This window comes from Labrus mixtus, chromosome 13 (genome assembly GCF_963584025.1).
Source record: "Labrus mixtus chromosome 13, fLabMix1.1, whole genome shotgun sequence".
Taxonomy (NCBI): Eukaryota; Metazoa; Chordata; class Actinopteri; order Labriformes; family Labridae; genus Labrus; species Labrus mixtus.
In genome coordinates, this window is record NC_083624.1 from 8,058,028 (window position 1) to 8,130,116 (window position 72,089).

The following is a 72,089-nucleotide window of genomic DNA, read 5'->3' on the forward strand; positions in this document are numbered from 1 at the left end:
AAATGTTGGTTTGATGAATATGTTTTGGCGTTGACTGTGTTATACACTGTGAAGAATTTATTTTTTGTAAATAATTGTGTTCAGTCAAATAGAGAATTCAGAGTAACTCAGACATATTGTTCCTGGCCAATATATTTTTTGTCATTTAACACTTTCAGGATTTGGAAGGAAAATTCTGCCTCTATTTTATTATATTACTTTATTAATCGTTCTTTACCAGGTTCATACCAGGTTTTGAATTTAAAAAATTTAGCATAATAATTCTTCCTGAAGAGAAATAAAGTTGCATTAGCTGTTATACTCAACCAGCATTGACTCATCCCACTCTGCAGAAATATGTGAATAGACATACAAAACAAATTCAACGTGATTTGCACTTCACTTTCACATGAGCAACATTTATTAAAATCAATGAGAGTTTTGTTTCTCGTGAGCATTGGACATCAGATGTACACAATATACAGATGTTGCGTTTCGTAGCAAATATACTTTCTATAGAGACAGCAGCAGCAGAATTGGCATGTACAAAAATACACATTTGATTTTGTCACACAACATACCAAAGTAACGATAATATATTTATATATAATTAGATATTTCTGTATCATAAATATGCAGAACTATACAAGTTGAACACAGATTCATTATCTGTACTCGAGATAACATTTATAATATTTATAATACAGGACAAAGTACTTTAGAGACATTTTAAATGGGAACACTTAACACCACTAAGGTCTTATTCCAGCGTGTTTAATCAATGTTCATTTCATAATAACACTGTTAATACTTGTGAAAAGTTATATTTTGCTTACAATACATTATCTTTATAGATTTAATTTCTACTTTTAAGTAAATTCTTGCATGCTGAAATAAGATCATTTAGTGTTAAGTGTCACCTAGAGTTCAGCGTTGTTTTAGCAGCAGCACTGAAACTAAAATCATAATTCACCTCATTCATACAGCAGCCATTTTTCTCTGACATCACACTCAGGGTGGGAAGCTAAAAAGAGTTTATATTGTTGTGCTCCAGGTTGTAAATCAGATAAACGTAACAAATATCATAATTCAATCATATATTTAAAGCCTACTACTTTAGTTGACTGGCTGCTTCGGCCAGTGACATGGACGAGCGCCGCGACTCCGGGCCTTGAACTGCAAAGTTTAAAAAAAATAAATAACAATTTATGCATGCCCAAAAAACCACTAGAAAAACGCCTTGTTCAGCAGAAGAGCGCAAGGCAAGCGTGCTGTACCATAAGAGCGACACGTCTATGTGTGATAAGGCCGTACGACAATATAGGGGGAAAGAGTAAAATAACTACCGAACACTGATGTTAGCTAGCTAAAGTTAAAAAGCATTATTAGCATTAATCACGTAGTGATATTGTTAATGTAAGCAAAATAACAGCAATGTAAGAGACATAATAGTTGAGTGCCTTCATTAGACAACAGCTAACATTAGCATTACGCCACTAACTAGCTAACATCGTGTTAATGCTAGCTAACAGCAATGTTATGATCAGAATTTCTTGAATGCTATTGTTAGCTGTCGTGTCGGTAGGCTACCTTGTGGATTCACATTTGTTTATCAAATATTTTCATTTAACCCTTTGCCTCTCGAGTTCTTTTTTTTTTTTTTTTTTCACAAAAAGTGATTCATCAATAATAATGATTTGTCATGTTCCCTACATTTTCCTGATTTGCAACCTGGGACACAAAGAGGTACAACCTTGTTTTACGACAGCATTTGAGCTTCTGCCACTGAGCAAATTGTTAGAGCAAAACGCTGAGTGAGTATGGTGAAATGAGGAGTGAGGACATAAAACAGTTTTTCAATAGTTCATACAACTCAGCTGAACTCACCAACACACAACAGGCTGTGTCCTTGTCTTTCTTTAAAGACTGAATTAGTTTCTCTGTGAGACTAATGAAGTGCTATAAAAGCAAGAATAAAGGAGATTTCTCCCTCAATGGCACAAGTTTTCTCACATTCCTGCTTAGGACACGCTGTCAAAGATCACATCATACTTTTGATTCCACACAAACATACATGGACAGTTTCCTCCCCCTCCCCCCTCCCCCGGTCACAGAGATTTAAACCAGAGCTACACAACAACACTGTGTGCTGTGTGTCTAGAAACGCCGCTCATATGAATAAATACCAGCCCTGATGTATCACCATATCAGACATACAAACACTTCACTCGCTCTGGACAAAAAACTTGTTTCACTTTACAGACAACATTTTTCACAAAAGATATAAATGCTGTTAAAATAGTCCAAGATGTTACAAGTATGTACAGCGGTGGCATCCGTCCTAACACTTTTCGCCTTTGGCACTCCAGAGAAAGTGTGTTCACTGTATTCATATGAAGTCATAGAATTATCGTGACCATATTGTTGTCGTTAAAGCTACAGACAGCAGCGATAGTAAGCACCTAGCGCCAACATTTGTATCCAATGATGAGATTGTGACCTTGATGCTTTATTATTTGCGGAGAAAGAACTGGGATATGTACAGAAAAGTCTTCATTTTCATCCTGAATTAATCGAATTTCAAATAAGTTTCATGTTTTGCTGATAAAAACTGACGACAATAAGTCTCTTGGCCATGAACCACGACAGAATTAATTTAATTTATTTTGCCTTAATAGAAGAAAAAGGAGCTGATTTGTCCGTTCTTTTTCATTTTGAAAGAGCTCCTTCTTCCTTTTTTATTCACTGAAAAAGCAATAACACTTTCTTAAGGCATAACAAATTCAAATATTTTCAGAACAAATTTTTTAGAAAAAGAGCAGTAACGCTGGACTGTTCAGCTTCAAATGACGGTTTAGCGATCCAGCTGTCATATTTAAACTTTCAGTCATTTCTGTATGATTTTAACGACTCAGGTATGAATAAAGAACTTTTTATGAATCTTAACTGCAGAGCAACAAAGCATCATCTCTGTCAAATACCAGGAAGCACTTCTTAAATCTTCCTTTGTTGTATATTTTGTATAATTACTATCCTCACTTGTACCTTTTAAAGTCTTAACCGTGGATGTACCATATGTATGAACTGCAACACTTTTTCTGTTTTGGGCTGACTACGGGGGAAAGGTGTATTTGGCGGAGTGTTATCACATCAACAATAAAGACAATTTTTACGCACATATCAGAATTAAAAGTCTCTTATACACAGATTGTCTGTACAAAGTTCTTATTTACACGTATGACTCTTCTGCAAAAAAAAGCTGTTCAAATTCATCCACTCGAGGGTCGCTGCACCTCCTGCTCTGCCACTCCCTCTTCCCCTGCACTATGGCCAGCGCCACCTCCTGACTCCTCCTCAAGCAGGCGTCTGCATCCTCCTGACCCTGGGAGGAAAAGTAGTCCTGCACAGCCCGTGTAGCAGATGGAGACAGGCAATAGCGTGACTCTGCATGGTTGGGCTCACTCTCTGACATCACCAGGCCGCCGTTTTGGGTCTGACTTTTAGAAGTGCGAGGCCTGTCCAGGGTGAGGCTGGAAGAAGGGTGACAGTTCACTGTGACCTTAGCGGGTTCGGATGCTCTGCGGGGGAGGGGAAGTGTCCTCCTCCCTTTTTGACCCTCCTGGGTCTGAGTCAGAGAATGCAACATTTGCCTCTGGAGGACCAGGGTGGTGTCGCTCTGTCCATAGAAAACACCCTGTGGGGGCTGCAGGGACTCGTTACTCGCCAGCCTCTGTGTGACCTCACTTCCTGTTTGTGGTGTTGAGGCGTTAGAAGAGGTGGTGTTTGGCGGTCTGATGGCAGGGGTCTGGTCGTGGAGCTGCCTCAGCTCTCTGACCGTCAAAGGTTTCTCCGTCCCCCTGTAGAAAGGTGAGCGAGTGCGCTGCAGTTGCAGCATAGCCTGCTGATAGGATGGAGGGCTGCTGGATCTGCGTTGGTTTGTCGTCATGGCGACCTGTGCACTTGTGGAGATGCCGTTACACGTTGGGTGAGTTTTACCATTAAGGACAGGCAATTCCTCCTCTGTGTGTCCATTTTCAGGCTGCCTAAGAGACAGGCGACGATCCTTTTTCAGCCATGTGTTTGGATGGAGCCCGTGAGAGTTCTGGGGCTGTTGACTGATCCGAGGGGGCGGGTTGGGCGGCGCCAAATGAGACGGTACTTCTCTCTGAGGCGGCGAGGCCCTGAGTGACACCTGGGGTCGTCCAGGGAAGAGAGGAGAGAGTGGAGCAGGCTCAATCAATGGACTCACCCCATTGGTGGTGTAGTCTGTCGAGTACTGAGAGAAGGCGGAGTCCAAAGAGCTGAGGGAGGAGCCTGTCGGTGAGGTTGCTGGGGAGGAGAGACTGGAACAGCTGGCATCCAAGCGTAACGGAGGTGGCGGGGCATTCTTCGACTTCCTCCGTCCACCATTCAGAACTTTGACTCCTCCCTTCTCGCGTCTCAGTTCTTCCTCCTCCTTCAGCTGCAGCCCGCTGAGTCCCTGCTCCATAAACACCTCGTCGGCCTCCCCATCCATTGCGGCATCATAGCTCGCCTTCCTCAGAGGAAGGTGGTTGGCATCCACGTGGACAATCGCTGCACCCGACAGTGCTGTATTCGCAACAGCTAAGGCAGGCTCTGAACTCCTCCTCAGCCTCCTGGGACACTGTGATTGGCCGTTGACTTGGCGTGTGCGGGGCTGTCGGACTGCTGGGCTGAACCGCCGAGGTCTGGACAGCGGGGGCAGCTGCAGCAGCAGGTCGGAGTCGGGGTCCGGGTCGGGGTCACAGTCGCTGAGGGTGATCACGGAGTCACGGCTGCGGCTGTCCGGCTTGTCTTTGTCCCGGAGGGGGAGCTGCTCCTGGTAGGGGGACTCCGGGTCGTCGTTCAGCTCGTTCTCCAGACTGTCGTAGGACGAGTCGTTCATCTGGAAGGACGACACATCTGGAAGAAAAAAGATTGAGCGTCAGGGTTTCCTTAACCTGCCAATCCTCAACGTTAATGGACTGAAACTCAAAAAGGGGTTCACATTCCAGTTAGTAATGTCCCTGCTAAAGTGTCACCTTCAGTCTATGACAACAAAAGAGTTAATGTGAAAGTAGTTGTCAAATAAAATAGATTTCTCCAGTCCTGCTGGTACCTAAAATAAAGTGTAATTCCCCCCATAACAACCTTTTAAATGAGCGTGAAAGTTCAGGCAAACCAAACCTCAACAACTTAACCAAATAAAATGCAGTAAAAAGTATCACTACATGCTTCTTGTTCTTTTACTCTCCCCTTGAATAAACCTCCCTACATATCTTATTAAGCGAAGAGCAGAAGTCTTAGAGAAACCAAGACCGTTACTGCAGAGCTAAATGAACAACGCCACAGTTCTCTGCTGCAGAGGAAGGAGAACAGGAGGCAAAGTGTCGTCCTGCTGTGCGCTCTTTAAACCCCCGGTGGTTGTTTATAGAGCGAGGCACAAATTAAGCATAATTTATGAATGGAGGAGATTCAACGCCGTGACCCCGGCAATCGCTGAAACTACCTCGGGTCGACCTCCTGACCCCAATCAACAGGTCTGAGAGAGCCTAAACCGTTATACTACACCCACGCTGAGCTACACACTGAAGCAGTGTCTGTTAACAACCACTTTCAGAGAACGAGACGGTAAAGAGCTGCTGTTAGGTGACACAGTGTGACCGTGATCCTGACCATTTTTTAAGAAATCATCCCGAAAACATCCACAAGTTTCTGCCTCTTATTTACTTCTTCTTATCCTTTTTTCATAGCTTAATGGATAACAAATAGCATTTGAAGGCCACAGCGAGGTAAACTATGCGGACATCTTTGCGGTACAGACAAGGAAGAAGCTTGGATTAAGAAGTTCTGCTTTTTTTCCTTTTCAAGACATTCTCAAAGTTTTTCTCATGCTTTTGCAGAAGTATAAAATGTCATTTTGATAAAGGATCAAGGTTGCAAACGTAGCTTAATATTACGACTCCTAAATGTGTCTTTATTTGTTGTGTTTCTGGGAAACAGGAAATTCGGACGCAAACGATTCCAGTAATGTGCTTCTTCAGCGTCATCCCCACATGTTTATCCAATAGAGCGGATTAAAAATTGTGACTGTTGGGATTTTAAGATGATAAAAACCGGGGGATGAATACCGTTTATGTCATTCCAGTGGTGAGGGATCAGAACTTGGAATTTGTGTCGTCAACACTGAGTCCACAGACTTGGCTTGGATCTTTGAAAACAGTCCTGCCAGAGTCTATGCATCTTTAATTACTGTGTTCTTCTTATTCCCCACATATTCCCCGATTCTTACCTGATCCGTGGTCACTGCTGCTGCTCTTCTGGCTGAAGCTCCTGAACAGTGAGGTGACGTCTTCTCCCAGGACGCTGCTGCACTTCTCGATGAGGAAGTGTAAGAGCTCACACACCTGCAAGGAGACAAACACCACCTGGTTAGAGCAGGATTATTTCCATTTGTCTCTGCTTCTCTGCAGCTGTTCAACATTCATTTCCATTGTTATAGTGTGAGACAAAGAGTGTGCTGGTTTAAGCAGAACCTCATTTGTTGAAGGATTTCTGAACCAGCCAAAGGTTACGAGTGGTTCACCAAACATTCACTTGCAGAGTCTAAAAAAAACGAAATGTATGCTGTCTAGTAAATGTTTTGACATTGATCAGATGTGTAATGCTGTGCTGAAACAATGAAAATGAGAGCGAATGTTTTTGCTTGTAGTGCAGCGCATGCCTTTTTCATTTTGTGGGTCCATGACCTAAATAACTTTGTGATACCAGCTCCAACCAGCTGTCCAAAAGTGTGTTTTTCCTGCGTGTCCCACATTATCATTCTGACAAAAAGTGTTTGTTTGTTTGCACTTCCAACTACAAGAGTATTTTCATTCCACACCGATAGAGAAAACATCACACTCCTTCTTTCCTGCCCTGGATAACGTCCTGATAATCATGCATGACTTCATGTATTGGCTCTGATTATCGCCTGCTCAAATCCTTTTTGAAAGACACACAGGCAGATCCTTAGGAGAGAGTTTTTTTGACAGAGAAATCCCAGCTTTCTATGTTTTGGAAGATAAACTGTAGATGCATCATCTTTCTTAGTAGAGGATACAACAGCTACAAATGGCATGAAGATAATCAAACATTTAAAATGGCCTTCATTACAAACTGTCGGATATCTTAAAGAATAAACATTGTCGAAGTTTCGAAATACGCCGACACAGAGCCTGTGATTTTCGGGAATTATCAGCCTAGTTGGCATCCGTCCACCAAACAAATCCCGTTACTTGGCTGAAACCACCCACTGTCTTTTTAAACTAAACAGACACAATTTACGAAACACATACAGTGTGACGTCCTCGGACACAAACACCAGGGACACTCTGAAACATCAGGGACACATCCTCCCACAACTTGTGGAAAATTTCCACTAAAAGCTGCCTGTGTTGTTTAAAAAATTAGTTGTTTTTCCCAGCGTCGGCCTGCCGCTGTGACACTATGGAAACAAGAGACAAACACACTTTAAAGCCTCCATGTTTGTTTGTGGGGCCAGATGTTGTCTCCTCGTGTGTCTGTATGGCATCCATATGAGTTACATGAGTCAGTGTACAGAAGACCAGCCTGTGTGTCTAAACAGTACACAGTATGCCTGAGAGTAAAAATCTAGTTTTTAAAGTCCATTTTTCTTCAAACAGGCACATGATTCTGGAGGGGTGGAGAGATTTGACCTCTGTATTTTAAGCACCTCTTTAACATAGAAAACAATTTTCAATTAAATGTTTGAAACAATTTAAGTAGGAGAATATTGTAAGAAGGTGCACTGTTTGGATTATTAAAAAAATATGTATTCTGTTGATAACTGCTCATGTTAACTAGTTAGCATACACATCCACAACAAGCAAACTTGAATGCACAAACCTCTTATCTGTCTCTGAACCTTCCTAGTTGCTATCAAGTCTGCATGCAGAGGTGTGCGTTGTACCACTGACAAAAACACAGAGGCACGTCAGGGATTTACTTCTTGCTGGGTGAGGTTACTCAACCATCTCAAACAGAATAAACCTGTCTGTGGTTACAGGTGAGATTTTGAGATACTGTTAAGACTGTCTCTGTGGCATGTGTCTGTTTATCGGAGCACATTCATCAGTCTCAAACCTGAACAACAGAGCTTCATGTGACACTGATGGCAACAGATAGGTGTGCTTCTGTCAACACCAAAAAAAATGATTGCAATATATGTTGCAAGTTACAAAATCAATGTCAATACTTTACACCACTGGAGCTTCACAGATTTGGGGATTCTCGGGCCAAAAGTTTGTATTTCTTTGTTTGAACCTGACTGCATTAAAGATGTCCAAGTAAGTTGCATGCTGCACTGTATGTTTTAGCTGCATTTTAAAATGAGTAAAACAGTGCTGTCAAGCGGCTCAAAGTTATCAAATTCTATCGTTAAAGATACAGATTATGAAGTTTGTTTTGGCATTTTTGCCTTTATTGAGTGGACAGCTGAAGAGAGACATTAAATGTAGGGAGGAGCGAAAGGTCGGGAGTCAAACCTGCAGCTGTTTTATCAAGGATGCACCCTCTGAATATGGGATGCCTACCATTAGAAAAAAAAACACCTAAATGATCTGGGGTTTCAAAAGTTCGTTAGTAAGTGTGAATGAAATGCAGATCTCTGGTTGAAGCATTCCTGCCTCCTAACTACCTTTCCCTCTCCAGTACAGGCAGTATGAATACAATGGGAACACACTGTTTGTCATGGCACTGCGCCTTTGACAGATGGGCCATCATCTGTCATTTCTGCATCCGTCATTGCACCGTCATCCGTCTGCACTCTCTCAGCGACTCAGCCGTTGTGATAAAAAAAAAAAAAAGGATTATGTGTCAGAATAATCCACCCCTAAAAAAAAAATCATGCTCACTCTCATACTGAATGTGGTGTTGTATGATGCAGTATTTGTGTGATGCTGCGTTTGACCCACATGTTAAACAACAAAATCAATATTTTCCTGGAATACTAAAGTGTATGGAAATGTGGGTCACTGAAATGCGACTTGTTGTCAGTAAATCCAACCAAACACTGCATGAGAGCTCTTGGGATCCAGTAGAAATGAGCTTATAATCACGTAATGCTAGATTCAGTTATAGGCGTATAAATGTGGAGATGACTGATTGTATTTGCACAACAAGTGGTATGAAAACAGCAGCTAAAGCAAAAGATAAATAATAAAAAGACATGATTCCTTCTTTCCTTTTTCTTCTTTCTCCTCCTCTTCCTTCTACAATTATTCTTTCTTCTTTCCTCTTATCTCACCTGCCACTCTCTCCCTGCCTGCACCTCCTCCCATCACTCACCCGGCATTCCTCTCGTCACTCGGAGAGCGCTGCTACGTGATGCACAGCCCAGTTACAAAGAGCCTGTGGGCATCACGGTGACTTTCACCGCTCCATCAACAGCCCATTCAGAACAGCTTGTTCTTCTTTAACTCTTTGGGATGTTATTCTAAACTCTGTTTCAACCATTCAAGAGAGCAGGCAGAAAATCAACCTGTCATTCATACAAATGTTTTCAGTATGAGCACAGGAAGAGAGTGGACTTTCTACTGCCTCAGGATGGAGCGTGTACACATCTGCACATTTGTGTGTTAGTGTGTGTACAGAAGGATGCTGCAGCTGTGTGTTAGTGGGTCAGTTTAAAGGTCCTCAGCTGACACATGAATCCAGCTGTGTTTTTTTCCACCAATAGATACAGACAATGTGGAAAAAGAACACTGGAGATAAAAGGCATTTGGTCCACATTTCAAGTAACCGAACCAAAGAGAAAAACAAACTTGTTTTGGATGATATGTCTCCCCGTCTGCGTCTCAAGTCTTAAACTTAAGCTGTATTTACCTCAGACACTCCCACACAGCTACAGTATGTTCAGCCAAAAATATCTAAATTATATACTGCATGGAAGAAGCAGCGGCGCAGAGAGACTGGACTGAATTTGGTCCAACTGAGCCCTCACGTGTCTTATGACGAGGTTGGAAACTAGCCATTACGCGGTCAGGGGGCCCACGCCGGTTTAGGTTGGCCCCCGTCTCCGACCGCAAGGAGGGAAATGTCGAAATCTCCCTCTTGTTATTTTTTCTCTCCAGAAAAGGCCGTCTGCACACGCAAACAAGCAGTGTGTGAGGGGGAAAGTGTTATCATGGGAGTATTTGTGGAAAGCATATTTGGGAATTTGAGGGTGTTGGGGGTATTTGTGCTGACAAGTGTGTGTGTGTGTGTGTGTGTGTGTGTGTGTGTGTGTGTGTGTGCGTGCGTGCGTGCGTGCGTGTGCGTGTCGATGGCAAAGGAGGGGTGTTTCAAGGACACGATTTACCACTCAAACACACTTGGCCTCGGGATTCTGTAGGAAATTCTTTGCATGTTTTCTCAATGAACCTCGGCCACCTCATGCATACACACACACACACACACACAGATACACACACACACACACACACACACACACACACACACACACACACACACACACACACACATATCTGAAAAGATATGCCGGGCAGCCACCCACAGAGATTGTGTTTTTAACTCAACTGCTGTGACTTTCCAAAAAGACCACAAGTCAGAAATCTTTGTATTCTTTCTGTCAAAGCGACTGTTTCATCGGCTCGGATGGTCGAGGGGGGCTTCCTCTGTGGCTGCTGCTGGGAAATGAAGTCACTTGGGGTTAGCCCTGCTGACCAACATATGAGAAATGACGCCTTACTATCGAGGCTGACTTTACAATTACAAAGTGAAAATGATTATAATTTATCAGAGGATACCTTCATACTGTAACTACTTATACCATAGTTGGACATGTTTCAGAGTTTTTGGAAGTTGTCTGTTAATTTGAATTTTAAGACATCTTAAATGTTTGTGGTCTCAAGTTCTGAGAACACTTTCAGGAAAAACTTAACTCAGAAAGCTGTGAAATACAACGCACTATAAATAAGAGGAATTAGAAAAAAGGCTCAAAAACTTTGAAGAGATATCATTCTGAGGTAGTACAGATAGTTTGGTTACACCGACTGGATGTCTTGCAGTGTCACTTTTTACTAAAATGAGCTAGACAAACCTGCTCCTGTGTCAAGAGTTTGAGGTTATCTATATGATGATATACTGTTGGATGATTTAGCAAGTAACGCTGGCTAAGTAAGCATTATGAGCTAGCTTGGTGCAAGTGAAGCTTTTTACTTTGCTCTGTTCAAACCACAGACTGTATTCAAATACTGCACAGTATCAAGATGTCAGCGCATGCACAGAGGCTTCATTTTTGTACAGTAATAGTAAGTGGAGACATATCCTCCATCTTGATATACATTCACTTGTTTAAAGGTTTGCCATATCCGTGGTGATTTAAGACGTACCATAGGATTTGTTAGCATCACAAGCTAGGGAAGACTTTTCCTTTGCTCTGCTACAAATGTCACCACGACTGTGCTGTCCACAGCATCCAAGGACCAGAACACACTGTGCTAGGACAGCGGACAGCAGCCTATGTGTGCAGGGGATTGCAATATCTGTGGCAACTCAGGCTGTCACTTAAGCCGGGTCAGCATTGTTGCTGCTAGGAAGAACTTTTCCTTCCGCCCTCAAACACAACAGGTTCAATGGCGCTGGCTGCTGATTTTTCAAGCACCATTTCCGGATTGTGACTTATTTTTTTGCATTCACCAAGAGAAAAACTTAATTTAATATTGAATTGATTAGATTTAATCAGAACATCAACATCAAGAAAAAAAACTAACCTAAGACAGCTTGGAATTCATTTTAGAAAATAAAACCAAAGGCTACTTGCCTATATATCATAGCAGCAACATGAACAGTAGGTATCTAAGGTTGTTTTTCATTGTAAATGTGGAGAGTTTGCTCTGTATTGGTGACATTACTCTTTAAGTGGTAAATAGGAAACATATATTTTTCATGCTCAGGAGTAAGTCAGCGTGAAACTGGGAAGCTCTCCTCTTTCCTGTCAAGTCTTGCTCTAAGCTCGGGGATTTCAGGCTCAACCGAGTGTAAGAATGTTGTGATTTCAGCTCATGAGTGATCGTCAGTGAGGACATGTGAACGTGACTGAGCCTGTGTGTGTGTGTGTGTGTGTGTGTGTGTGTTACAACTGTGTGTTAGTCGGTCAACTCCTGTTTGAAGGTCAACATTGCTCACATCCGCGGTAAAACTTAAAGGCTGCTGACGAATGGTTTTCAGGGCTGACAGAGATGGAGTGTGCATGTGATCCCGTATGTGTGCAGATAGAAGATGTGTGTGTGTGTGTGTGTGTGTGTGTGTGTGTGTGTGTGTGTGTGTGTGTGTGTGTGTGTGTGTGTGTGTGTCAGTGAAATCCCAGTTTCTGACAAAGTCGGTCTGTCTGGTCGCATGTGTTTCAAACATCACAGAGGAACGTAATACACTCATGCCGAGGCAGTTTGCGTCAATTATTCCACTGAAATGTTAAATTCCTCAGAGTTTGCACACTGTCTCAGCAAGCCTCTGTTACACAGACACACACACACACACACACACACACACACACACACACACACACACACACACACACACACACACACACACACACACACACACACACACACACACACACACACACTGGTGGGAGGTCAGTATATTCACAGTGACATTTTGCACACTGATTTGCTGTCTTGCCACGTCTTGGATGAGAAGAGTAATACCACAGTCATGTTTGTCATGTTCAACACCAACCTGAAGCCTGCAGCTGTTTAGCTTAGCTTAGCATAGAGACTGGAAACAGGTGGAAAAACTAGCATGCTCCTTCTGAAGGTTAAATAAATCTACCTAATGCCATGTCAATTAATGAATGATCTGCAACAAAAGCCTGAATGCTTCATTTCATTCATATGTAAGTGTCTGTGTGTTTCTTCTCACCTTTTTGGTGCCCTCCCCCTCCATCTCGGGGGTGGTGGGTGCTGGAGCCCAAAGCATGCTGGGAGCGATGCAGACGGACAGGTTGAAGGCGTTCATCTGGTTGTCGTGGGCGTTGCCTTGGATACAGTGCAGCACAGCCATTACATGACGCAGCAGAAGCAGGTTCTCAGTGGGGAGGAGGTGGAGCAGCCTGACAGAGAGGATGATGGACGATTGTAAAAGATGGACGTAACTTACACAATGTTCCCTCAACGATCTTGAATCAAGTCTAGTCTGAGGCTGAAAAGAGTTTCATCAATACACATTTTCATTCTTGGTTCCGGGTTTTTTATTCACCTATTAAAATGGAATTTACTTTTTTTGCAGCAGCAACGTCCTCACTCTGGTTTTTTTCTCTCTTTCTAGACGCAATTAAATTGTGTTCAATTTGAAATTAAAGGAAAAATCTAACAAAATGTCACAGTGAGGTGTTGGGCAACCAAAAGCTTCCTGTAAAACCAATTTATCCAAAAGTCTTTCCTAAAACTTTGACCCATCTGTAAATCTTATTTCTGTTTGTCTCATTCTGTGTGTGCTTGTGAAAAAGAGAAAGACGATAATAAATCCCTCATTATTACTTCAGAATGAGCTGTTTTGATAACGAGCATCATGTTATGAAAGATTTTGGATAAGGATTTTGGGGTTCATACCTCTGGACAGCTTGCGTCCTCTCCTCCCCTCCCTCTCCTTCCATCACATCCATCCACTGGTCGTACAGATCCGCACACAGGATGCTGCCCGGTATATTACGCAGGAAATCCTGTATGCAAAAGAAAAGAGAGATCTTAGGCTCAATGAACAAGACCTGAGTTAATCCCTTGCATTTAAAAAAATACCAAAATAATACCCCAAAATCCCCCCCCCCAAAAAATGTCAAACCCTTGAAAAGGATCCCAATACATTATGACCTTACATTTGGAAGCTGTTCAATCATAATGCCATATGAAGCATGTGATCATCTTGTGCATTACACACCTCGATAAATGAACATAAATGTCCTTCAAGGTAATAAGAAGGTCAAGAGTAAAACTATTAAAAGCATACAAAGAGGCAAAGAAAATTAAGTCAAATATGTTAAAATTAATAATATCTTGAATTGCTCTTAAATATCTTAGAGAGCTAAGTGAGTGCACTATTTTTCTTTTAACATGGGATATTCAAACACTTTAGATATAGTTTCATGTACCCTATCTTAATCTTCTGTCAACTGAATAATTGCTCAACAGCAACATGAAGTTACTCTCAGGTGATACACAGTCCCAAAGTAAGGTGATGAATCAGCTCTGTATTAAGCTGAGAAACCTCCTCTGCTGCTCCCTGGATGCCCCGCACTGTGGTGGCTGTTTGGTCTGGATGCTGAACAATGCAGCACCTTGTGTGTGTGACTGGCAGCCTGCCTGGCTGAGCACTGACAGATTATCCTGTCTGGACTTTTGTGACTTTGGACGCACATCAGACGATCCTGCTTTCTGTTGTCTGTTTTCAAACCAGTAAAGACGGGGCAGAGTTAAGAGTGTGTGTGTGGTTACGTGTGTGTGTGTTACCTTGAGGACAGCAGCAATAACGAACACAGACTGGTGTGTGATCTCAGGGTCCTCTGTCCCACTGTCCAGTCTTTCCCGAAGCTCCCGGCAGGCTTTGGCCCCGGCTGAGCGCCTGAAGACGCCCCTGGTGTACGGCCCCTCCAGGTACAGGAACACCAACATATCCTGGATGACAGAGGAAGGAGGGACGTTAACCATAGTAGTTCCCATGTGCGTATGGTGGACTGAGAAGAGTAACTTGAGATTTCTAAAGCTATGCTACCAAAAGTAAGAACTCAAGATCTGCAGTTAAGAGACTCTGTCGGCATGTTAGCTGCTAATAGCAGAAAGCCTTTTAAGTCTGACACCAAAGGAATTAATTGCTCAGAAATCCTGCCAGACGTCCAGTGATGTTGAAACCAAAGGAACTCAGAGCCAGAGACTAAGTGAATTTAGCTTTCCCAATCCCTGCTGTTTGTTTGTTTTATTTCTGATTCGTCACTTCTGAGAATCTGAGATTTATTTGGGTGAGCTGGAGGAATCTGTCATAACTATTTACCACTGACTCATGTGGGTTTTATTATTTAGAAAGTAAATAGAGATCATTTACAAGAACACATGTTTTTTTTACCCCTGCTTTAATCAGGGTCAGGGTTTACAAAAATGAGATTACACTCACATTGAGGGTGACTTCAGAAGCCAATTAGTAGGTCAATCCTGAAATATCTGATATTCTAATGAATGTAGTTTTATCGGAAACACTAGAAAAGCTTGATATAGATACAGTTTTGTATTTCTAAAAGGTTTCTTTAGTGCATCATATGAACAGAAAGGAAACACTTTCATTGAGTTGGACTGCTCGCTTCCTCTACTCCCTGATACAACTACACCTCTACACCCTCTTTCACATCACACTGTAAACCCTAAATCATGCTGTGACCCCTCCAGACAGGGTCCTGACCCCCCCCCCCCCTCCTGCCCGACTACGTGACCCTTTGCTCGGCTCACCATGACAGGCTTGGGCAGGCCGTGCTCTTCAGAGGAGACGGAGCTCAGGGGTCGCCCGAACAGCCGTCCCTGAGTGGGGGAGAGCGAGGTCGGGGACAGGGGCATGCCGTCCAGCTGGGTGTTGGAGCCTTTCCAGAAGGGCCAGTTGATCAGAGACCTCTTTCTCTTGAAGGACTTCTGCTGACCGGGCTCTGTGGGGGAAAGACAGAAGAGGAAGAGCTGTTTTTAAACTGCTGTTGTTTGTGTAATGCGTTTTAGAGACACTGGAGTGTATTCAGACCCAGCAATGCAAAACTTCAGGCTTTGGAAAGGTTGATGTATTTATTTAGGTGAGTTATGTGTTCAATTCTAAAGCAATGAAAGTTGTAAATTATCCAGCAGCTGACCTGAAAGTCCCAAATGTTGGACACTTTTAGACATGAACATGAGACCTTAGTCTAACCCAGTGAGCACCAGGTGTGATTTAAATGTTGATTTCTAGATTAATGCTCAAAGACATCCGGTCTGAACATCTGAGACCTCTTTTCAAGCAGCTAAAAAACCTTTTAGAAGCAGAATTTGCAATATTGATCTTCAAATCAGGGTACGTGGTTTATCATTTATGGCTTTTAAATAAGGACAGGCTTTATCTTGCACAATTTAGAAGTTGAAAATGTAATAATTGCAACACCGAATGAAGTGTTGTCTAAATGTTCATCTTCATTCATTCATGTTCATCATGAATTTCTTTCACTTGTGAACTTTTTGGGACATCTTCTCACCATGTGACCATAGTCTTTTTTTTTTTTACATCTTTAAAAAGCTAAACAAGATCAAACAAACATAAAGGATAAAATATCAAACTTGTAGGAGTTCAGAGCCAGATTACAAAGAGAGACGGTGTCAGAAAGACAGATGCATGGATCCAGTGTTTGGAGGAAAGATATGCAGACATGCCCTCATGCGTCAGAGCACCATTTGAGGTCTTGCATGTCTGTGGGTGTCTGTGTTTATCTATGTGAAAACATATGCATGTAAGGGGCTTTGTGTGTCTCTGACAGCTGCGGACTGGGAGTTCCTTGTTGCATGTTTGCTCAGTGGTGCATACAGTCACAATGTGTACCTGTGTTTGTGCAGTGAAGAGACACCTGCAGACACACAGACGTGTTCTCTGTGACATAACAGCTCGGCATGATGCTGCGGTTATGAAACTGCATAGCATGTGTGCATCGAAGTGAGTGTTAATGAGAATGTACAGCAAACACTGTTCTGTTTAGTCCGATCTCGATGAAAAATGACTTCAACTGAGGGAAACAAACAGCAGGAGGAACTGGATTAAACCAGGGCTGAATTCATGGGACACAGAAAACACATGATTTAGAAGACACATCTGCAGGCTCACTTTCTAGGTCTAGTAGATCGACTAGTTGATGCAATGGTAATGACTTTATTAAACCTTTTTTTGATTTGTCTAGCTAGCATCCCTGCTTACAGTAGACAATTCAAATCATCAGTCAAGAAGACCAAGTCAGCATTTCATGCATAAACGTCACAAACTGTATCTTAAAATGACCATTCATTGCTCCTCTTCACAAGGTTTTTCCAGGGAGATGGGTAAATTACAGAGGTCCTACACGATTCAAAACAAGATCAAGTCATAAAAACAGTAAAGAAAGCTGTTTTACAATGATCAGTGTTTCTTCTACACTCTCATATGTCGACGCAGGACATCAGGAGGCTCTGCCAGGTCTACTACCCGATAGCTTGTTTGCTTTTAGGATTTGGATTCTTTCAGTTTTCCTTTTACCACCACAGTTTTAAAAAAAGAAACAACATTTTCAGAAGAGGCCTCCACCTTTGCAAGACCAAAACACCAGGAACTGAAATCCTGTGTAACACTGAAGAAAGAATTATTATGTCAAAAATCAACATTTCACTGACGGCGGAGCTACATAGGGTGCTATGTAGCTCAGCTGGGATTTAAGATGTTTCTGACTTTAGCTCATTGGCTTACAAAAATCATAGATTTCCCTTCAAAGATATATAAGGCAAGACTTTAGCATTTCTTCTATCTGTCTCTGTCTGAATATTGCTCGATCAGTAGACAGCATGAGCGGTAAACGTGAGTGTCATGTTGGCTGTAATAGGAGTTTGCAGCGGGGCAGCAGTGAAATTAACAAAATGAAAAGTCAAAGCTTCATACCGAACGGCCAAATCTGATAAATGTAAGGCATGCACTTAGGCTTAGATGGATCATTAAGGTTTATCCTTAACAATATTTCAGTATCTGGAATGGGATGACTTGCTGTACTTATCTGTTTGTTGATATAATTGCAGTAACTCTTTATACGAGCCCTTAAAGTGATTGACCAACAATCCTAAAATTCAAACATTGACGTTATCAAGCTGTTGTGATTTGTGTGTAAGGGTGGAGCTCTCCTGACAAACCTAATATACCTCCAGTGGGTAGAGGAACTCAACAGCCAGGCCAAAAGAACCAGCAGAAATATGTGGCATACTTAGAATTCATTATTTAACGATGCGCTGTGGCGTCATGCCTGAGTACTCTCTAAGACGAAGTTCAGCAGTCACATAATTACTGGGTTGCTCTGGCACTTCTCAGCAGGCTTCAGCATCATCAAGAAGCACATAACCCCGCTGTAAATCAGGCGTTACATCATAACTGCCTTCCAGTCGGGGAAGAGTTGTAGCGAGGTGGAATGAGGGAACAGAGGCAGACAACTTGTCGTCTGGGTGGGCAACGTGTGTCATCCTGCTGTAATCATCTGCTGGTGTTACAAAACAGGTGCTACAGGCAGCAGTGTCCTCATAAGCAATAAAACACAAGACAAGACTAGTTTACGTACAGAGGTAATTTGATTTATAGAGACATCATGCAAGCCAGTATACAACGGTGTAAATTCTGGTTCTGGTATTTAACAGGCAGTAGTTTTAACCCAGACAGCCACAGTCCTACCAAGTTGTTAAATAACAAGCCAATAATGTCCTCACAGTGGATCAGAAAACATGTTTTTTTGAGGGCTTAACTTAGTGGCTAGTATCCTACTTTTACATATTTTTACATAAAATAGGTCGAAGAGAGACCTCCTGTTTTCCTCCAGATCATCGACCATAAAAAACAAGCGGACGTAGCCAAGGTGACATCACTGATTAGTTTGTGTGTGTTTTCTGAGCCAGGATGACCATATCTGCCAAGAGGTAGGATACACATTGCCAAGCTTTTTGATTTGTTAGGATGTTGATCAACCCAAGTGTCAGCGTCCAGTGATGAAAAATAAAGCCAAAGAAAAAGTGCATTCAACTGCAGTCCCTTGAGTGTCCACCAGAGGCTGGCTGCAGAAAGATAGTTTTAGACTATGTAGCTCGTATTTCTATTGGTGGGAGTAAGTGGTGGTGGGGGGAAAATAATTGCCTGCATCTCAATAAATACACGTTCGTTAGTTTTCGTGTTGGCCGTGTACAATTAGGACTACATGATGGAGGCGGGGTTGGTATGGAGCGGTTATGTAAGATGCTGTTTTGCTCGAGGCAAAGGAATCCGAGGAGAAGACTGTGGTTGGCAAACTGAAGCCTCCTTGACTGGAAAACATACACTTCTCTCCTCTTAACCTCAGCCCCCTTCTTTTTCCATCCTGCTCTCTGTATCCCCATTACCCCGCCTTTGTTTCTGTCCACCATCCTCTTGTTTTCCTTTCTGCTTGTCCTCTATTCTTTTCATCTTTCTCTATCTTTAAAAGCCTGTTGTTACTTTTTCCTTCACCTATGTTGACCTTCAGGATGACTCAATAGCTGTGTCATCTCTTTTCACTTTTCCATCTTCCTTTTCTCACACTCATCCGTCCCTTCTGGGGTTTCTTCCTCTTTGTCTGTCTGCTGTTATTTTTTTTCTGACACCCCGTCTCCCCCTAACCCCGGCTGTAACCCCCATTGTTCGCTAAAATCTCCTTTCCCACCGATCTCTTCAACTGCTTGCCTTCTGTTACCTTCTGATTCATCCTCGGACAACACAGCTGCATGTCTTCCAGAGTCAAGAACGAGCAAAAACCAACTGAACGCTTAATGAAAGCGAAACAAATGTAAAGGAAGTACTTTTTGTTCTGCTTTGAAACTTCTGTATCCACATATTTCCTCTTGTGGTTTCATAGACAATTCGATTTAGGGAGGTTTCATGACCAGGACTGACCATTTAGTTGAAAACATCGACTTCCCTCAATGCATAACGAGCCATATTTCAAGTCTGTAGACGGGTGTCCAAAATTGGCTCACCCAAAAGATAATTGTAACAGAAAAACAACACAATGTGACAGCACAAAGGGCTGACAAAAGACCAAAGTGTGATTTGAAACATGTCAGTGTACAGTAATAATGTGTTGCTTTTGTAAGAGACAAGTGCTTGTGCATGTCATGAATGTTTGTTTGTCAGTGGTTTCAGGATAATATCACATGCTTTGGAAATGAAGTTCCATGTCCAAATGAAAAGTGTTTCAGAAGATCTGTCTCACCTAAAAGTTGAGCATGTCCCTGGACCACCTTGTTTGGTTTGAGGATGAACTGGCACTGGGTGTCTGGGGGGAGACACTGGTCCAGCAGATGCACCCCGGGACAGTCGGTGGGACTCATTGGATCCCTCCCAGGTCCTCCTCCAAGTCCACCTCCGTTACTGCTGCTCCCACCGTCCCGTATGTGGCTCATCTTGATGCTGAAGGGAAACTCGTGGCCTGAATGAGAGGTGGTCGGTTAGATGTGAGTGGGGACAGATATCCAATATTAAAAAATAGGACAGAACTTGTGTTGTGCTGCCTTCAGTCAGCGGCATTTTACTTAGTTTTGATATTTGTTATCCAGTGTGAACTACAACACAAAGGATTATGGGAACAGGAAGTCACAGAAATACAGCTGTGACTGAAAACTGGTTTGAAACGCTCCCATATGTTGATGCTTTGTTGACGATCGTACAGCACAGACCCCGACTGTGGGCTTTGTCTGCTTTGGTACTTTTTGGTTTTTAAAAAAAATTGATAAAGAAAGGCTGGGATAAGAGTTTCTACTCATCTTTAGAGTTTAAAGACGTTAATGTAGGCATAGCTGCAGAATTGAAACAATCACAGAAATCACTTTTTTTCTTTACACTTTTGGATTTTTTTTGTTTTTAGTACTTATCATAATCATCACTGCAACAAATCAAACCAAAACATCTATTTCTGTGCAAAACAAGTGTCAGTGTCTGGACTCCATGGGGAGATTTATTCTGTTTGAATTGACCTTCTCCAAACACCTCCACTACCCCATAAAGTCACATCACATTTCATGCCAAGTCACATTTCCATGTTATCTTGTAATAGATTATCTTCTTTATTCGCTTGTCTCTCCTGGTTGAAATACAATTATTGATTATAACGTAATCTTTATATCACTATATATTTCTGTCTTCATCTCTTGATCACAGTATTTCACTTTTCTCCTCTTGTGAGCAGCTGTAACATTTGCAGTTTCTTATTTCTTATTTTATCACACTTATCGTAAATCTTATTTCACATCAGCACTGGCAGAGTAACTTCTCTTAAAAGTGCCTCCAAAAGGAAAAAATGCAACGACTGACGAGAAAAGAGTGTTTTAATCGCCAAAGGTTTTTACAGCGAGGAGAGTTTGAGATCATAATGTTAAGAACAGACAGACTCACCAATGAGAGGGTACGGGGGCTCATCCTTACAGGAGCTCACCCACAGCCGGTGGTCTTTAACGCAGCCCTGGACAGAGAAAATAAGAAAAGTTGAATCACATGGCACCTTGATCAAATACAGTGCAGAGCTTTGTTGTTGTTTTTTTGCCATTTGGTGCCCTTCAGTTATTGAACACATGTTCAGTTCAGTCTGTGATTTACTCTCGTCTGGCTTCTTGCTTGATTTGTTTCTCATTTTCTTTTCCCTCTGTCAACATCCTCTTTGCTCTTTCTGATTTTGCGACAATGTCTTTACTGAAATTATCGAGCTTAGATCAGTAACAGGACGCGTTCCCCTTCAGGGCTTTCTCCCATTCAAATGTTGCATAACACTGTGATATCAAACCCTATTTCTACCATCCAGAAGAAATGAAAGCTACAATACAGGCTACTTTCAAAATCAAGTCAGTGGTTTTCCTAAACTCTTGTGAACATTGGATTAAATTATAGTCATTGTACATGAAGCTGAGTATCCACACAGCCTGGTTACTCACTGATATTCCAAACTGCAGCAGAGCCATGCGGATGACATCAGTGGTGGTGTCAGTGTTGCTGACCGCAAGAGTCTTGGCCTGGTAGAAATATGAAGGAAACATTATGTCAATCTTGAGTTGTTTATGTTGCTACTGATTTCAATAATTACCTATTTGAACACAGACTGTGCAATCAAACAATATCGATTTTTTTTTGTGCCGATGGAAGCAAAAAAAAAAATCGCAGAGGAAACAGGAGAGTCTTACATATGCACAGTTTCCAATATCCTTTGCAAAGATCTTCAGAGGGATGGTCTTAGGGTCGTCCTTCTCTTTTCCATCAACTATCCGACTGTGTAACGGGAAAGATAAAGGAAAGATGTCAGTGTCAACTTGCATTTCATTCTAATTTATACAGTAGCTAGTGAGGCATACAGGGCCAGAATATGATTACATTTGTAAGGATAGCATTAGTTGTTAATACCATAATATAGAATAACAAGTAAGAGAAAGAGATTGTAAAGCCGTAGCTGGGCTCTATTCTTCACTGCAGCTCAGACTTTAAAAATACATCTCATAAATCCTCTCAGTTATGTCCCAGTGGCTTCTATTTCATAACTTCCCCTCTTTCCAAATCAAATATTTCCTGCCCTGTAGGGGAAATGTGATCTGCAACATGAACAAGAAATTGAAAGAGGCTTAAACCAAACATTTACCTCTTGATGAGCACCAGCCATTTGTCCTTGTATTCCTCCGAGCTAAGGAGGAGAGTGATAAAACAAGATCAGAGGAAAATCATGTTTAAAGTTACTGTCTATTTTGGCTGTTATGTAACTCCTGCTGGCTAAAACTGCAGACCTCACCGCCCCGAGCTACGACTGGATTCCTGGTGATGGAAAATCTAATGAGCAGTTGTGAATTAGTATAAATATGTGTACACAATCGAGGAAGTTGCTGATGTACAGCGCAGCATATAAGAATGCACTTGTAATTGTTCTAAATGTTCGTGCCTGTTGTGCGTGTGTGGTTATTTACTTTTGTCGGATTAAGCAGCTTCACAGCTGGGAACTGCCTTCACACATGAGGGTTTAGGGATTTTGTGGTTGCTTGTTGAATCTTTAGTTCCCCTCTATAGTGTGCATATGCACCTCAGAACATGGTGTACACTTTCAGATGTGCACCGAAGTGACTCACAGAAATATGTGTAGTGTGCTTGGCACGAATAACTGTCATGCAATTCAAGCAGATGTACTGAATGAAGTTACATAAGGGGAAATTGTTGCATTGAATTGTTCCTGTCAGTCATTTCTCCCTGCAGGTATTAATTTTCTTTAATGCTGTACAGGATGAATGTGATTACCTGAAGGTAGCCACATAGTTGCAGGTCGGCCAGCCCATGACGAAGCTTCTCTCTCTGTTGGTGCTTCCTTCACACACTTCGTCCATGCAGCTGGCAGTCCACATTTCACATACTCGGACTTGGGACTTCACCTTGAAATGGGTTGGAGACCTAAAAGAATACAGTGTCTTACATTAACTTTAACTTTGGGCACAAGAAAATGATGGTTGATGGAAAAAAACGGCTTTGCAAACTGCATAGCTGTGGTGGGCTTGCTTGTCTGGCCCCCGGCTCCTAAGCTTTCTGAGAATTTGTCTTCAATATGGTTGAATAGCCCTGCCCTAGAGAAACAGCTGAAGGATCCTTTTTTTTCAAAAACCTTACATTTTCTGTTTAAGGTGTTCCACATGGAGCCTTTTTGGATCCCCTACATTTTCGTCTTGACTTTTAATTTTCTTCAAAACATTTCTCCACAAACCTCATGCACATGGCAGCCCTTCGGGAAATCTTAATATAGATTAGAATTATAAAAAGACCCAACTATTTCCAGCATGTTTAAGAGAAGGCGGCGTATTTATCAACCACTGCATCTGTTATTATAGCAGGAAAACTCTAAATGCACACATGTGGCAAACACACAAACTCTCCCTGCTATCCCACAGCTATAAAGGCACACAAACACACATACACGTCAATTAAAGACACACACATACCGACACACATTCCTCTAACTCACTCTGTTTTCAGCCACAATGTAATAAAACCAATTATAGCATATGCTCTCTGTGCAGGAAGGGTCAGCTCCGCCCACTGTCACATGACGACAGGTCCTGCTGTTTCTGAATTAAGAGGTGAGTGTGTGTACAGTAAGAACACACAGCAGAAGTCACCTTCTGTTTCTACATGTTCGTGTGTTTATATGAGGGCATTAGTGCATACGTGGGCTTTTTAAGTTTCTATTTTTGAATGAGTGTGTGTGTCTGAGTGTGTGTGTGTGCATGCATGCGTGTTTGTGTGTGTGTGTAATGCAGTTTGTGGGTGGGGAGCCCCATACTTTAGGCCCAAGGCGAGCCAATGTGGCTTTGATCTGAGCCAGGCTTCATATGGGTTTAATTGGCTGGGAAATAATTATATACTTGGAGAAAATGAGGGAGGGTGAAGTGAAAGAAGCAGGCGAGTAAGGGAAGGAGAGTCGAAGGAAAGATGGCAGGAGGACGTAACCTCACCATACCTACTGATAAACTTTTCAGAATTAATAGAAACAGGCATTATGTTTTTTTCAATTATGTTGCTCCTTTGTTTCTCAAATGTGTGTTTCTTTATTTACTTCCTGTTCATGCTTCTCTGTCTCCATTTTTCCGCCTTGCTCTCGCTCCCAAAACCACATAAACACACATGTCTTCTTTCACTCTGTCATTTCAGAAGAACAGACAGAAGGAAACTTACTTGGCTTTGGCGATGAGCAGTGTGTCGGTGAAGAGGAAGAGATGTCTCTCCTGGGTCTGCAGACCCGTCTTTAGCTGCGTTTGGGCGTGTCCCAGGAATATGCGGCCCAGACACTCGGCCAGGAAAGCCTGAACCAGGGAACACGACTCTGGGCTGACCGGCGTCAGACAACTTTCCCTATGGGGAGAAGAAAGACATACACTATTTAGACTTAGAGAGAACATTTGAGGTCAAGACGTGTTTGAAGGTCAGTCTCTAAACTACCTCAGTATTAGGTTTGGGGTCAAATCGCAGTCATGACAGTTTTATCGATGTTATCCCAAAATCACAAAACATTTTCAAAAAAAATCCAAGCTAACAAGAGAGGAAAAGAGGTTTACCAAACTGAAGATTGTCCTTTAAAGACAACAAGTCCATAATAAGAGTTACAATGCAGCTGATCTGTGACAATCAGAAGACCTGCAGGATAACTCATCACTGTAGGATGCTCAAATGCCATGAATGCAGTTCAACAGCGTAATGAAGATGAGTCTTTTTTTGTCAGGAAAGATTTTATTCTTTTCAGCATGTTTACACATCTAGGCCAATAAGCTGTTTGACCACTGCCTCCTCTCTTGGTAATTATAAATCTGGGGATGTTGTGCTCCAGGACACTTTGGCAAAACATTTAAAACCCTAAGTAAGTTTCACATGCGCAGTTATGTTGAGCTACAGTAAGTGCTTTTGTCCCAGTAGACAAGCACCGATGAGAATCTGTTTATTGATGGAAGTGACCAACTCTGGTTTGGTAGGAGCCTTTTAGCTAGTTGCTATTGGATATTCATACCACATACCAGACAAATGACAACAGTGAAAACATGAACAATTTTACAGATGTGTACATTTCATAGGTTCTCGCTCTAGAACTCGCTATGTTTATTGGTTTGTCCTGTTTGTCCTGTCCGCGTTTATTCTCCTTGACTTCAGCATGGGAACCTCCAGAACTTGGAAAAAGCTGTCGAAAGGCTTTGATGCCAACACGCTGTGCCGCCACAATTTTCCTGAGTCCTACTCATAACTGGAACTGGAAGTTAAGCCGCAATTTTCAAACCTGCAGGCGGCAGTAGCTCAGTCTGTAGGGACTTGGGTTGGGAATCGGAAGGTCGCCGGTTCAAGTCCCGGCACGAACCAAGTCCAGAAATTGGTCTGGTAGCTGGAGAGGTGCCAGGCCACTTCCTGAGCACTGCCGAGGTGCCCTTGAGCAAGGCACCTAACCCCCCCCCCCCCCACAAGCTCAGGAGCGCCCGCCGTAGGGCAGCCCCCTCACTCTGAGACCTCTCCATTAGTGCATGTCCACAGGATCCTGTTTGTGCATGTGTGTGTATTTCAGTTCATGTTTGTGTAGCATGTTTACTAGACAGAGTGTAAAAAAAACGAATTTCCCCTCGCGGGATCAATAAAGTATAAATTCTTCTTCTTCTTCTTCTTCAATAGTTTGTTAACAAATCATGTATCTTTTTTTTAATGCTTTAGAGCAGCAAAAATATCTGTCAATCCATGTAAGTAAATGTAATAGTGAATAACTGCTATTTCCTCTTGCAATGAACCACTCATCCAACATCTTATTACTTCAATCTCTTTGTTTTTGTTTTACAAAAAACATTTTTTATAAAAAGTCCACATTTCCTTTTCATCAGGGACAGAAATATCTTAAATTTTTGTCTTAATCAAAGTAGTATGTTCCCTTGATGTCAACATGTGCCACTGGTGGACGGATTCAAACGGGGGGATTTTTTTTCTTAGAGGAAGAGGAAATACTTCAAGAGCTCCATCCTTTCCTGTTTACTCTCCTCTGCCAGATAAAAGCCCTAAACCTCCTCTTTCATGCACACAAACCTCACATTTTCTATCTCTTCTTCTGCCTGTTTGTGTCTCTTTCATGTACACAAACATGAACACACCCTTTCCTTAATGAACATTTCATTCCCTCTCTTTACATACACATTCTTGATTCTTACACGCACAGTTTTGTTGGTAAACCCCTCAATAAATCCAATCTTACCGGGAAGACGGACAAGTCTGGATTGTCTCTCGCACAATAAACCTCGGAGCTGGATTGTGTAACCTATTGGTTATGTAATTAATTAACGTAGAACAGACGGCCACGCTGGATCCCTTCCCCTTTTTGTCTCTCTTTGTGTGTCATCCAAAAATACATCCAAAAAGCGGGCTGAGTGAATTCAATTAAAAGCGATGAATTAGCCAATTAAACGCTGATGCTCTGCGGGACACGTCGCCCTGCAGGACCAGGAATTGGAAACTCATTAAAACTGTGTATAAAAGTGTATAAAAGATGGGATTAGATGAATCTTTCTCATTGTTTCGGGTTAGTAATGCTTGATTAATAAAGGACATCATGCCATATAACAAACAGTTGTGAGACAAACATCTATTGTTCACGGAAAGAGGAAAACATCTTCCATGTGTTTCAATATGAAATGATCTTACACCCCTTTGAAAACCTCTCTTTCATCCTCTCTTTGTCAGGGAAAGAAAAATCATCAACATGTAAATCTAATTTTTGGAGTCATTCTTTGGCACGCCTATAAGCATTCCCTGCTACACTTCTGCAGAAGTTCAAAGCAGCATCAGCGATCAACTGATGAATCTCTGAACGCGGCAGTAACTGCTCTCTAAAGGAGAGTTCAGACAAAAGTCAAAGCAGATATCAGCCTTTTGTTCCTTACTGAAGTTTGTGTTCATTCACATAGGTTAAACATGTGGCTGTATGTGTTCACACATAGAGCTCCTCCTGGAAACAGTTTTTCAGGAGATTTCTGTGTGAAAGCCCCATTTCTAATGATATTGCATAAAAATTTAAAACAGAAAAAAAGCTTAAAGACAAACTGTTTGCCTGAAGACCTGGTATCAAAACGCTGCCAATAATTGTGTTTGAGAATTTAGCAGAGTGCAGGCGTCTACTTGAAATAGCCTAAAAATTTGAAATCTGAGAATTCAGCAGAAAATATTACAGAAGACAATAAAGAATCCTGCTATTGACTCAATGTAATCACTGAGTCTCGTCTTTGGAATAATCTTCTTCCCTTTGCTCCAGAACACACTTAAATATCTAGTTACATGACAACAGCAAAGGGGTGACAGACCACCGTCGAGGGACGTTGGAGGATTATCAGGCTTTTTGATTAAGAGTTCCCGCATTACAGAGCAGAAGTCTGACATTCCCTTTAAGTTGATCAACGCATCCTCTGTTCTGTATGGGGAGATCCTGGAAATGTTCCTGTCAGGAGAGCCCACACACAAAGACGCCAATACAAGCGGACAAACCTTCCTGTAAAGCCCCTTTCACGACTCCCTGCCCCAAAAAAGACAACATCTTCCGTATTCAGCACGCATCCCTCCCTCCTGAATGTCAGATTGACAGCTGAGCCGCTCTCCTTTGAGTCTGATGGATGAGCAGCTAATGGCTCCATTGTGCATCATGTGATGTTGATAAATTGAGTGCTTGGCCTGCCCGAAAATGCTTGGACACCTTTGTTGAAGGCACGGCAGTGTGAGGAGAATTGTGTTGACTTTTTGGAACACAATAAGGGGCCAATGAACAACGCAACTCAGAATACTAATGTCCAGGCATGAATAATCAACAGCACAAGGATTTATAGAATCAAGGTTTGGTATCATAAATGAGGGGAAGCATAATAACTAAAGTGCCATCATGGTTATTTTTCAGCTGCCCCCCCCCTGACTGTGACTTAAAAGGAGAATGGCCGCTGTGTGAACATGTTGATGTTTTCCAAATGAAATGAATCTGCACATTCAGCGGTGCACTGCAGCATGTAAACGTACCAACACACCTGTGTTGTCGTCGTGTTACATGTGATTCACTGAGTCGTTAAATCAGAGGAGGCTCGGACGAGAAAGATGGGTTCAGTCTTCGTGATAGACAAAAACCAAGCGCACACCCTGAAGGCAACAGCTGGACAAACAGCTGTAACTTTCTATTTATCTTCTGCCTCCCTGATAAACTTTTTTATCTTTTTTTTTTTGTCTTCTACCCCCAAGAAAATATTCTGCCAATTTTTCACTCTCTTTCAAATTAACTACCTTTTATACTTTCTTCCTCGTTGTGTTTCGGTTACATCTGGTTTTGTTAAACCGCATACTCCATAATTTCATCACAAATGATGACTGTGACCGGGGCGGACGACACCCTCAGGGCAGGGTGACACACGCTTATATAACTCCATCCATCTGCTCAGCAGCTTTATTGATATCCATGAAAAGGCGCTCTCTCTCTCTCTCTCTCTCTCTCTCTCTCTCTCTCTCTCTCTCTGACTGCGGGACAATCAACAGGTTTCTCTGGCTTCAATCCAACATGAACCAAAAAACATTTGAATGAACATAAGGCTGCTGGCTGGAGAAGCTCAGTGTGCTGCTTTGTTCCTTGCACAACATTCGAACTCTGACTTTTACAAAAACGCGGTAAAAGAGGAGAGTCAGAGATGAGTCAGTGAAGATCTGTGCGTGTGTGTATGTGTCATGTGTTTCTGTGTGAGTCCAGAGGAATTTTTGGTAAATAAATATGTGTGTAGTCTATCTGTGTGTCAGCCATTGAACTTGTATGTGTGTGTCTGCATTCAGAGGATTGCATCAGCAGTTTGACCTCAAATACTGCCAGATAAAGGCTGTCCAGACTGCAGACAAGCAGCAATTGATGTCCCAGTGTGTGTTTGTGTGTTTGTGTGTGTGTGTGTGTGTGTGTGTGTGAGAGAGAGAGAGAGAGAGAGAGGACAAAAGACAGTGTGTGTTAACATTCAGATTAAAGAAGGTGTCATTTTGCAGCACACACACCAGTCTGTACCGTCTCCTGAATCCACAGTGGAAGCTTTTGTCCATTACCAAAACAATTACACATGACAATAAAGACGTAACGCAGCTGCAACTTTTTTGTAGCACTGTAACTGATTTCAGCCTAAGTTCATTGCTTATTAAAAAAAAAAAAAAAAAAAAAAATGTTTTTAGTTTTTATTTTTATATAGAACTTTAAAGAAAAGTATTTTGGGTACATTCTGCAAAGACACCTGCTAATTTATGACTGAAAAGATGCTCTGTGGAAATCGTGTTTATAAGAAAGATATAGTGGACACTTGAACGAGGCTTTGTCTTTGAGCCTCCAATAGGGGGCAGGTATCAGCGCTAACAGTCTGTTCCCCAAATGGACACTGTTATATATTATAATCGCAAAAAAATCCACTTGAGGGAGCTGCTTTAGCTCCGTTAGAGGAGAGTAGGCGCCCCATGTATGAGTGCGTCTTTCTTGGACCAAACAGGAAGAAAAGAGGGATCTCTCCACTCACTGAAACTTCTACTGAACGGCCAAAGACGATGTCATCGTGATGATCAAACCATGTGTGTTTGAAATGTGATTTTGGAAGTACAAAAATATAAAGGAAGAAGAATGAAGCAGGTTACCAAACGATTAAAAAAATCTAACTGCTTAACAGAGCCCCCCCCCCCCTTTCCTGTTTCCACCTGGCTGAGAAATCCTCGCCAAGAGCTGACTGTGGCTGCAGCAGATCGTTTCCATAGGCAAAGCATAAAGTCATCCCTGGCTGACATTCAATGCTCTCTAACACACACACACACACACACACACACACACACACACACACACACACACACACAGAGGATGAGGTCATAGTACTGAAACTCTTCCCTTCTTTTCAGCCAATAAAGAGAAGTGACCAGAGGCTGTCAGCCATGATATCCTTTGCAGATCTGTCTATTAAATGCAGGAAATGTCTATTGCATGAGGTGAATGTGTGTGTGTGTGTGTGTGTGTGTGTGTGTGTGTGTGTGTGTGTGTGTGTGTGTGTGTGTGTGTGTGTCCTGGCATTTGTCATTTTGAGGACCAAACGTCTCCAAGAAACCACAGAAATCTGTAGCTATTCAGGTTAGGAGTTTGTTTTCAGGTTGAGATAGGAATGAGGTTAAGTAAACAAACTGTGACATTTACATGAATACAAATGTGTGTCTGTCTACTGGAGTCACAGATAGAGAAGTAAATGTTACGTGCGTGCATTAAAGAGTATCTGTGCTTTGTATCTCAGAGTGTGTGTGTGTGTGTGTGTGTGTGTGTGTGTGTGTGTGTGTGTGTGTGTGTTAACATTCAGGTGTTTTTCGGACTCGTGTGTCACTTTGCAGGGACACTGTGGCTTTTAATGAGTGAGAGTGTGAGGTCAGGGCGGTCAGCCATTCATATGTTTTTATGCTCTATGCTGCAGCCACCTTCCTCCCTGCAGTATAGATTTCATTGCCTGAGGGGGAGGGGGTATTTTTACTCCACTTTGAATCCATAATACCCCGTGCTGTACTGTAAGCCTGCAGGCTGCAGGATGAGGTTATACTTCTGGATGCCGTTTAAGTTTGTGTGTGCGTGTGTGTCTGTGTGTGTGTGTGTGTGTGTGTGTGTGTGTGTGTGTGTGTGTGTGTGTGTGTGTGTGGAGATGATGTAAGTGAGCTGAAGGCCAGAGAGCACATCAGCACCTCTTTGACTGATGCGAGGGGCAGGACAGAGGGAGCAACAGAAGGACTCCCCCCTCACAGATAAGTTGGAAATAAGGTTTGAGTTGAGAAATGCATGAAACGGCTTTTTGAATAAAGGAGATGCTCAAGTGTTTTTTTTTTAGTTAGACTTAGGGATCAAATGTTGGAGCACTTAGATTGTAATTCAGCTTCAAACTTGGCATCAAGGAGGAAATTAGTACATAAGTGGTCATGCATTTAAGACTGTAACACCAAGACCTTTAGCTGTTCAAAGTAGTAAAAAGAAACGCCTCAAATGATCTGCGATTAGGAAGCATTTTCCTTGGAAAGTTCTTGATCTGTAGCTTTGGCTACTTTTCGCTAACACAGGGCTTACAGTCTAAGACTGTAGCAACTATATATCCACTACAGTATGCTACTGATTTAGTTTAAAATAATGACACACCACCTAGAAAAAAACTAGAGCGTTTCAGGCTTTGTAAAGTTGTTCCCTCAGAAAATGTTTGCTGTGTTTTAGCTTTGCCGTGCTAACTCAAGGCTAACCAAGCCTAGCTTTTTTTGCACAAGGTCTTCTTTCTGTCCCCAGAGTCCGAACCAAACATGGAGAAGAAGCATTCAGTTTCTGTGCTCCGTATATATCTGGAACAAACTCCCAGAAACCTTCAGGCCTACTGAAACTCTTCTTCAAGATCGAGGCTGAAGAGCTGTTTAGAGCTGCCTTTTATTTATTTATACTTAGTAACTTTCACTCATTTTTAAATGTCCTCTTTCTGCCCTTTGTCGTGAAATGTGCCATATTAATAACCTTGCCTTAAATATATTCAGATATAAGCAGAAAATCCCCCTGACTGTCCACTGAGTTATTAGATAAACACAACAGTGCTTTTCTCCCTTTGTAATATTGCCTGAGCCAGTTATGTGCCTGGATAAAGAGCACAGTTGTGATCCAATAATGAGACCAGAGCTGCCAAGTGTTGCTGGCAGAACTGGTGTATCCATTAAAAGTCTATTTATCAGGCTTAAGGGGGGTGTTATTGTTTTTGCACAACAGTAACTAAGCATGGAGATGGTCTGAAAGCACAAAAAGTAAAAGAAAGATCAATCATTTTAGTCACGTTTCTGAACAAAATATGAACGTTAATGACATTACCTGCTGACAGATATCACAATGACCGTCCACCTTTACCTACTGTGAGTCATCTGACTGCTATAATTTCACATGACTCCCCTTTAACACCCCCCACCCCCCGTGCACCCTCATATCCACATCCGGACTTTAATGAACACCTCAGACACGGGAGTTTCTGACCCCAGGTGACCTCGAGTGCCCCTACACCTCCTGACGAGAGCCCAAAGGTTAAGGGTGACAGCTGAGAGTGTCAGGCCCTGGCTCCATAACTCCTGAGACTCTTTAACACACACACACACACACACACACACACACACACACACACACACACACACACACACTGGTCCAACTGAGCGACTTTCACTCAATAGTTAGCCTGTCTTTGCTCTTTTTCTATGCCTGCAAACTGAATAAGTGAGTTGTCCTTTCTCACTTTCCCGAAGCACACACACACACACACACGCACGCACTCACTGCCCTGAGAGCACTGACCCATTTAACAGTGTGGAGTGTTTCCCTCGGCACTGGTCTAAATGGTTCAATTTCACAGTTAAGCGTGCAGCAGCTCAGCCTGATCCCTCTGCAAACACTGAAGAAAGTGACACCAGCTCGCACACACATCATAAACATGTCAGACAGTCGCACCACATCAGGTTTCATCCCCAGACATACGCTCACATCAGACATAAATATGGCATAAAAACATGTATTTTAAAGCCCAGAAGTGCTTCAAGAGGCAGTTTGAGGTTTCTCAGACGCCGCTACATTCCTGATCCGACTCTCCACTGATGTCTTCATTTACCTTCTTCTATTTTTCTTAAAACGTCGAGTTTTTAAAGATCGAAAAGTTGTTGTTTTTTTCTTCCTTTAAAGTCTCCAAAAACTTGTACTAGTAAAGATGTATAGTCAAGGATTTTGTTTAAAAAAAAAACACCCTCCCCAAGGGGTCTGTAATGGTCTATTTCCGACTTGTTAAAGGAGAAGGAAGGGATCTGTGTGATAGGAGGATGATGAAAAGCCTGATAGCTCAGCGAGAAGTAAGTGTTTGATCCCTGTCTTAGCCATGAATGAGTTAGGGAGGCCCACTCTGATGTCAGAGACACATTTAAGGCAAAGCAAGAGAAGTATTGTGGATATGGAAAGTCTATTCTGTAAAGCCAGAAAGAACGCGCAACTTAGAGCAGACCAGAGGAAGCTCAAACTTCCACTTCTGCTCTGAGGTTTTAACCAACCGCCACTCAGCTTCCCTTCGTTCATCTAGTATCTGTGCATGCTATCACTTTCTAATATCCCTGGGTCTGTGTTTCTGGGGCTGGATGGCAGAGAGAACTCGTTGCAAAGTATAAGACATTTGGTAGTCAATTCATGCATCAACCAGCCAGCCATTAAACACATCATGTTTGTAGGGGAAGTGTTCTTAAAAGCTCATTAAAGGCTTAAAGGTTTCTTTTTATGCAGATGACACCATGCTCAATATCTCTTATGAGCCCAGCACCAATAACCAAGTAAACACTATCAAGGCTGTTGAATAACTTAATTCAACTGAAAACAGTCCAGTTTGAAGACAGAAACTAAACCTGACCACATTGCATCACAACTTTTTTTTTTTTTCAGTTTCACCTCTACCTGCAGGTATCTATGTCTAATCACACAATAGTGATATTATCCTATTAAGAGAGTGGGGGGCTGACATGCAGCAAAGGCATGAGGTCAGATTTCAAACCCACAGCTGCTGCGATTAGGACCCAAAGACTAAACCTGCAACCTGTGAAAACTCTTGCGTTGAATAAAGTTGTTAGTTGAACTTATAAACCCCCTTCTATCATGGCCTTATTAAGGGTCGGGCATCAGAACTTTAAAGGACCAGAAAGAAATAGTTAACTTGGAGGTTAAAGAAAATCCTACAACTACAAATTTATGAGGAATTTTTGCAGGAAAACTCATCCAGCTGGTTACAGCTTATTGCAGCAGGCACATCTGTAACAGCATCTACTGAGAGAAGCCATCGCTCTATTGAGGCCAACAATGATGTCAGAATGGCTCTAGTGTGTGTGTGTGTGTGTATGTGTGTGAACTCATACCTGGATGTGCTTCTGGATCTGGTAAGTGCTTTGCTGATGACCAGTGAGGGAGCTGACTGTCGCCTCTGGGCCAGGGTCTTCATCTTCTGCACAAGCAAAGAGAGAGAGAAAGGACGACATGTCAATAAAAGAGGTGAATAAAGGAGATTTTTTTTTGCATTTCAGCATTCTCTCTGGCTGCATTTGGATGTTTACTGAGGGAGACAAAATAGTTCAAAGCACAAAGTCAGCACTGCTTGGTTCTGGTTTCTGGCTTTGGTCAACACAGGAAACACATAAGAGGATGGTGACTGAAAGAAAAGGAGAAGTGACAGCAGTGAAGAAGGAAAAGAGGAAAAGAGGAAGTCAGATAACTGGTTAAAGATGGCAGCTGACTGAAAAAAAAAAGTGACAGAGGGATGAAGAAGGAGGTTGAAGTTGTGAAATAAGTCGTCTGGCATTGCACAATGTCTGAAAAGCCCTCATGTAATCACACTGTAACATGATAAATAGCACGTTCCCTCAGTGAGGTATGACAGGCATCCCACAGCCTTTTCAATTAAACCTAATCTATTTACGACATACTGAAAGCATGTGAGCCCTCAAACATGCTCTCACCCCCACTCAGTAAAAACATACACTACAGTCATTCAATCTGGAGAAAGGTTTTTAAAAAGTCACAAGTATCGTCAGAAACTAAATTGCTTCCCTTTGCAGTGACTTCAGGGTGACATTCCTCCCATGCAGAAGGGACGGAGGGAAGAATTTGACTCATGTTAGTCATACTGACACTAAAGTGAAACACGATGTGCATCATGGGACACAAGACTGAGAGCTTGAAGAGGAGAAAAGACACATCAACTTCACATTTCTCCAAACATGCAAAAGAAAAGACAAACCCGGCCTGAAGCTCTGTGTCATCACCTTCTTCTGAGTTTTTGTCCTTTTATAATCTTCTTTTTTTCATTTTGCTTTCCTATCAACCTGCATCGATGTGATGTTCTGATTTCCACTTAAAGTTAAAGCTACTGTGTGCACTAAGGTTGTCAAAATGATGGATTCTTCAACACTATTCAATACAAATATCATCTTTATTATTCTAATTATTAATATTGTAAAGTACCAAACTTGAAAAAGACATCTATTTCACAAGAAAGGAGCGTAGGAGGAGAATAAATCCATCAAAAAATTGCAAGTGAACTCTGCAAACGAATCGTTGTCAACATATTTGTACAATCTAAGCAGGAGTTGCCTGCAATATTTCTATATTTAACAATAAGAAATGACCCAATATTTAGTACCTAGGACTTCTAGTTTTGTTGCTGTGATTCCAAAACAGGTATGGATATCATTTGATTTTTACCAGACCGTGACAATCCTAGTGTGCACAACGAAGTTCAAATCATGAGCAAAAAAAGAAGCACTGATCCTTTAAATGACTGATTAAGTTATTGTCTCTGTTTCAAAAAGTATGAACAAACATACAAGAATAAACTCTCAAATGGGAAAAAAATAAATGCAGTAAAATTGCCATAAGCTGATGTTATTTTACTACAAAGCTATGAAACATCTACCTCATTGACTTTTGGGCCAGTTTCCTCGTGTTTATGGTTTGTTGAAAGCATTGAAGTCTGGATCAGAGTGAGACTTTTATTAGTTTCATGCAACAGGCTGACCCAGTTGAAGTCAGCAAAGTCAGCAATATTAGCAATATTACATAAGTGATTTGCTTCTGTTTTTTGTTTTTTTGAGACATTTTGTGCAATCAAAGCATGAAGTTGACACTGACAGAGTGACATGCTTGTTTCCTCTGCTGGTGAGAGGTGATTGACAGGAAGCATGCAGCAGTGACACGAAAACAATCCACTTGAAGATGAAATAACAACAATGACACTTATTGTGAAATAACAAAAACATGCCCTGATGTCTCAATTGTGCAGACACCAAGTAGGATGCATGTCTCATTTGCTTTTTCAGACACAGCGCATGAAACAGTACACACTGAAACAGTTGTCACGATACCAGTATTTTAAATTAAGATATGATACAAGTAAAAAAACAAAGGCAATACCAATAACTGTTTGGTTACCGTGGCAACAGAAATATAACTCCTAGACACAAAATATTGGGAAATGTCTTGTTTTTGATCTCCAAAAATTGTAATCCATCAAGATTGCAAAAATAAATTGGAGACGTTTCAGTAATGTGTTTGCACAATTTCGACTGTCACCTCCTCTGCTCTCTGTCTGATTGTAAGAGACGTAAATTTGGGTATTCATGAGATGCCAAAAGGACTTGAGAAACATCGGTCTTTGCCGACCAGTGAATTTAAATGATCCACTGCTGCTTTCTCCCCCCCCGCTAACGGCATCTTTGGGTTAAAATATGGATAAATATCTGTGTGGTTTTTTTAAAGCGTAGGTACTTTTTGTTACTACAGATCATAAAAATGTAGATTGTCTCATTATAAAACATGTGATATTGATATTGTTTTAACATTTTTAAACCTTAGTTGAGACCTTAAACATGTTTAACATACCTGTCATGTATGTCAAGTGCAGCTCAAGGTAGGCTCTCAACTCTGCGACACAAACATCTCAACACAAATGACTCCACAGGGTGAAGGGAGGCATGTGGAAACTCTACATTCACACAGCAGAGCTGCACTTTCTCAGCTCGGTCTGACACCTCATTCCTCACAACCTACCAAAGCTGAAAAAACTTCCCAATCCAGGCCCAAGCGCAGCAATAAAAACATGAGCTGCAGCAACATTTTGAGGTATTTATGATACCAAAAAAAAACAAAAAACACTAGCAACAAGCCAAGGTCTGGGAAGTGGTTCAATACTTGTGAAAACATTATGAAAACAACAGAAACTGCATAGTGGGGCCAAAACGTGATGAATCAGGTTGGAGGGATTGGATGGCAACACTTGGAACTACTGTACTGAGTTTACAGAGTGAATATTTGTGGGTTGGTTTGCTTATTAAACCTCAATCACTGGGTATGAAACACTCAGCTCAGCTTTCTCTGACAGATAAAGGCAACACGACGCACAGAACAGAACAGCAGACCTTTGTTTCATCAGAGGAGATTCATCCAAGGTTATAACTGAGGTTTCAAAACTCATTCGTCCACTTTTATTTCAAACTCGTGCAACAATTTTATGCAGCCTTTGTGGCAGCTCTCAGCTCACCTTCACCGCTCACACCCTGCCAGCAGAAACATGCAGTTACTCCTTTTAAACAGGCGCTGGATGAGGGCGCTGTTTACTACAACTTCACAGACCAGCTGCTGGAGAATCAGCTCTCCTGTCTTATTAGGGCCAAACCGAGTCAAAGACCAAAAGCGAGGAGAGAAATATGCAACAAATAACTGCAACAATGTGGAGTGCATTGGCTGGAATTTAGGGACTAGAAACCACATTTGAATGAAATATAAAGACGAACAGTAACTGAATATAAATCTGATCTGTTGTCTCCACAGCAGGAATTCTGCTCTGTGTTTGCACGCTGACTCCTCTCTGTCTGATTAACTAATTATCGCTATCAGCACATTATCCTCTTTTGTTATTGGCTTCTTTTTGACTCCACAGCTCAGTCAGATGCAGCGTCATTCAACAAAAGACTGATATGTTGTAGCCAAGTAAATATAGGAATTTATTGGGAGATTTTTTTTCATGGTTTAAATTTCATCGAACAAGGATTTGGAAATTATAGCACAAATCACAGAAGAAGTCCACTGATATGAGGATTTGAGAAAAAAAAACTGTTCTCCCACATGTTCAATCTAGATGACAAAAGTATGAGTTTTCAGAAAGGGGGAATTCAAAAGGTGATTTAGAAAAGAGAGTCAAATGGAAACAAACCAAAGAAAATTCTCGATTAATCCTTCATATTTAAATAAAATATGTTAGCGCTCAAAGATCATCTCCAGCAGTGACTTCCACCTGAAGCACACCAACACACACGCAGATTTGCTCAAATATTACGCCAAAGTAATCAGGTAATCAAACGCAAATGAAATTAAATAATGTTATGAAAAGCAACCGATCACGAAGCTCACTCTTATAATTTTAAACACCAGACTGGCAGTTCACGCAGAGATATAACAGGACAATGAAACTTTGCAAAGGTTGTGAATTAAATCAATCAATGTTCTTATGATGCGCTCAGTGAGAGACTCCGTGCGTAAAGACGCACACGGAGTACACATCCATCTCTCCATCTCCCTCAGAGGAGCGTCTCTTCTACCTTTTTGTTGTCGGGGAGCGCTTTGCTGTCTCCCGTCAGAGAGTCGGACCTCTTCTGTCCCATCGTCCCCTGCTGCGGTGACATGCTTTCCATCAAGACAGTATAGATCCACGGAGACAGTATATTCCCATGATATGAGAGTAAGTCCAAAGTTTATCCCGCGGATAGGAGTGCACGAGCCCGAGGAGGATCCATGATGGAGAGGAGATCAAACCTGTGCGCTGCTCCTCTCTGTCTCTATCTCTGTCTCTGTCTCTGTCTGTGTCAGTCTGCGTGTGAGTGTCTGTCTGAGCGCTGTTTGCTCTAAGCGAACAGACTCCGGTCTTCCTCTACTCACTCCGATGTTGTGAAGCGAGCGGGGAGGAAACACGTGACTTCCACTACTGCTTTTCAAAATAAGACCGTGTTTACCTTGATTGTTTCGTGTGTGAGTCCAAGTAGTAGAGTAACACCAGGCACTAAGTCATACGAAGGAAAACAATAATTACGAATTCAATATGAACCAAAAAGAGTTACGTTTTTCGAAATGGTGTTACATTTTCATTGGGGAAAAACAAGGTTACATACCCGAGCAGAGCAGGAAATAAGGCCTTCCCTCTTCACTGAATTTATTTGAGTTGCAAATGTGTAAAGGCAGCTTATCCTCCTTGATGGATACAGCAGTGGAGGAGCTAGACTGTTTTGACTGTGGTGGCCTTAAGTGTGAGGTGAGCAAACACACATTAGTATTTATTTATTAATAATAATAATAATAATAAATTAGATTTATATAGCGCTTTTCTAAATACTCAAAGACGCTTTGACAGGAAACAACAACAAAAAACTAAGCAAAAACTAAGAGAACAATACAAAATAGAAATAGTGTCAAGGGAAGAGGATGAGAGTCAGTGGTTGTAGGCGGTGATGAAAAGACGAGTTTTTAGGGATTTCTTGTAGGAAGTGAGTGTGGGGGAGTCTCTGATGTTTTTAGGGAGAGAGTTCCAGAGGGTGGGAGCTGCAATGGAGAAGGCCCTGTCCCCCCAGGACCGAAGGTTGGTCCTGCAGGGGGGGAGGGGGGGGGGGACAGGAGGTTTGCATCCGCAGACCTGAGAGTGCGGGTGGGAGTGTGTCGGTGGAGGAGCTCAGACAGGTAGGGGGGGAGCCAGGTTGTGGAGGGCTTTGTAGGTGATGATGATGAGGAGTTTGAAGTGGATACGCTGGGGGGATGGGGAGCCAATGGAGGTCATGAAGGACAGGGGTGATGTGATCTCGGGTGCGGGAGTGTGTGAGGAGACGAGCAGCGGAGTTTTGAATGTATTGAAGTTTCTTGAGTGATTTGGATGGTGAACCATAGAGGAGACTGTTGCAATAGTCTAATCTGGAGGTGATGAATGCGTGGGTGAGGGTCTCGGCAGCTGAGAATGAGAGTGATGGGCGGAGGCGGGCGATGTTTCTGAGGTGGAAAAAGGCTGTTTTGGTGATTTGTTTAATGTGTTTGTCGTAGGACCCTCGTATTTACCCTCTCTATCTTCACTCATCATGTTTACTATCTTTACAAGCTATATCCTACAGGTGTTCTATTCCTGTGAACACAACAGGAAGGTTGGGGGTTGGAGCCCCAGGTCCTGCAGCCACTTGTCCGATGAGTCCTTGGGCAAGACCAGAGGCACTGCTTACCAATATGCAAGGCAGGCAACAGCTTGGGGCCTCAGGTTGGTAGGGGTCCCCTGAGGGCTGACAAACTTTGAACCAAAACAGTGGCTCAGAATGTGCATTTTTTACAATGACTGTAGGATACCTCCCTAATGGGGCCCCATCTGATGATATTCAATGTTGTTCCAATATTCCTATGAATACTTAAATTGGTCACTTTGAGTTGCCTTTGATGTTGGAAATGTTTTTTTTTTTTGTTTTTTTTTAACAATATGGCGATTAATGTTTTTAGAGTGCCCCAGCTGACTCTAAAATCGCCACTGGGCAAGACACTTAACCCCAAGTTGCTCCCGCTGCTTCGTTTATGGTGTGTAAATGTGCATGAATGGATTAGCTAATGCTGATGGACACTTAGATTAGCAGCATCTGTGAGGAGTCCAGTACAAATGCACAGAAAGTGGCAATGGGGGGGTCATTAGAGTTTAGGTTTATCCAAGCCATCAACATGACCATAACGTCACCTTTGATTGGATTAGAACAAAAATGTATAAACTTTAAGCAGAAAGAGGCTGAGTTAAGCATTTACTTGCAATAAAACAAATGTAAACATTTAAATGTTATGATGATCTGTTCACCGAAATCAGTTCATCTTGTTTTGTGTCTTTCATTTTGAAATCAGGACTAACTTTCTCTCCTGGTCTAATTTGCGTTACTTGACACAGCTCATGCATCTGAGCATTGGTTTAACTCCTGAGCTTGTCTGCGTACCTACAAGTTGTGTGTGTTTTTATTTGAAGGACACATCATCATATGTTTTCCTTGTCTGGCCGTCAGTAACATATAGAAGCTGACTGTTCATGTATGAGAGGAAAGCAGTTAGCAGAGGGTCCACGCCAGGTGTAAGAATGTACTCTGAGGGCCAAGAATAACATGACTGATGAGGAGGAATGTCCACTCTATTTTTTCTTCTACATAAGCATGACGCATGGCAAATTTGCCTTATAGCTACAGTTACAGTACACCTCACTGAAGGAAAACTGTCAGAGTGGGTGGGGGTGTTTACTTTTAAAAACCTGAAGGGGGAGGAGGACCCACCTCCACTAAAGCTGTAGTCCAACCGATATGTTTACTATGGAAACAGAACTTGAGTAATTGGGATTAAATACTTGTGTTCACTGATTTCATAGCAGATAAATATGCAAAAAACTATTACCAAAATAAATGGAAATCCATTTGTGAGAATACGGGGCAATACCCAATGAGATGACAAATATCCAGAATTAATGGATGACATGGACTCCATATATTCCTGATAAGGGATTGAAGGATACCACAGTATACCATTACTTTTGTTCAAGCTCCAAAAAGCTCAAACTTTGTTTTCCTAATTGCACCAACGGGTTTGACTAAGACTGAGAGAGATTTTGTCTCATAAGGCTTAAATGAAATAAAAACATTCACTACTCGTGTAAATAGAGCATTTTGTTAGCGCAACATTCAAAAGCATACGGTGGGAAAGCTAATGACAGTGTCTTTTGGAGGCTAACATTTCGAAAGCTAACAGCACCATTCTATTAGAAAGCTACTGTAACAGCATAATATCTTAGTAAAGCTAATATTTAGATTGATAATGGTTAGAAAGCTAACAGCATAATATCTTCATAATATCTTTTTAAAGCTGAAACTTCGAGTGATAAAGGTTGGAAAGCTAATGGCAGCATATCTTTTAAAAGCTAACGTTTAGAAAGCTAACAGCACCATTCTGTTAGAAAGCTAATGTAACAGCATAATATCTTATTAAAGCTACAGTAACATTTAGAGTGCTAATGGTTAGACAGCTAACATCAGCTTACTATTTGAAAGTAACTCTTAAGAAAGCTATATGGCATACAAAGCAAAGATGAGGCAGTAAATGGCAGTATGGCTCTAGCCTAACATCTTTAGTTAAGGAGTAGACAGCTAATGGCAGCAAAGCAATAGAAAGCTAATGATAAGGAAGCTAACCACAGAGTAGTGTTAAATATCTAAGAAGCAGAAGGCTAATGGCGGTAAACAGTAAAAAAGCAACATTCAAAGTCAATGCCATCGCATGAAGTTTAGCGTGCTATATCTGTAAGATAGATGACAGCACCATACTGGTAGAAATGTTTCAAAAGCTAACAGCAGGATGTGGTTTGAAAACCAGCAATTAGAAAGCTAAATGCGGCATACCGTGAGAAAACTGAAGTTAGAAGGCCACCATTTAAAGCTAACGATTAGACATGTAATGGCAGCATAGGCTAGCGTTAAAAAGCGAATGATTAGGAAGCTAATGACAGAATAGTGTTAAAAATCAAACGGTGAGAAGGCCGATGGCAGCGAACTGTTAAAAAGGCAAGATTCAGAGTAAATATCTGGATAAAGTTGAAATGAAGTGAGTTGAATTTGAGACTAAATCACAAGATCATTCCCCACAGCAGCCTTTTGTACACCATTGTCTCCTCTGCACAAACAAAAAAGGTATGCAACAATTGTTCCATCTTATCTGTCCCCTGAAATATGCCATGCATGTGATGATAAGAGAATTGATAAAAGCTCTGTCACCCCTTTGATCACTTGACAAGCTGCATGAATCAACAGCCGAGTCAAACTGTCTGCAGAACTGCTTCAACTACATCATCCTTTCATCTAACGTCCAGTGTGGCTGAGAGTCGCATTTTGTGCTTGAACTTAAAATTGCACTTCATGTTCTCTAGATTTAGGGGTGAAATGACTGCTTTTGTTTCCTGCAGTGTGTCCAGAGTAGCCAGTCTGGAGACTAGATGGAGGGTGTGTCAGAAATGTGGTTGGGAACGCCGCTGCTTGACCACGTCTGCTACTGCATGGCGCTGTTTTTGTTTCTACCTCTGCATTGTTCCACTCTGTCACTGGAAGACGCCGGGGTTGCAACAATAAAAAGTCTGACTCGCAGTGGTTTTTTTCTTTTGGTATCCACAGCAAAGCAACACATCTCTTCATGATAACAAAAAATAAGAGATTTCTTCAACCCCAAAAAACCCCAAAAAAGGCCACACACCTTTGATTCTTAGACAGCAGCCAGCAGTGTTAGAGAGCAGTGAACTACACGTAACTAGACAAGGAATTAAAATACAGTTTACTGCAACTTGAAGATAGTTCATATCTATATTTCAACATGAATTAAAAAGGTTGGATCATTTTTTCACTTTTAGTGGTTATATCCGAACTGCATACAATTTGGAGACATAAAAGGAACCACTTTTTTATTTAATGTATGCTTCCCCCTTTTAACATTTAAATTTTTAATACAAAAGTGCACTACTCTTGTAGTACAGCAGGGTGTATGTTTGTATATTTGTAAACACACCTGGCTGCTGATCGGGTTAAACCTCGGAAACATATCGTGTATACAAATGCAAACATGGTCTAAAATCCCATTTCACACTGTTTTGGGTAAATATGTCAATCAAACCAGCATCTGGTGTGCAGCATTCCCAGATTAAACCTTGCATGTGCATTTGAATGTTTAAAAGCAAATGTAGTGTGATAAAAAAGTAGGGTGTTAGTAATTGCTAACACGGAAGCAAAGGGAACAACAGGCATTTTTTTGCAATATAACCCAATTAAAGCGCAAAATTTAGCTGATGTGTTTTTTTTCTATTATATTTTGTTATAACTTAGTTCAGCTCATAAATTGTCAGTTTGAACTTCCGCATAAATAACTAATTTTTTTGTTTTAAAGTTATTGGCAGCTTGCATATCTCTGCTTCTGTGACACTAGAAGCCAAACACACAAAGATTCTGGTCATGCCTGAAAGGATTTTCTGCACAGAGTGACTTCATGTCAGGAAGGAAGGATCTCCTTCAGAGATTCTCCCCTCAAATTCCTGACAGAAAATCCATATCTGTCCTTGTGAATTTCATCTGACATTTCCCATGAAGTGCTTCTGACAGAGAATGTTTTTGTTACACCTGAAGGGTCAGACAAAGAAAAGGGAGAAAGAGAATATCAACCTGGATGTCGAACAGTCGCTTCTAGAGAAAGAAAATGAGCTGGAGAAAGTCCTGAGGCCTGACAGGAGCGTATTCTTCCATGTGCAGGGTTTACTGTTGCACTTTGCACAGTAAACAAATGATGGAAAGCATCTTCACACACACAAGCTGATTATCTATTTTAAGACCACTCTACTCTTCCCTCCCTCCTTCTTTGAAAACAAACACACGTGAAGAGAGAGCGGGCCACAAAGACATGATGAGTAGTTTTGGATATTTGGGACGGACTGTTGACAGGAAGTTAGGAGCGCAGACGGATAACAGAGATGCTTCATGCAGACGGTGAGTTTCTGAGGCCTCTCCTCCGTCACCCCTGCTGCCGCCACTGCTACTACTTTAAGAAGCCAGACTTCTCCGTTTCCTGAACCAAAAATAAAGCCCCACTGTTTCCTCTTTTTCCCTGAGCAGCAGAGGTTTCTGGGTGACAAATGTTTGAGGTATGGCTGTTATTCTGGAAAAAATGACTTGTGGTTTGGAAATATTCTGGGAAATTAATTGCGAGGCAAACTCTGGCCACATGTGTTAAGTTGTGTAAGACTGTAGTTTGCGGTAACTCCTGCAAAGAAAAATATACTTTAAATGATCTGGCCTTTCCCTCTCTGCTCTGTCTGTATTGTTCAAAATGTAATATATAAATCACTTAATAATCTGACTTTTTAACACAAAGCAATTCAATCTTCAGCAGTATTTATTCAAGCAAAGGTATTAAGCAGCTGAGCCATGCAGAAGCAGCCGACACGCAATGCATCCTGGTACATGTAGGCGCTGTCGCCAAGCCTTTGCATGCAGTAGAGCTCAGGTTTCTTTGTCTTTATACAGCAAACATCTACAGCAATTCATCACTCAAACTGATTTTAATGACCATAAACACTCATTGGAAAACACTCCAAATGTGGCTAACTTCTGTGTTAAAATGTTTTATGCAAAACAAATGTGGTAGACACTTTTTTCCTTATATGAATCCAACAAAATCATTACACAAAGCTCTCACTATTTAATCAAGACAAGGACAGTTTATTTGCTTAGTGCTTTTCCACTACAGGGCTATTCAATGTCCTTCACATAAAACCCGTTAAGCACTCTGAATTGCAAACATTTGGAGTATTATGTTATATAAATGAGGGGCTCCTGCAAAAAATAGAAAGTGAGTATTTGCCCTGATTCCGTCCCTCATTTGTTTACTCGTCTTGGGATTTACGGATCCATCCTTTAGGCTCTCCGAGTCAAACATCAGGGTAAGTTACACAGAACGAGAAGGCGGAACATATAAGCATCACTCTCCTACACGGTCAGCGCGTCTCTGCCTCTCTCACTTTGTCTAAACATTGTGGCAGAGGAGAATCAGGTGGTGGAGGAGACAGACGGAGGTGAGGCAGACGGAGACAAAGCCTGCGGTGGGAGGGAGGGACTCAGGTGGAGGAGAGGGAGGGACGACGTCCAGAAAACTTCTTCAGTGTGTGAAGATGGAAATACTGAATGATGTGGACACAAAACCTGCTTCAAGTGGTTTGAATTCCTCCTCCAGAAAACCCTGACAATGTCAAAATGCCCGACAGTTCTGCATTTCTTCACATACAGTCCCACTTCAACATCATGATTTCCTGAGAATTGTAAAATACATGTTTGTTTTCTTTGTTTAAAGCCAAATTGGAAAGGTTTCATTTGGCTTTCAGTTTGATTGATCAAGGTTTTAACTGCTAAATTACAACCAGGGTTTCTTAATTAGATCCCTGTGACTTAAAAGCAGCTAATTCTGGGAAAGTTTATACAACCTGTCATCCTGTTTTGTAAGAAAGTTCAACCAAAGTTATTTCCAGTAACTGTAAGTCCAAATCTCATTGTCCTTCTTTTGTTGTTTTTATGAAAAAAAGAGCAGAGTTTCCTGAAAATGCTTACATTCGGCTAATTTGTTTGCAGGCTTAAAAAATGTTTTGGAAGTGTAATTGGTTTCTCTGAGAATGTTTTCAAGAAATCCAGGAAGTTTGAAAGCCAAGAGAAATAGAAGGAAGACATTTTGAGGTCAGGGTGGATGGTCGGGAGGGACTACACAATCTGACACAAAGTTCTGCATTGATCTAATCAAACAACAGTTATGGGCTAAAGAACGATTTTGGTTCCATGCAATTTATATAGAAGTCAACACATTCGATCTTTTTGTAATCAGAGCTGTGTTCATACGAGTCCTGACCTGAAATCTTGTGTGAAATCATCTTTGACAGAAATTATACTGAATTTTCACATTTTCAGCAGCGAACACCAAAAAAACAGCTCCGCATGCAAGACGTTTAAAGAGGTACATCATGTGGGAGCATGTGTGATGTTTTGCATCGGGGGAATCAGCCTGTGAGTCTCAAACTCGGCCAACATTTTCTGACACCTCCAGGTTGCCATAAGCCCCACCCGTCTGAGACAGACAGACAGACAGAAAAACAAACAGACAGGCGATCATCAGTCAGTCAGACAGACAGAGAGATACTGAGACAGAAGTCAGAGAAACAGACGGTCTGAGCCTCGCTGTTGGCCCGTTACATCTGCTCCCCTGGTGGGCACACACTCACACACACACACGCACACACTCACCCCTCCTCCATCTTTTAGACCCTCTAACCCTGTTAATCTGATTAGCTCAGTCTCCCTACAGTGAGGGATGCTATACTGACATACAGGGATGTGCGTGATTGTGCTTCATCTTGTTGTTGTTGTTATTTTGACTGTGTGTCACTGTGTCAAATATGCAGCAGTGTGGGTTTGTGCCACACGGGTTCGCATATGTATTAAATTACATACTTAATTGACAAGACAAGAATAAACATGTTTTAAATTACAGTCATATTAAATAAGTTTTGTTATGCGTTTCTTTTACATCATATAGAAACATTATTTTGCTTTGATTTGATCCATTTAAACTCATAATCAAAGACAATGCAAACACAAAAAAAATGTTGTATTGTCCTCTCTGTGATTGCAACCAGGGTCATCTTGCCTTTGGGGGTGGGGTCCCTTAATCAAAATATTTGTGTGTCCTTGAGTGTGTGTGTTTGTGTGTGTGTTTAGACATAACAAGACATTTGAAGGATGTAGCGGGACAGGTCGGGTTATTTCCTCGGGGGGGGGGTGGGCGGGGGCTGATGGGGCTGCTTAGTTTCAGTAGAGAGGGGTCGTGCTGGTGTCAGCAGCAGGTTCAACCCAACAGGGTTTCCACGTGAAAGCAGCAGGGGTTCTATGTGAGCATGAGAATTTGAATCAACCAATCAGACAGCATGCACGCTATTGCTGCCATTTTTGTAAGTTGCCCGTGAACAGTAACATCCAATTGAGAGAGTTTATTTAATATCAGTTTAAATAGATATTCAAGCATGAAAATAAACAAAAAAAATGGTCTTGCTCCAGCACATTCCCACCAAAGAGTAAAAGTGACAAACAAGCTAATTGGGTCATCAGGAGTGTAAGTAACACCACACTACAAAGTGTGATAACAAAGACATGTTTTTTAAGATTTGCACATGAGCCACATTTATATCTTGACCAGGATGCAGGAAACTCCACATATCTGGAGTGTTTCCAGAGGGGGCGGGGGGGAAACTATATTTTGATGGATCATCAAGTAATGCAGGTAATAAAGTGAGATGTCAGGTGGTCGACATTAACCTGTGGATCCCCTTTTATCCTACCTATGCACCTGTATCTTTAAGGTTGCTTTTGTTATGACTACACAAAAAACACCTGGCAATTGTCCGTTTTAAAGTCGGATGAAGTACTTGATTTGTAGCTTGCAGCCCCTCCTTCCTTTGTTTTCTTCTTCTTTGGTTATTCACTTTTGTTCATTCCCTGTGGGAAATGTGGGTTTTCATTATTTTTATTCATATTCAACCTTTGGGGTGACTGTCGCCCAGTGGTAGAGTCGGTGGTCTCTCAACCTGAAGGTTGGCGGTTCAATCCCAAGCTCCTGTGGGCTCATGTCGAAGTGTCCTTTGGCAAGACGCTGAACCCCAAATTGCTCCCGCTGCAGCACCGAGCTATTTGCCACTCTTTTTTAAATTCTGTCCTACATCTCCTACTTCCGCTTAATTCTTTTAATGTGTTCTCTTGCCTCAGGAGACCACAGGAACAACCACATCAAGAGGATTGCAGGGGTAGTCCTTGTGAAATTCTCCAGAAATGTTTTGGCATGCCTATGTGAAAACAGTTAAGCACAACTTCCCATCATTCCTCAGCAGTCTGTGTCTGAATTAAATACTGAAGCGGACTCACAGTCCCGCAGACTGGCTCTCATGACCCCGTCAGCTAAACAGTGACATCTCCAAACAGAGGTCAACTTCTAATTATCTTTTCTCCAACAGGAATCAGTCACGTTCCACCTCCATGAGCGTTTGAACACTTTAACAACACTGTGCAGCTACATAAACAATGCAACAAACACTGTGAACGGTTGTTAGCACATTACAGATGTTTTACTGATGATGTTCTCTGTTTAATCTGTGACTGACAAAATGTTTGTATTCATCGGCACTCAGTGGAACACAGATTTGTTGATGTAATCACGGTGGATCATCACGCTGCCAGGAAAAAACATTTTCATTCATCTTTGGTATTTTTTGTCTGAAGTTCTGAGAGTTTTTAAAACAAAACATCAGGGGGGAAAAAAAAGTCACATCAGAATCCATACACTTATTTCGTGTATATTCGGAGGGAGGGGGGGGGATCCCTTTGTGCAGGGACTACTACAGGTCCATGAGTGGTTGTTAAATCAGCCGAGCAACATTTTTAAGAGAACAGAAAAAATGGATTTCTATCTACAAAGCAGTCCAATTGTCCCTGCAACCTGTCAGGCCTAAAATGTCAGCGACAGCTCGCAGCGAGGATTGCTCTCTGACAGTTTGACCTCCTGTGGTGGATCAGTGGATCAGTCAGAGGCAGCGTGCAGGAGCTCCTTCTTGCACGTTTCTAGGTTTTCGGATGTTTTCATGAAACCTCTGAATGATGATTTTTTTTTTTTTTTTAATTTTGCCTATTGGAAGACAATATTCTGCTGAACAAAGATATGCACGGTGGTGCCTGAACAAGAAACATCCTGCTGAAATAATCATACTTTATCATCATTTATGAGTCTGTTTCCGAGTCCATTTATGAGGATGAAGTCCAGGGCAAAAAATGTGGCTGTTTGAGTTCACACATACGGCAAATATCAGGAGTTTTTCAGTAGTTTTCTGCAAGTGTGAAAGTCCTATTTGACCTAAAGGCAGGGTTGGTAATCTTTGAAAACTAGCACCGTTGATCCAGAAGTGGACCTCAGCTCATCGCTTACATTGTGTAGAAACTACGTCGTCTCATGTCTCATTCAGCGGTAAGTAAATTCACAGTATAACTCTGTCATGTCACGCTTTGAGTGATGAGCTTTGAGTGTGGGCTAGTGCACGCAAGCGGTAGAGAACAAGCAGGGAGACAGGGAGGCGTGATTGGTTCATCAGATTGGTACCTCGTGGCAGACATTGGTGGAAGTTTTTACAGGCTGCTACAGATGACGACGGATTTTCTTTGTTCCTTTTTCAGAGCACATGAGTTATTAATTTCTGTCAGGACGTCAAGGCGATTTCAACCAAAATCTTAATAAGTGTATCTGGAGAAAATTATCAACCCTGCCTTTAAAGATAGACTAGAATCAGTGAGGTCGGCCTTTGGTAAATGAGAGGTGTTTTGGAGCATGCAATGATGCAGGTCGCCTTATTGGAAATGCTGACTCTACCTAACTTAAGATCAATCTGATAGGTGAAGAGGTGGAGCTGAGGGGGTCGATAACTACTAGGCAAAATGAAGATGGATGAATTATTTTTTTTAAAACAACCCTAATACAGCATTTTTTAATGGGCTCTTATGGGGCTTCTGCAGCCGGCCTCAAGTGGACACTCTAGGAACTGCAGGCTTATGTCATTCTGCACTGGCTTCATTTTTCAACACTGGAGGTTTCTTGACTATCTTATCTTTTTTTTTTTTTAAATAAGAGTTTAGCTCTTTTAGGTCACCATTTTAATGTTGTTTTAACTCAGAGGTATTTAAGGTTTAATTCTGCTTTTTAACTATTATTATGATTATTATCATTACTAACATTGTATTATTATTATTATTATTATTATTTAGCATCAATATATATATACATATTTACTGTACATTCTATATATTTTATTATATTATTATATTAGTCTATATTATATAACATTTCATTATATTACACTATATTGTTCATATTGCACTATAGTATATTATATTATACTACATTATATTATATAACTGCACTCTGCATTACTGTGGTACAACACTGCCTCTCTTCTCTGCTGTTTTACATTACTTGCTGCTATTTTTTCCTTGCATATACCCCTGTTTTTATTTTTATTTATCTTATCTATTCTGTTTAATGTGTATTTAGCTTTCATGTCTGTGCTGCTGCAACGCCCGAATTTCCCCTCTGGGGATCAATAAAGTATTATCCTTATCCTATTATTAATATTTCATTTATCAACATTTATGCAATCAATCAAAGCGCCCCCTGCCTCCGACCAGACAAAGGCTGCTGATATATGCTCATATCCGGTCCATCAGTTAAGCCCTCAGAGGGGGTTTTAAACCTCTGACCTCATCAGACCTGGCAACACAATGTCTGACAGCTTGACAAGGTAGAGCAGATAATTAGACTGTTACAAAACATCGCCTCATTCAATGTATGAGGATCACTTTAAGTTTTGATGTTCAGCTTGGAGGGAAATGTTGAGTGAATTTAAAACATCTTTTCCATGTGTCTGTGATGGTTAGTCAGTGATTTCTCTGGTTGAAGCACTAAATTCTCCACAGATTCATTTTTAGTTCAATTTTGGACAAAGCTACAATCTCCTGCCTGTGTTGATGGAAAAATATTTTCACTGAGCATTTGTCACTGTTGTTGTTAAAGATAATCGGTCTGATAGAAACAGACACCGAAAGAAACAGTCAGCTAATGATCTCTTATGAGATCATTCTCTTCTCTATCAGAATTGCACAAATCAAACTTTGTGCAATTGTTGCAAACCTCTTTGTCATATAATCAATCGACTAATCAAAGACATTTCATGTTTAAAATAATATACCAACTTATTCTTGATCCAAGTCTGAATCAATCCCGTAATTTGGGAATACATTTTACAGTCCAAAGTCCAAACTTTTTTAGAAATTGAGTTTGATTGTTGAACACAGATTTCTTTGACTTCCCAATTATCTTAACTTCAACCAAGCTTTCGCAGCTTTCAAATTACTAAAATACACTACCATCTTTTTTGTTTACCTATGGGTGGATTACTTTTATCTATCGTACCGCTAACTCCGTAACTCAATGACAGCTCATTACTGCACAGTTACTCAGATTTTAAGGAATGGAAAATGCATCACTTTTAACGTGCCATGGAAAAAAGTCATTAAGACATTTCATAAAACAAACAATGGAAAATCTTGAAGCACAGATATTTTAAGTTATTTCTTTGTGTTGTAGCAACAATGACATTGATGAGACTCTGATGTGCAGCCAAATGAACTTTTATTTGTATACAAGTGGATCCGTTTTCAGAGCAGAACCTTCAAAAATGTCACAGAACAATCGGAGATATGTTCCTGTTTTTCCTCGTAAACATGCACTTCTCTGCAAATACATGATGCCTGCTAATTCTACTGAACTTTTACACTGCGTTCAAACTTCGTTGGCATCAGGGCTGCACACTGCTGTCATTGATAACTTTTCTCTCACTGTTGTTTCTATTATTCATCTTGTTGCAGCCTGTTATTCTAGCACTAAGACATTTGTTGTCTATCCCTAACTGTGGTGACCAATTTTAACAAACTGAATATTGTGTAAAAAAAATCCTCAGAGAGACGAATGCGAAAGCCATGTGGGACGCGTGCTCAGCTCAAAGGAATTAGTCCATTGTTGTTCCAATTTGGAAATCAACCTCAACCTGTTTATTTACACAACTCAATGATGTCCAAACAGGATGCTAAAAGGATGTCCCGCTGCGTCCACAAACAAAATAATAAACAAATCGGTTATATCAGATACGATCAGGTAGATCAAAAATGAGCCCTGTGTAAAAACATTGCAATGCCTCAATATATATATTGTGTCTGGGTGATATTGATATACATAAACTTCCCATGCGTCTGTTCCAAAAGCAAAATTAAATGGAAAATGCATCACTTCTTATGTGCTATGGAAGAACTAATAAAGCCAAATTGTAAACCAAACAACGGAAAAAAAAACCTTCAAGCAACAGATTCTTTCAGTTACTCGTCTGATTCAGCAACAACGTGACTTGATTTCATGATTTGACAAGATGTGCAGCTCAATAAACATTTATATGTTTGAAAGAGCGGATCTGTTTTCAGAGCATCTCGCTTAAAATACCTCTAAACAACAGTTAATGAAATGGCAGAGTGTCTTTTAATATTGTGTTTGAACGCATAACAGGGAGAGAGGAAGAAAGAGAGAGAGCCCCCCCACCCTTAAAGACACAGCAGAGAGAAAAGCTAATCAGCAGCATTTAAAGGAGAAGATGAGAATGTTTATGTACACTTCAGTCAGCAGCCTCTGCCGTTTATCACATCAGTGTGTGTGTGTGTGTGTGTGTGTGTGTGTGTGTGTGTGTGTGTGTGTGTGTGTGTGTGTGTGCGTGCGTGTTGTAAAGTCCATCTGCCTGCGTCTGTGTGTGTGTATGTGTGCACGGTGTGGGTGTGTTCTTTGAGCACATCAGTCAGCGCTCTCTGCGCGGCGTCGTCGCGACCCTGTGTAAGTGTGTGTGTGAGTGGCTATCACCACCAGTCGCTTCTTATCGGTCCACCGGAGGTCAGGGGTCAACAGGTCAGAGTCTGCATTCCTAGCAGAGGGAGGGGTCACGATGGAGCTGAGATCTGTGTTGGGTGGTGACAGTGATGTATTTTTGATTTTCTTATGAGATTAATAATACTGACTGCTGCATTATGAGCGTCATCTCCTTGACGACAAGCATCATTAACAGCCAGTTATTGAGAGGTCAAGGGTCAGTGGTCAACGTTCAAGGACTGAAGTCGAGGCTCACATGAGTGCTGAGACTGAAAGTAACACAGACAGCCTGAAGTGGAAGAGGCACTGAGACAATTAAATCAACGAAACCCAACCATGAGAATACTTGAGCATTCGATAACACGACCATTAGCAGCGAAATCAGCTTTAAGTATTTAAGGATGTTCAATGTTGTTGACGTGATCTTAAACTCATTGTGCTGCAGTGTTTTTGTTGTTTGATGCAGAACCTAAACATACTGTTCTCCATGACTAATCTACAAAAAGGCATACTGAGCCTCTCGGTACGTTTCCACACACAGTGAGTCCATTGGCGCCGCTCTTTGTGCTCGCAGCACCCATGACCTCGGTTTCAGAGCTCTTCTCATTGTTGCTTATTGTTGCTGGGTCACAAAATGTAACATAAGCTCCCCTCTGTAGTGACTGTAAGGTCAGTTTTAATAGCTGAGGGGGTTTTTGAGGACGCTGAAAATGAATTGGTTTTGTATTGATAATAGACACCGCTTATTGTCACAGGCCCTTAAGTCGGGCTACAGCTCAATTAGGCCATTTGATTGGACCTACATAAGCACCCGGGAGAATTAGGTAATTGAAGGAAAATTGTCCCACTCTGCTGTTGGCAATATGCCCCCTTTCAGCTAGTTACTACTTGACCTTCTTCGGGGTTGACCTATTACGTCAGTAACGTTAGTTAGCGAGTGACAAACTGATTGGTCAAACCCTGAAAACAACATCTTCAACTTCTTCAGCTGGCGCAACATTAACTGTGTCTCCTCATCTGGCCGAGACGACGTGGTTCTCACTCTAGCGATGATACCTTCTATGTATTTACCTTCTACGTATTTATGTTTTTTGACCTCCAGGTCAAAGGGCGGTGCCAGAACTGTGATGCATTCTTAGAACGTCTGGGCAAGTTTTCATGAATACAAGCGAGAGTAAGTCAAACCCCAACGGCAATATCTACTTTAAGAAATTAGATTTTGTGTGATTTCAACCGGACTAGCAAAATGAATCCACTTCATAACATCATGTAAATGTACTACGTGTGTCCCCTGTCTGTAAAATGTAAACACGCATGCAGTGCTGCTGCCGTCACAGATACCCCGGCATGATGCGCGACGTATACGCTCTTTTAGAGAGGGTTAACTGTTTCACATTATGGCCACACCTACTGAGGCCACTACTGAGCGGATGTGCCGCAGAGTTCACTTTGAGTGTCCAGTCCTGCAGTATGTGCAGTGTCCTGAGAAACACGTGTAGGTGAGACCATGAGCTTTCACTTCAGTAAGAAGTTACGGTCACAGGGCTGCTCATGCAGACTGCATACCACGATGTCGGAGATGTTGTGAGAGAAAGATGGATTAATCCCCCAAAGGTCATGTCTTTTATTTATTGGACCCAACTCTTCAGAATACTGGATATGGAGGTTGCACAGCAGCTTGCAAAGAGAAGAAAGAAAACTGCTCTGAGGTGGAGGTGGAGGGAGCGGCTCTGTGGAGTTGTCGTTTGATGGGATCCCATTTTCCTGCAGCTTCAACGACCAGCAGGAAGTGAAGAGGAATAGTCTGGATTTTATTAGAAGGCAGGGACGCATTCATGTGTGTGTGTGTCTGTGTGTACATGTGTGTGTGTGTCTGTGTGTACATGTGTGTGTGTGTGTTTGTGCGTGTGTCTCTATGAGGTTAGATGGCACGTCTTGCCTGTACAGAGCCAGAAATAAACCAGGATCTGGACCAGAATTGCAAGTGAACTTTTTCCATTTTCTAGCCGCAATTAACCCGCTGTTAGTCACACACACACACGAACACACACGAACACACACACATGGCTCCACACACTGACACAAACCCAGTAATCACATGCTAACTCACACTCACTCGCAGAAACAAAAAAAAAAGTGTAAATGGCAGAAACACACACCCTGCTCTGTGCTTTGAGGGAACGCCTGCAGCTATTTTTAAGCTTTGTACAGTAGAAGCAGAGAGAGCCCCCGTAATTGCTTTATGCTGCACATTCACTCGTGTGTCCTGTCAAAACAAAGCGGCAGAGAAACGTGCAGCAGCGGCTGAGAGCCAACTGTAGATAACAGTGCAGTTTTTTGGACTGACGCCCTGACACACAACCATCCTGCTGTGTCGACATGTGTGTGCACATCTGAATCATAGAGCGGTCATGTTTTAGACATACATCGTCTTCATTCTATCTAATGTACAAAATGAAATCTGAGGAACTGCAACATTGCCCTTCCTTTGTTTCAGGGTTAGGATTAACCCTTTGAGATCAAGTTGTGTGTCTTGAGCTGTTTGCTGAGAAGAGAGGAGTGTGGTTCTGGAGGGAGTTTACTCATTCGTGTTCTACAAATAAGCAAAGAACCAGCAGGATGCTTCCAAGACTAAACAACTACAAACTTAGTCAAGAGCCCAGTGAACACGACCGTGGTAAAACTACAGATTCAAAAAGTGGTGTGTGGGGATTTTCATCATTTTGCATCTTGGTTGTCCCGAGCCAAATCTGACTTAATACCATAACTATACAAGTCTTCCAAACCACATCAAATCTTTTTAAACTGCAGGCAGAGGGGAGGATCTTTTAAAGTTGTCTTCTTGTTGCAAAACTTGGATGAAGAAATGTCACAAAGCAGGGAGCAAGTTCAGTGCAGGAGCATTCAACAGGTGGCGCCTCGAAGGCAGAGGAGAGCTTTATGTTGAAACTCCCCAAACCTCAAAAACACCCAAATCACTCGAGACTATCTGTGCGAAAGTGGCTGCATGAGGCAGACATTTTTACGTTCTGTGATAAGTTAAAATGTAACACACTAGATAGGTGCAATTAAAACCTTGGGGGGTATTCAATCCTTATATTGTAGATTTTGCTTTGGTATTTATTTACAGCCTGCGTGCCATCAAGAGCAGCTGATTTGAGTTCACAAATCCTCTGTTGTTCTGCATTTTTCAATTTGTGCAAAAATGAAAGTCAAACCCGCTTCTCCTTCTTCACTGTTATCTCAATTTAAGATCACTTTGAGTCAAAACTGAAAGTAGTCTGCCATGAAATCAATGTGTATGTGTGTGTGTGTGTGTGTGTGTGTGTGTGTGTGTGTTTCTTTGAAGATGGTCATACTGTGGAGACTTATGGACAGTTCTGTTTATTCCTTGGCAACGCTCCATAAAGGGGCAAAGGGACACACACTTAAACACACACCCTTGCACACACACACACACACACACACACACACACACACACACACTGAAACACACACACACACACACACATTTAGAGGCACATGTAAACATTCACATGAGTCATTAGAGCCTGTGTTGCCATAGCAGAGCAGCAGCTACTGTGGAGGAGAGACAGCGACATCATATAAGGAGGCCTGGACTAAAAATAGAGATAAAGAACAGAGCAGCTCATCTTTCTCTGTGTTTTGATTTCTCCTCTCCATATGTCTTCTGGACTTTTTCTTCCCCCTCCACCCCCACACACAGATTTTTTGCCTTTTGATATATCAGACCCTCATCTCTCTCAGTCAACATGTGGAGAGCCACAAAGCTCCACACTAAAAACAGTTTCTGCTTGAAAGCACTTAGTTACAAAAGCAGTTAAATAAGATTTGATTTACATAAAATATATTTTTTCCCCCCTCCAACTTTGCCCATGTTAGGGAACAGTAGTGTATGACATGTGCCTAAATGTTGTGTATATGACCATATGAGTCTTAAGACAGTACAACATTTCAGAATAAAAGCCTAATAAAGATTGTTTTATAAATACTATTCAAAATTAGATGAATCTTGATTAACTATTGAAATTCTGGGATTAATCAAAATGAAAAAAAACATTGTTTGACAGCTCTACTTGTATTACAAGTGATACAGCAGGAAATGTCTTGGGTTTGAGGTTGAAATTGAAAATGAAATGAGGAAAATAGCCTTTGAAACAGAGGGGTCTAATGAATAATAGTGATGTATTTAAGAAATAATTCATGAAAAATATCATTTCAAATAAGTATTAATTAGTTTCATGCAGTTTAGTTTGTTGTCAGAGAGAAGAAGTTTACCAGAAACAATACACGGAGAGAAAATCAAGATATGGAGTTAATGTATATTAACTTAGGTTCGGGAGCAGGACTACGCCCAAGCCACACCTCCAATCACCTGACAAGCCTACTTATACTGAGCCATCCCACTCCACAACGTTTGTCTCAGTTTCTTCGATGACCTACCCTCCCTTCCCTTCCTCTCATCCACTCAACCTCCTTCCCTTCCTCTCATCCAATCAACCTCCTTCCCTTCCCCTCATCCAATCAACCTCCTTCCTTCCCTCTCATCCACTGAACCTCCTTCCTCATCCATCTCTTTTTTCTAATTCTAGGCGCAGTCTGGGCCGTGATCAGCTCAGGGCAGAATTACGCTTGAGACAGAACCCCCATCCCGAGTCTCCCTCTGCCCTGCAGTCAGTCCAACCTTCCAGACCAGCCAACCGACAACATCCCTCTCCATCATAATCATTACCGTAGCATATTTTCTACGATCTATCATTAAATATCTTAAACGTACTTGGTTGTGGCGTGGTCCTTGCTAGTGAAATCAAAACTATCAAAACAGTTTTTGCAAAGTCAGCGGACAAAAGGTCTTGTAAGGTTTTAGTCAGTTGAGTGTTCTGTATTGATTGAGTTTGATACAGTCTCAAGTCTTGTTTCAAAGACTCATCTGTGACTGAAATGAGTCACTGTGCCTTTTAGAAAACTCCAGTGGATTCTCCCAGCAGCCACTGGTTCTACTAGACGTCTATGTGATGGTTGAACTGGATAAACACGGAGTGAAAGGAGCCAACATGGTCCAAACATTTAACACAGCTTAACCAACAGAGGTGGAAAGCATTCATGTATTTCTTCCTTTTTTATCTTTTAATCTTGCAGACCATCTCTTTGCATAAAAGCTATCAGTGATCTTTAAAGCTTTTCCTGTCAGCAGAACAATTAACCTCAAGTTTTATCTGCAAGAACAGACTTCAACCATCGAGCAGGACTGATACCAGTCACCTCTGTCCTCCGTGTCAGAGACAGACACAGACTCAAGCTTCACCAGGATGCTGACATTTTGATTTAAACCGGAGAAATAGATTTTGTCTTATCGTGGTATCGAGACAGTCAGCTAGATGACATTCAGCTGGTATAAATAAAATAAGGGTAGCTGTTTGGTTTCATCAAACTGGTACAACAGGAAGCTACATGTGGTATCAGAAAGCATGCAATGTTGATCTTAACACAAGTGATGGTTTAAGCTCTTTTGCAACTGTACATAAATGATGATACGCGTTTTAGATTGTTGACCTATAATAAACCCTGATGAGGCTCACAGAAAAAAGGATGAGAAATAAAGCTAATGAGAGCTGCATTCCAACGGTTATCAGAGATTTAAGATTTACTTTTATTGATCCCCGCAAGGGGAAATTTCAGTTTTTACACTCTGTAGTCATGCAACACACACAAAGGCTGAAGTATATACACACATGCACACAAACAGGATCCTATGGACATGCACTAATGGAGAGAAGCCAGAGTGACGGAGAGGCCCACAGTGGGCGCTGCTGAGCTGGTGGTGGGGAGGGGGTTTGGTGCCTTGCTCAGGGTCACCTTGGCAGTGCTCAGGAGGTGATCTGGCACCTCTCCAGCTACCAGACCAACTTCAATACTTGGTCCGCACCGGGACTTGAGCTGGCGACCCTCCGGTTCCCAACCCAAGTCCCTACAGACTGAGCTACTGCCGCCCCAGAGAGGTACGATACAAGTGATATAATACTAAACGATACGGTATGAAACAATTAAAATGATATGAAACAATTGGTGAGAGACAATATGAACGATATGATAAGAAACAAAATGATGAATACAATTGGTAAAATGGTAAATGGACTTGAGCTTGTTTAGTTCTTTTCTCGTCTTCTGACTACTCAAAGCGCTTTTACACCGCAGGTCACGCCTACACATTCACACACTGACGGCATACACAGTCTCCGAGCGGGAGCAATATGGGGTTAAGTGTCTTGCCCAAGGACACATCGGACATGTGGTTGCAGGAGCTGGGGATCAAACCCTCGACCTTCTGGTTGAGAGACGATCGACTCTACCAACTGAGTCACGGCTGCCTCATACAGTACATTACAAAATGGTGCCATACCCTAAAATGCCATGCCATTCAATAGCAGCATGAAAAGATGCAATATGAAACCATATAATACCATTACATATGTTGATGATGATGATGATGATATGACGCTCCAGGTTAACCTAAAGCATCATATTTTGAGATGTTTGGTCTCTAAGCAAGCTTCTGTTTTTGATGACTTGTTGTGAGAACAGACAGATCACTTTGTTTTGTTTTTCTTTGTGCTGGAAAGTGAGATCTGAAAGCCAGACATCTCCGCACGCTACCGGCTGTGTAACCATTTCAAAACTATGACTGAAAAAACAACTTCAAATATTCAATATTTGACACAACTGAACTCTACCTGCTTCTTATCCATGGTTGCCTTTATGACACAGATTCTTTCAACTGATTAACTTCTCAACATAGCAAATCTGTCCAATTTGTAATGTTTAAAAGGCAAACATTAAAGTCTGTGTGCTCTCATGGAGCAAAAGGAATATGCTGAGAAGTTTCCAAAGCTTGCTGCTGTGTTGTCTGAGAGCGTCTGACCTGAACCCTTCTCTGCTGTGAAAAACAACATTTTTCCTGCTGCGTCCCGCCACTTTTTCCTGAGAGTAATAAAATATAGGATTTACAATACTGCCTCTACTTCTTCGCCGTTGAGATTTCTGATTCCAGACAACACAAAGGCTTATAGGTGAATCACTTACTCCGATGTGTAAGAGAGCTTTTCCTTTCTGCTTTGGTCACATTATTCACACAAGCTCTGGTTAGTTTGCCTCTCTAAAACCTTTGTATCTATTTGTTGAGAGTGAGCTTTTTCCAGCTTCCCATAGAGAAAATCTTCAGATATTTTCCTGTTTCTATAAGCCTCACTGCAACCAACACTGTGTTCAAGTTTCCCACACTCTGTTATTTCTGTGTATCTGAGTTTGAACTTCAAACAGCGAGGATTAAAATAGGTCGGCTCATGTTTTTGCACCAGTTCCCCCTTAGAAACCAAAAAGAAAAAAAGACCAAACCTAATGACCAAATTACTTTATGGACGACTTAAGTTTGCACACAACTTCTCCAGACTCACAAACACACACATTTACTCAAACACACAAACACACACATTTACACACACAGCAGCAAAGCATAAAGTCAGAATCTAATTCTCCATCTCCTCTTGCGCTCTGGAAACAATCAGGACGAGCTCATCCGCTGCAGAGCTCTCAGAAGATCAACCCCTGATAGGAGAGCTGTTGTGTTTGGTGTCGTTGCTATAGAAACACACACATTGAGTGACATGTTGTTTGGCCATACACTCGCAATCCTCAGTCTCTAAGCTGCACTTATCATCACTGGAATTTTTACAACTGTTTGAATCTGGAGAGTGTAGGCCTGATATGAAACATACCCGGGGCTCTAGAGAGAGGGCTTTAGTTTGAATAATATTTCTGTCTTAATAAAATCACAAAAAAATGATTCAATTGGCAGGTTCTTCTCCACATCCAATCCACAGATGACACTTTAATACTCGGCCGGTGCAGAGTTTCAACCTAAGTCTTCTCGTCCTGAAACGCCCACCGTACAACAGAAGACTTTAAAAGACCCACATTTAAAAAAAAAAAAAAAAAAAAAAGAATTAGAACTTGAATAAAGTTTATCAGAAACTTAAGTTTATACATGCAAGGCCTTCTGCCTCGCTTTACAATGAACATAAAAATAGAATAGAAAATAGGTACCAGAGTGAAGTAAAGTCATTTTATAAATAGAGAACAATATAAGAAAAAAAGTGCTAAATAAGAGTCTTATAGATGTATAAATGATCATGTAGGGGCATTTCCAAAGGGGTAGGTATGGGCCCCCCTTGGATTTGTATTGGCCACCCCATGTGCCACCTCAAAATCCTGAACTATGATTGGCTATAAGGCCTATCAGAGGTGGGACTTATTTAAAATCAACTATTTGGGATGTGTTGTATCCGCCGTGTGGCAACTTTCTTTACATGCAATTTAGGACATTTTCTTTTTGTAAGTAAATACTTAGCTGTCACTCTTCTATTTGGGTTTTAAATAAGATCTTTAACAAGTGCTTTGTAAATGGTATTCTCTTCCAGCTTTTAGACTTCATATGCATAACTCAATCTTTTTGTATTTTGTTTCAAGACTTTGCAGATGTTTTAATTCAATGTTAGGTGGGTTCCTTGAACAAGCCCTTTGGGGTTTATTTTGTCCCACCTGTGCATTTTGCATTGACATGTCTTGTCTTGTTTCGTCTGATTTTATTCTTCATGTTTCAGTAACTACACATTGATTATAAATTCAGCTCACCCCGAAAATTTCTCCTAACTTTCAGGAGTTGTAAGAAATAACCAAAAGATTGACTTGAGGAGTCACACTTTAGGGAGTCATGTGAATGAGAGGCAGCTTGCCAATGTATTAAAATCATACCAACACATAATCGGAAAGTACACTTTTAACACCTCTTTCTTTCCACCAGTCACAGTATGTTTACTTTTGTTAAGATTCCCCATTGTGTTTGTTTTGAAATTTACAATGACATTTATCACTAATCACTAATTATTACTAAATAAAGGTGCAGTCCATCTATTCTCCATCAGGCTGTTCTCAGTATATTCGTACATGTAGCAGCAGAGGGAGCTACCTCTCTCACTGAAGTTGTAAAAGTTCAACCCGCCAGAGGCCATCACATCAAAAACTTTATCCCCTTCTGTCCTTTCCTCCCTCCTTAACTACCACCCCTTTCTTCCAGCTCGCCTCCTCCATCTTTCTTTCTCTATGCTGATCCCCATTTTCCTCCACCTCCGGCTCTCTAACATGGGAACGTGGGTCACTGGGACATAATCCCTCCTCTTACAGCTGGCCTAATACCTCCTGCCGCCACACGGACTTCACAGACTTCACAACCTGCCGTGTCATGACCAGCGTCTGAAGTCTAGGAGTCTTAATGCGGCCTGACACTGAATCCCTCACTCCTGGTGAAGCAAATCTCTGAAGATGGTATTCAGAGAGCCGAGCCAGAATGGCCACCCATGAGGGGGAATCTCAGGAAATGCTCTCATTTTTCAGGAAACAGACAAGTCATTGGCCACAGAGAGAAAACTGAAGTGTTTTTGGTGTAAGCGAAGTCACCCCTCTTGTGAAAGAAAGTCAAGAGTCAAGTCATTAAGGGGCGGTCCAGGTCAAGTGTTCCATCTTTATCAAAAAAGATAAGATAAGATTTGATAAGACTTAATTCAAAGTGGAGACATTCAGTAATTAGGGTTAGTACGGTGACTCTTATGTCACTGAAAAGACGGTCTTCCTTTAAAGACCAAGGGCGCTATTTTAACGATCAAAACGGCGTAATCTACAGCACAGGGCACTGAGAGACATTGGGGCGAGTCGGACTACATTTTGTGCACAATCAGGGCGCTAAATAAGGTGCAGGGTGCAAAGATGTTGGATCGAGGGTCTTGATTATACATGGATGTTTTTTCTGCTGTAACATGAATCAAACCAATCAAGACTATCAGCGTCAGGTGGGTGCACTGCTGGGCCTGCAGTGTGGCACATTTCTATTTTTTTTTTTTTTTTTAGCAGATTTCATTATTTTACCAAGACAGACGGGGCTGCGGCTGCTTCATGATACCGTCTCCTTCCACCGCCCCCCAATGCAGACACAAGCGTCTTAATGCACAGGCTTCATGGTCATGATGTGGGCTTTAATTGGAAATACTGATCTTGACCTCTTGCTGCTGTGCACACAGTCTGAACACTCCACTACACTTAACTTACACAGTTTTTGGCTTAATGTTGACGTCAGCCAATTGTCCGATACAGATGTTACATTTTTGTGTTAACTGATTACAGTCGGAGGGCTTTGCATTCAGCCTATTCTATCCCCCATCGACAGTGACTATGGAGCTATGAATGAATGTCGTCAGGGCATATTATGAAGAGAGAATTGCAAGCTAGTTATTTAAATACACCTCATCGCTATCTGTGTGTCAGAGCTTTTCTTATTGTAAACACATAACGCTTTTCTCGGCTGTCATGTATCAGTTACACAGTCCGAGTGTTGTTGTTTTTTTTCTTGGACGGGGTTGCCTCCAAAAGGTCGCACCCTAAAGATAAATGAAGTCACCTAATGTACACAGAACACACCCAGGACATTGTATGAATTATGTTGATTGCAGATTGAAGTTGTATCCACTTAAATCCCACAACATCAGAAACATTTGTGCCGTTCTGATGTCAGAGAGAAGCTAGCCTACGTACATTGAAAAGAAGGCTAAACAGGATCTACGTTAAGAAACATTTTGTATACTCGAAATCAAAGAAGTGTGGACTGTAAATATTTATTTTACTGCTGCTGAAATCCAGGGCTAAATTCTCTAATGCATGCGTAATGGACGCTGAACAGGCTGTTTTAAGTGTGTGTGTTTCTGTGTATTACAGAGAGCGTGCATGAAAGTTAGATCTGGATTTCCAAAGATCCTTTAATGTGTCAATTTGTGAAGATCTCAAGAAGACTCTGGAGGGACGCACTGAGGAGACAAAGTACCAAAGAAGACACACACACACACACACACACACACACACACACACACACACACACAGTACATGCATTAATCACGTCATGTGCATACCTTCATATAACATGACTGTTACCCACCTGGACCTTCACCAACACACACACACAGGGTTTAATATATACACAGGCACCATACATGTCTAAATACATATACAGTAAGGCTGATTTGTTATGACTTAGGGACAGTAATGATACACCTTCAAGAGCCAGGAGATAACTTTAATGATACACTGAGCGTCATGCCTTCTGAACTGCAAACTCTTCAAGTGTGTGTGTGTGTGTGTGTGTGTGTGTGTGTGTGTGTGTGTGTGTGTGTGTTGATAGCGGTATTACTGATAGAGCATCAGAACCCAGGCTCATAGCTTATAGGGCTGTGTTGAACTACACTACTACACATAACACACACACTCCACCCTCTGAGTCACACAACCTTCCTTCGCTGCGTTCCTCCTCCTCCTCCTCCTCTAGCTGCACAAATATGTCAATGTTTTGTAGTTAGAGAAATAAGGGACATTTTCATTCTATTCCCCTTTTATAAAAAGATGTCTTTTGGAGTTTTAGACTAATTTTTCCATTACTCATTTTTTAAGGTTTTATTTTGGGGATTTTTAAGCTTTTATTATAGAGATAGGACAGTGGGGTCTGAAATCAGGGAGACAGAGAGAGTGGGGAATGACATACGAGAAAGGAGCCAGGACATCGGATTTGAACCCGGGCCGTCTGCTTGGAAGACCGCAGCCTCTGTACATGGGGCACGCGCACCAACCTTACGCTACCAGTGCTCGTTTTCAAATGCACGTTCTATATTTTTAGATTACTTTCATGTATATTTCTGATCATTTAAACAACACTCTACCATCAACAAAACAATATTCTGCCATTTATACAATGACACTTACTGAAAAGCCTTTTCAAACACTTTGTGTGTCTCTCTTATGAGAAGGAATTTCACACTGTTACTTAATGTTGCAATATGCTGTGCTCATGGTGGATTAATGTTGGGTCTTTGTAAGTAGTATAGCAAAGACCTGCTCTTTTTCGTCTTGACATAACATAACATTTATTAAGAATATGGGCTGTACATATAATGCGTGACTGATTTAGTTAATAGGTATTTGCTTAATTATTCATGTAGAAGTCTAAATCTATTTATTTGGACTGTAAGTTTACTACTACTGATGCTTTTAGTTGCAGGGGGCTGCACTGTGCAGCAGCAGCCCCTCAGCCTGGTTTTGAACAAAGAGCCAGCCGGGCGGTCTCACTCCACAAAAACAGCATTCCTCTGAGTCTGTCCGGTCTGTGGGCCACCGCACGTGATGCCACCTGACTTCCTACTGTACACTCAGACTCACGCTTCTGTAATCCCATAGAACCAACTTTTATTATTTGTGTGCACAAAACACGGCCACCGATTGACCGAATGACTTCAAACACATAAAAAAAAAGAAAACGAAAATGCTTTGTTTTTCACATCAGGCAGAGAAGGAGGGGAGTAAGAGAAAATGACACACTCACACACACACACACACACACACACACACACACATTTCATGGTTCTTTTCACTGCACATGTGACCCCTGACATTTAACGTACGGCATGGAATAAAATAAAGAGTAGGTCATGCAGGGATTACCCTGTATTTAGATGACCCACAGTTTATCCTGAGACGAGAAGGTCGAGTAAATCTGGTCAGATGACCTCGCGCGGTCGGATGTATACGGTTTTTATAAGCTGATAAATATTGACATCAGCCGTAGAAAGCATGAAAACCATCTGAGTTTGGAATGAGTCCATGTGAGTGATTTATAAAAGCAACGTAAAAGACATAAATGAAATGTAAATGTGACAATAAAACAGAAACAGTTTGACAGCCAGAGTTTCTTTCTAAACACACTCAACTTAATAATTGCACTAATGTTGAGCTGGCTGCTGAGCCGCTCTTAAAGAAGTAACTGTGGAGTTAAACTGCCTGATCATAAGCAGACCTCTGCACGGAGAGCTGAGGTATCTCCGCCACACGTGCCAAAACCGTTCCTCCATCAGGTATCACTTCATTCTGAGAGTCTGTTGTTGACTCTTAACAATGAGAAGACCGTCATCGAGTGTTTAAAGTACAATTTATAACAAGAACACCTGCTCTGTTTTCTATTGACACACTTTTAGTAGACCATAAACAGCTTCACATAAAGAGGTCCACCTCTGCTTGTATCCAAAACACTGTTTGCATCCCCCCTCTGTCCTTTATGGCAAGCCCCTGAGGGCGAAATTCTAAAACCCAAAAAATGATTAAACCCCAAAAAATTACAGAAGAAAAAATGAAAGATCCTGACGTACAAGTGAGCCAACGTGTGTGTTTTTGCTAACCACATCTGCATGATGTGTTAACATAGAAATAAGGTTTGTTTATTTTGAATGCCAACACACTTTGTAATAAGAATGATGTCTGTGACGTATTGGGAATCACAGGGGAACTCACGATACCATACACAAAAAAGAAACAAAACGATACTCTATACATGGCCCATGATAATGATAATATCAAGATAGAGATATTCTGACAATTGATCAATTGTAAGACAGCGCTGTTGGCCAAGTGGTTAGGGCGTGTTTCCCCACTCTCTCTATCCCTAACGTCCGACTCTATCCACTGTCCTGTCTCTCCAATAAAGGCACAAAAAGCCCAAAAAGAAATCTTTAAAAAAATACATTACAGTATCTGACTGACCAATGAATACTGCCTCTAAAGTACAGGATCATTAGTGCCACTGTGAGGAGTCATGAAGTCATGGGGCGGCAGTAGCTCAGTCTGTAGGGACTTGAACCTGAGGGTCGCCGGTTCAAGTCCCGGTGAGGACAAAGGTATAGACCGAAGTTTGGAAATTGGGGTTGTTGCTGGAGAGTGAGTGAGAGTGCCAAGTCACTTCCAGAGCACTGTCGAGATGCCCTTGAGCTATGCAACAAACCTCCAACAGCTCTGACCCGCTCCCTTTGTAGCAGCCCAACTCTGACATCTCTCCGCTAATGCATGTCCACAGGTCCTGTTTGTGCATGTGTTTAATTCGAGCCAATGTGTGTGAGAAGCATGTCTCTCAATAACAGAGTATGTAACAAAAAAACAAAATTGATTGTATTGCGTCAGTCAGGAACGCTTTATGCCGTATCCACATTTTGTCCTCTCTTTGGTGTTGAAAGCAACCCAGTGTCAGAGGAAACATTTGTGCCATTTTCCACCGAAAATAGAAGGGATGTCCGCCATGTTTTTTTTTCGCCAGGGGAAAACTGGGCAGTCACGTGACCTGAGGTATGCCTATACAAAAGAATAGGCAAAAGGAAACATAGGCATGTCACAATTTTAGAGCCCTTATTGTGAAACTACTACGTGTTGCGCTGTGGACCAACGTAGGTATTACACATTTTGACAAGAGACTGGGTTGGTTGAAAGACCTTTGCTATATATTTCAGATTTCAGGTTTCACTACCTTGAATTTGGATATACAGTTAATTGCTTCCAACATAGAAGCATTTGTGGACGTATCTAAAACAACCCATTCCCATGAAAATCAAATATTTAAGCTTGTCAACCATTTGGTGTTTTTCACTTGCTTCAAGAAATGTCAGGAAAAAAAAACATGCCTGGTGTACCAATGACTGGTCTCAGTTTCTAACAGGCCAAGTTTCATACATCTCCAACTTGATAAACGATGCTCAGAGTAAAGAGAAATATCAGAGGACATGTCAGGTGAAGCTACATTGTGTTATTTGGAACTTTAGTTTCACTTTAACTTTAATTTGTCTGCGCTGTCAAAAGGACGGAGATTTGGCTTGCTTGTAATCTGTAAATATTGTTTTTATATGTTTAAAGGAAGCAAAACATAGAATTATAAGCCTCCCAATATGTCAACTTCGCTCAAGCTGCAAGCAAGATTAAGAAGCAGAAACTATTTGCCAATCCATAGAGCAGCATATAATGAATATGAGCAATGCTGTATGGTTTTAAATAAGTCATCTTGATACATCATACATTGCAAAGCTGGGAAAAAACATGGCAGGTTCAGCTGCGTCCAACACTAAGGCAGTTTGAGCATCTGGCAGCATGTCTCAGACCCTCCTCGCACAGCTCAGCTCTTTCCAATCACATACAAATCTCTTTAGGTCTGCAGGCTTTAACAGAGGCACAGTGAAGTGGTTGTAATAACGGTTGACCTTATCCCTCTTAATACCACTGACTTTATGTGCACTGTGTATGGTATTGTGGAGATTTGTATCTGCATGAAAAACACACATGTCCAAGGTTTGTGTTTGCTATCTAGAATACAAACTGGGAAAAAACATAAACAGCAACCTTGAGAGCAGCAGCCTTCAGAAGTGCCAAAAAAACTGCAGTTCCTCCAATAGCCACTTGGTGTTGGTTCTAAAAGTGAGTAAACCCCCATAGACCTTCATTTAAAATGCCAAACTTCATAGAAGTGATAAACTGTTTACAGCCTTGTGCCAAAAAATCCAAATTAGTCTGTGTTTATGACTCCAGAGAGTTTTCTTTTAATACAATTTACCCAATTAAATTAAAATGATGCTCAAATTGAAGCTAATAAGGACATGGCGGCTTTGAGTGGCATGTGAGTTAAGCTGGCGGTATTCTAGGTGAAACTTCGGCCAAGATGAGCATCTGATCTTGACCTCTAGGCCAGAGGTTCTCAACTGGTGGGTCGGGACCGTGAAGTGGGTCAGGACCCTGAGGAGCCATTGTCAGTGGGTCTGCGAATGTGTGCCTGGAAAAAAAAGTTGTGTAAGAAAGTCTGTGATGCGCTTTATAAACATGTTTTTTTTTTTCAGTTTCTTGCTTCTGTCACATGTTTTTTACCGACTGAGATCTAAAATGCAGATTTTTTAAGTAAGTAAATCTGACTGGTCGGAAAATGCACAAAATTTGGGTCACGTTTTTTGACGGAGGAGTTTGTGGCGAGGGACCACAGCTCAAGGCGATCCAACCTCCCATCAAGAAGGACACCTCTGGGATAAAAAATATGATAAAGATAGTGTGGGCTAAAATGCCAAGACTTCAAGAAAGTAGTCCACAGACCAACAGGTCCACATCGTCTTTATAGTCGATGGTAATAATTCAGTTTTTTGTGGATCATGTTATGTGTATATGCAAATAACATGCTTGCAATTTAAATTCCTCCCCTCCCCCAAATGTTGTTGTCCAAAAATGATTTCAAGTCACAATCTGACTTTTTGCATTTTACGTTGGCCCATTTTTGTATTGCACTCAACATCATCAACTCCTTCTTTAACAGGTATTCAGCAATAATCGGCCGTAGCGTTTAAAATATATGAATCTGGTATTAATCTCAACGCGCCTTCTTATGAGCTTTATACTGGTCATCACCAAGCACTCTGCTCTCCAAGGTTACACAATCATAATTCATTCACTCACTCACAAGCTCATACACACCATCACACACAACTTTGGGAATCATGAATATTTCTCACAGAGAGCTCCAATGGGGATTTAATGAGTTTTCCAACACTTCTGCATTGATGTTTTTGTGACTGAGTCAAGTCATATTTCATTCCTATTTTGTCAGTTCTTCCACTCAAAAAATTCAACAAGTGTGTGCAACAAGAGTGAAAGCACATTCTGGTGAGTCCCTGTGAGGCGTTCAGTGAAATTCCCCATTTTTCCCTGATTTCCCGTACAAAATATAAATCACCTAGATCAGCACACACTTTAAATCCAGGAATGTGATTATACGCAAAGTACCGACATTATCAAGAGCAATATAGCAAAAGTCAAACTCACTTTGACATTGGAAAACTCCACACAGCTCCCAGCTCTTCCCCTGCTGTTGTCCGCCAGCTTGTCCTCCATCCCCACTAACATCTCCACGTCTGAAAACCTCCGTCCTCCTGTTGGCATCGTGCAGGTCCTTAGGTGTGTGTGTGTGTCCTTAGTCCTGAATTGAGTTAGTCAGATGCAGTGCTGCCAGCCTCGTCCAGCTCTGTCTCCTACTTTACTTCCTCCTCCTTTGGTGTCAGGGACTTCTTTCCCTTTTGTGTATCTCCTCTTCTTCTTCTTCTGGTCTTCCTCTCAGGTTTAGAGCTGCCCTCCTCCAAACCTGCAGCAAAATAGATCCATTTTGAGGAGCAAACAGGATGAAATGTTTCATGAAAACAAAAGAAAAATGGAAAATTAAATATTAGATATTTAAAAAAACTTCATTCATGTGCTCTCAGCCTTTCTGCTCTTGCCTGTCTGGCTTAGCAAGGTGTTGGGTCCTGTCCTGTTGGTCATCTCCACCCCCTCCCACTACCCAGTCGTTCCCTGCCCAGACAAGCTCGTCTGGTCCCATTGGCCAGTCAGGCGGAAGGGGGCAAACAGGGGGAGGGGCTGAGGGCGAAAAAAAGAGGGGGAGGAGGAGGAGGTGTAAGTTGAAATGGAAAAAGGGGGGCTGACAGCGTCCTCCAAACTGTCACAGAGCGGGAAAAGGATCTATGTGTTTATCTGTGATCGTTCATGTGTGGGTGACGGGGAGAAAAATGGGAACGTTTTTCCTTTAAAGTAGACTCGTGTGTGAGTGAAAAATCTGAATGAGCTTTTTAAGATTATAAGGGACATTACTCTGTTGACAAAAAAAGTTTTTCTCATAAGTAAATTGTCCTCCCTACTGTCCCAAGATCCAGGGGTCAACATGAGGGAGGGGACTGGTAGAGGCAACTACATGTCACCCTAAGCCTCTTATTTGATTCTGAGACGAAACACATCAACAATGAGCCTGGGAAAAAGTGGGAGCTTTGCAGCTTTTAAGAGCTCAAACTGAATGGAGAGATAAACAAAACAAGCAAAAATCAGAAGCCTGAAACATTGAAAAAGGCAAACAAACTGGAGTCACTGATACAATAAACGTTTTGTGTGTGTGTGTGTGTGTGTGTGTGTGTGTGTGTGTGTGTGTGTGTGTGTGCATGTCAGTGTCACCCAGTGCTTCTCCTGTGACAGACACTGTACTACACATCGTTGCTCTCCTCCATCCACCACTACCCCAATATCCTTTGCTATTCAAATGCACTGTTCTGATGAGAGAGTGGATGGCATTGTGTTAAGCCATGTACGGAGGACACACACACGCATGCATACACACACACACACACACACACACACACGCACACACACACATATGGGGCGCAGATTGTAAAGTTGCGCACACTACAAAAAACAACAACATTTCTCCACATTTAGCCCTAAAACATCACTTTTTATTCACATTTAGAGAAATATTTGTGAACTTTGTCAAATTTACTTTTGTGAATAGTAAGTAAGATAATTTCATTGGCAAATATAAATGTTAAATATTATATCTAAATGTTGAATGTTTTATCTAAATGTTAAATGTTATATATAAATGTTAAAAATACATGTCCTGATTCTAAATATTTAGCTACGTTTCTAAACATTTAGTTTACATAATATTTAGCTTTGATCCTATATATTTAGCTAAGATTGTAAATATTTATAATCAAAGCTAAATATATAGAATATAAACTAAATATTTAGCAACGATTTCTAAATATTTAGCTACAGGTTTTCTGTATATTAGTATATTAGCATACTATCATGCTTAACTAAGAAGTAAACCTTAACATTTTGCTTAAAAAAGAAGGAAAAGTAAACCATGTCAATTTTAACATGTTAGCATGCTAATATACAAAAGTAATTGAATAACATATAGGCTACCTCCTTAAGAAACACATGTATGCTCATGTAATGTCATTGTTTGCATTTTAGCAAACTAACATGTTAAGTTGGAGAGCCAACATGGATAAAGTTTTACCAGCTTAACAACATCAACTCTGTCATTTTGAGCATGTTAGCATGCTAAAATACTTAATTAAATAAAGGTCATAGTTCATACCTGTTTGTTTACAACATTTTATCATTGTTATTGAGAGGAGGATTTGTGCTAACGACCCCCAACTGAGATAGCATGTTAAATGTTGTTATTTGATTGCGCCCTTTACACACTGTATTTACGGTAAATACTGCTATGACGTCATCACGTTTACAGCACGCAGCGCGTCAGTCGTCGGATGACGTGAATGTTGTTTCTTTTCAGTCTGCATGAGTCTCGTGCATGAGTTCATTGAATAAACAAGCCTAAAGGCTA

At 41.4% G+C, this 72,089-nt stretch overlaps 1 protein-coding gene across 1 annotated transcript; it reads right to left on the reverse strand.

Moving 5' to 3' along the window:
• Window positions 1–370: 370 nt before the first annotated feature.
• Window positions 371–38,744, reverse strand: arhgap20 (Rho GTPase activating protein 20). The gene is made up of 15 exons (XM_061053507.1): window positions 38,437–38,744; window positions 34,204–34,289; window positions 24,451–24,627; window positions 23,026–23,175; window positions 22,382–22,423; window positions 21,933–22,017; window positions 21,687–21,764; window positions 21,154–21,220; window positions 19,976–20,191; window positions 15,474–15,664; window positions 14,487–14,651; window positions 13,593–13,702; window positions 12,904–13,093; window positions 6,272–6,386; window positions 371–4,902 (listed from the first exon to the last, which is right to left on the reverse strand). Exons 1-15 carry the CDS (start codon window positions 38,527–38,529, stop codon window positions 3,209–3,211), a joined length of 3,459 nt encoding a protein of 1,152 aa, XP_060909490.1. The 5' UTR covers window positions 38,530–38,744; the 3' UTR covers window positions 371–3,208.
• Between the last annotated feature and the right edge of the window lie 33,345 nt (window positions 38,745–72,089).

Excerpts from the sequence above, each read along its gene's own strand:
- arhgap20 (XM_061053507.1), bottom strand. The coding sequence starts at position 38,529 with ATGGAAAGCATGTCACCGCAGCAGGGGACGATGGGACAGAAGAGGTCC. Across the intron at positions 21,221-21,686 it reads TGCTGCAGTTTGGAATATCA|GGCTGCGTTAAAGACCACCG; the intron begins GTGAGTAACCAG and ends TTCTCTGTCCAG. Across the intron at positions 4,903-6,271 it reads CAGCAGTGACCACGGATCAG|ATGTGTCGTCCTTCCAGATG; the intron begins GTAAGAATCGGG and ends TTTTTCTTCCAG.